The sequence below is a fragment of the Eleutherodactylus coqui genome, chromosome 2, assembly GCF_035609145.1.
Source record: "Eleutherodactylus coqui strain aEleCoq1 chromosome 2, aEleCoq1.hap1, whole genome shotgun sequence".
NCBI lineage: Eukaryota > Metazoa > Chordata > Amphibia > Anura > Eleutherodactylidae > Eleutherodactylus > Eleutherodactylus coqui.
In genome coordinates, this window is record NC_089838.1 from 337,057,361 (window position 1) to 337,114,617 (window position 57,257).

Genomic DNA, 57,257 nt, shown 5'->3' on the forward strand with positions numbered 1-57,257 from the left:
GGGATCCAATAATGCACATTTAGCCTTTAAATTCCAAACCCACAACGCCGCTGTGTACGGTGCATTAAGCTTGGCTATAACCCAGCCAATGCGTTCTCATTGCCAACAATCCCTTCTTACATTTTGAGTAGGACTGCTACTAATTCTATATGACAGACAAACAGACTATTTCTATATAAACAACTCAGCAGGATTAGCTCTACACAACAGACAAGCACACTAACTTTATATAACAGACAGGTAGGACGTTTTGAGCACACAGAAAGATTGCTTGATTAATCAATGATAACTTGACTCTCCACACCTTCCACACTTTTCTGGAGGGTGTAAGAATTGGCCTTGGTACCATGTTTGCTGCCTCTCAATCTCAATCATGGCAGTCGGATTTATGATTATAGAAGTCTCCTCAGATGCCGGACACAGTATGTCCCGCCCTAGAGTCTCTAGCATTTCTGCCGCTACACCGTTTAATAATCTACCCTCAGACAGAGGGATCCACTCATGAATGTTCAAACGATAAACAAATATTTGTGGACACACACAAATAGACAGAGCACCAGTACAGCTGGCTTAGTCTCACTGCCCCTTGGGATATGTGTCTGACAGCTCCCTTCTCCCGGACCCTACAAGCAGACCTAGCAGGAGCGGAAATCCCCTATCAGACTTTCTCTGGCGGTCTCTCCCTCTCCCGGGCCCTACAAACAGGCCTCAGGAGTGCTGAGTCTCTGCAACAGGCCACCTGATGGTTCCCTCCTCCCTCTAGGAGTGGAAAAACCTCGTACAGACCCTCCCCGGGGGCAGCTGTTGATGTCACCAATTAACCAGTACTCTCAAGTCAACAAGCATGTAAACATTCCTTTTTTATCTTATGACAGGTTTTATTGAGTGGTTGAGACTTAAAATACCCGTCGCGCGGATCCAGAGCGATCGGCCTTGACACGGCACATAGGCGAGCTTGGAGTCAGCCACACAGGTATAGATAATTAATTTATCTTACCGTGTTCTGATGATTTGTTGGGCCTGCCAAGTCCAAGGTTGCCTATGTCCGCGCCTTGTTTCCGATCTCTTTGGAGCCTATCGACCACTCCCCGTACGGGCCACCAACTGTCGTGGATTTCCTTTTCGTGTCCACGGCTTACTCAATTAGGAATGTTTACACCCTTCCAGATTAATTATGAATTGATTATGCGCATAAGAAGATTTCACACTGACACAGGTTCAGCATGTATAAGCTTCCTCAATTCTGCTTTATTGTTGGGCGCACAGCCTCTTTTAAAGAGTTTAACATATCTGCCCATCTGGGCAGGTCAAAGATTACATAGATACAACGTATTGTTTAATTATTGGATAAGCATCTTGAAATTCTTCCATCCTCCGGTCATCTGCCATTTGCCATCATGTGGTAGCAGGACAAGATGAGTGGGTTGTCTTGGACCCACGTGTGGTTCCTCCGATATGATTGGATATTACAGCTTGAACTATTAATTGCATAAATTTCCCGTGTTATTTGCATAAGTTTCCAGTAAAACTGCTTGGGTGATTATTGCGGTAGCTGCTTCAGACTGCAGTTATTTATGTCTGATTTTACTTCTTCTAGAGTTACTAACTGCTAGCTTTGTTTACAGAGTTTAGTAAGCGGAAAGTTTCATGATATGAGGAAGTAGATATATTGGATACATGAAAGAATATATATCTATATTCGTAGAAAAACAGACAACCATGGAAAGTACTGTCATTTGGTATACAGAATGCTTAACATATAAAAACAGGTCCACTGTCCACTACCCAAAATATAGATATATTGCATTTCCACTACAGTATATATTGACCCTTTGGAATCCCTCTTTTTAAACTGTAGGGGTGAAATCTGTCCCATTGCAAGAGATTGTTGGTAGCCGTTGGTTTGCGGTAAAGGCTAATTGAGACTGAGCCGTCCTGTTCCAAACTTATTGTCACATCTAGAAACTCAATTAAAAAATCATCGATTGTAGATGTAAATTTTAAATTCAGATCATTTGAGTTTAGATGATGGACAAACTGATCGAACTGGCTTTTTGTGCCAGTCCAAAAGATCAGGATGTCGTCAATATATCGTGCCCACAACAAGATGAATTGAGACCATCCTGAATTCTCTTCTGAGAAAACGATTCTTTCCTCCCACCAGCCCAGGTATAGATTGGCATACGATGGGGCACAGGGCGTCCCCATCGCAGTACCCCTGAGCTGGTGGAAGTACTTACAATCAAAGATAAAAAAAATTGTGTGTGAGAATGAACTTGTCATTGAATATAAAGTGTTAAGTTTCAGAATGCAATAAGTGTATGTTTCTTACCTTGTATTGGACTATTGGCCCTCAAATAAAAGACTAAAACCTATGCTTTGTAGTGTCAGGAACTAGGATTTTAAGATAAGAAGTCAACAGACAAATTAAATAAGGCTGAGCTATGTTAACAGAGAAGACACACAACTATAGCAGAAACTATTGTGTAACGCAACAGCAATATCCTGACTAAGGTAATTTCTGTTTGAGATGAGTCTTAAGGGCTTTGTAACAGTTTTCACCTTTGTAACAGTAAGCTACGTAACACTAATCTTTGTACCAGGCAACATTTGGATACGCCCTCTTCTTTCTGTATAAGAGTTGGCAATGTTCATAATAAAGTAGAATTTCATTGAGAAGTGTCTTGACATAACATGGAGTGGTGCCATGCTATTGATAGATAATTGCTAGCAAATCTTCTCATCACGGGCTTCCATATCTACCAATTTGGCACCTGGCAACGAGGTCATCAGATCGGTACAGGTGTGGTCCGATAACAAACTACAGAAGTCATTGTGGCCCAGCAGATGTGATCCTCTTTGTGAGAGGAAATGCCTAACTGCCTTTAAGCCTCCCTGATGTGGTATGGAACTGTAAAGGGCCTCCACATCAAGGGTAGCGATAAGAGTGCCAGGTTCTACATTGATATTTTGGATCTGTCGAAGCAGATCCATCGTGTCTCTCCTATAGGACGGTAATGAGGATACAAATGGTCTTAATATCCTGTCTATGTACAAGCTGGAGTTCTGGGTGAGATTACCCACCCCAGAGATGATGGGTTTCCCTTTTAGGGAACTTAGGCCTTATGGATTTTTGGCAACGCGTAAAATGTAGAAGTCCTGGGTGATTTGTTTAAAGGGGTTGTCCCGCGCCAAAACGGTTTTTTTTTCTTTAACCCCCCCCCCCCCCCCCCGTTCGGCGCGAGACAACCCCGATGCAGGGGTTAAAAAAACAACCCGCACAGCGCTTACCTGAATCCCGGCGGTCCGGCGTCTTCATACTTACCTGCTGAAGATGGCCGCCGGGATCCTCTGTCTCCGTGGACCGCAGGGCTTCTGTGCGGTCCATTGCCGATTCCAGCCTCCTGATTGGCTGGAATCGGCACGTGACGGGGCGGAGCTACACGGAGCCGGCATTCTACACGAGCGGCCCCATAGAAGACTGCGCAAGCGCGGCTAATTTGGCCATCGGAGGGCGAAAATTAGTCGGCTCCATAGGAACGAGGACGCCAGCAACGGAGCAGGTAAGTATAAAACTTTTTATAACTTCTGTATGGCTCATAATTAATGCACAATGTACATTACAAAGTGCATTATTATGGCCATACAGAAGTGTATAGACCCACTTGCTGCCGCGGGACAACCCCTTTAACATGAATTGAAATTCAGACTCACTGATGTATTTTTTATCTTTCGCTTGAGAGAGGAGAGTTCTCAATTCTGTCAAAAAACTATTAGTCGGATCAGATTTCAATATTGCACACATGTCTTTGTCATCCAAGATCCTACTACACATATCAACATATTGATCTGTGTCTAACAAAACTACATATCTGCCTTTGTCTGAAGGCTTGATTATCAGACTATCATTGTTCTTTAGAGTATTAAGGGCAATCAGTTCTTTCTGCGTCAAATTGGAAGGTGGCTTGGCTTGGATTTCTCATTCAAAGACTTAAGATCTCGCAGAACAAGCATCTCAAACATATCTAGTTCAGGCGAATGAGAGTCGGTGGAGAGGATTTGTTAGATGGTTTCAAATCCGTAAATGGTCCTATACCTGGAACCTCATTCTCCAGGGACTCAAGAATATGTAGGCTCTCAAGGTCTTCAACAGTCAGGCCTAGTTCTTGGGCCTGAGTTTTTTCTTTTTGTATAAAGAACTTTCTCCACTGGAATTTCCTGAGGAAGAGGGAGACATCCTTCGTCCAGACGAATGGATTGTATCGGGTCGTCAGGACGAAGGACATCCCCCTCTCCAGGATATTGTGAGATGCTCTGCACAGTGGCAGAAAACTATAAAGCTACTGGATAGTGCTGCTAACTGCAGCTACTTCACCCAACACAGAAAATGGTATCTGTGAAATGCTCTGCAGGGGCCCAGGAAATATTAGAGTACTGTTTAGCGATGGGACCACTGCCTAATGCACTGCACACATAGAACGTTATAGCTCACCTGATCTAGCTAGCCACTCACTGCTGTTGGCGAGCAGAGGGCTGGCACGTCACAACATGAAGTAGTAATGCCTTCCCTGCATGTTTATTGGCTAAAAAATGGCGCTAAACATGTGGGAAAGGGAAATGAAATTTTCGCGAGTACTGCGTGTTGCTCGACTCGAGTACCGGGCATCTTGAGTAGCCTAATACTTGAATAATTATCAAGCTCGTATGAGCGTGTTTGCTCATCTCTAGTCAACAAGCTTTACAGAAACAGAAAAAGAGGACCACTGCACACAAGTAGCCTCTGAGAGCTGTTTTACAGGCCAAGTGTGGAACCTCAGTTTGCAAGACTTTGGAGCCTCAGGTGGTAAGATCGTTCATGTAATCATGCCACAACTCTAATTATTTGCATATCTGCCTGAAGTATAACTGCATAGAGGCAACAATCTTTGAAGTATTGCTGTTGCATTTTTTTTACTGTTGCCTAAAATGGCTTAAGTATACAGTATAATCACGTGATTACTGGCTGTTGCAGATGGCCAGAGTTTCAGATGAAAGCATTTTTAGTTTTGTAGAGAGAATGCCTTAACCCCTTAGTGACCATCCAATAGTGTTTTTACGTCCTGCTCAAGTGGGCTTTAATCCCCGAGGATGTAAAAACATGCTTCCTGCAGGGCTTAAAGCCACGTGGGCTATGGGCATAACAGATACATGCTGTCAGTACCCGCAGGTAGCCGACAGCCTTACGCTGTCGTCCCCGGCTGCTTAAGGCTGTCGGATCCATGAGGGCAGCTAAGAATACTCACCCCCATCCTCCGCACTGTCCCCCCACTGATCTGGTCCTCTGGGACAAAATGGCGGCCTTCTGCGCATGCACGCCAGACAGATGACGTCACGCGCATGCTCAGAAGGTCAGGAGCTCCGGCAAATTTAAAATCTCCTGGCTCCGAGCTCCTGAAGTTAGCGGGGAACCAATAGATGTCACCAGGGACCGTAGTGAGAGGTCCGCAGGCTTGTGATCGCTGCTATCCAATGGATAGCGGCGATCACAAAAAAGTTTTTAAAAGTTTTTAAAAAGTTCAAGTTTCATCTCCCCTCATGGATTGGATCCATGGGGGAGATGAAAATACTCACCCCGGGTCCTCCACGATGTCCTGGTCTTCCGGGACATTCATGAAGTCCTCGATGAATGACATCGGGCATGAGCTCAGAGGGGCTCACGTCCTGGGAAATTCAAAATTCCGCTGCTCCTGGCTGATCATGCGTTTACCGTTATTCAATGGATAATGGCTATCACATAAATGTAAAAAGAAAAAAATTGAAGTTTCATCTCCCCTCACCAATGCGATCGGAGAGAGGAAATTAAACTTTTACCAGAGTCCTCCGTATTTGAACCCCGACAAGATCCTTCTCCGCGACCTTCCCGGATTCTGCACATGCAACCACCTGCGAAATACCGGACACATGCGCAGGAGCTAGGGAGCCCAGGAAACTTAAAATCTCCTTGCTCCCGTCGACCAACGGTCGCCCAGAGCCTGGAGGAGTGACTTTGTTGAGAGGTCCCCGGTCACATGATAAAAAGGTAGCGATCTAGCTTAGGCCGGTCTCACATGACAGGATAGGAATTACGGATCCCGCATGCGTCTGATCTACGGTAATACGCAAATCAATCGCATTGGATTACACAATTCCACTCACATTAGCGGGTCAGAATTACGTAATCCACTCGCAGAAAAGAGAACACAGCAGGTTTTATTTTACTGCGGATATCCGCAACATAGAGCTCATTGTACTCCATGGTCGCAGATATACCAGTTGCCCATACGTAACTACATAGTATATGGGCTGCGGGTACCCACGTCATTGCTAAGTGACGGTTTGAGAAATGCAATAAAAAAAAAAGTGACTGCCTGTGTGAGTACGCAGTTATGTGCAGTACATTATGCGTCCGTATGCAGCGCCACGACTGGGTTAACAGCTGGGATCGGCTGCAGGCCTCTGCAAGTGGATTCCACGTGCAGCCATGTGAGCCTGGCATTATTCAGACCGCTACCTGTAATAGGTAATTTATAAGAATCCCTGGGAATGCTTGTCTTCCTGCAGTTCCAGGAGGAGCTTGTTGAGCGCCTTCTGTGTAAGACCATTGCACCTCAGCAAGCTTTACAAAGCCTCACAAAGTGCCACTTTTCACACACCATCCCTGCTTCTGAGGTCAAGAAATATCCCGCAAAATGCATGAGAGTTGGGGGGATACCCGGTTTTGTTGCCCCATGTACCCATCCCAACCAGCCTCCGTAATTGCCCCTGTCTTAGAAAATACCACACAGTTCACATTATTACTTTTATCTAAGATTTGGGGAACGCCCAGATGGGTCACTGTATACCTGTTGTGGCTACTTTTGCGACAACTCCTGCTTCAAACCAATCTTTGGTGTTAGTATGTGCTGCTGCATTGTGGAGATGTGTAGAAGTGCTGGCACCTGAGTCCCCTTTATGCCCACGTTTGCGGCTCCTTACAATTTTGTGACGGAGGTGGCATGGGATTGGAATTATGATCGGACGTCAATTTATTATTAATTCTCATCAGCATTGTGGGCTATCGCCCACACTTTCAAAAAGGGTCGCTGCCTGGCCCTGCCAACCCTCTACAGTTTGTGCCTCCGATTCCTCCTAATCGCAGACACACTTATAAATAGACATGAGGGTGGTGTAGCTATGAAGCGAGCGTGTGGCATGAGGGCAGCTGAACGCTGCGCAGGGAAACTTTTGTGTGCGCTGTGGACGCAGGGTCATGCGCAGGGTTGGACAGCAATGCCAGCTTGTAACCCAGGAGAAGAGGCAGCGGTGTCACCCGCAGGCAGTGATTGTCCTTGGTTGCAGGTACTGTGTTGCTTAGCTAAGGTGTGCCTTGCTAATGAAGGTTTGTCCAGAGCAAATTGTTAGGGGGGTGATGCCAGACTCTTGCCCCCATTTTGGCTTAATAGTGGGATCTGGGAGCCTCAGATGCAGCCATGCATGCTGCCCCTGCCCTTCCCTATCCGTTTCTGTGGTGTTTCCATGACTTTCGGATGTTTTCTGGTGTTTCACAAGTCATGACCTATGAGGAGCATCTGTCCCATAGAAAAATGCTCGAGTCCCCCATTGACTTCAATGGGGTTCGTTACTCAAAACGAGCTCACAAACATTATGAAAAGTTTGACTCGAGCAATGAGCACCCGAGCATTTTGGTGCTCGCTCATCTCTAGTAAACATGTTAATAAAGGCAGCGACCAGGCTTCATCTGGTCTTCAAAATGATAATAATGAGATCAAATTATATGAAAATGATCGATACATTAGCAGTTCTGAGGCCGTCTGGAGAATTCTGGCTTTTCGCATACACAAAGGTTTTCAACAATCGTTCATCTCGCTGTGCATTTGGAAATTGGGCATCATATCTATTTTAATCCAAATGACAACAATAATTTGCTACAGAAAGTTAACAGCCCTCAGAAAATACACTTTTAGCATTTTCTGACTAATACAAAACAGATGATTTTGCAAAAACTCTTCTTTATGTGGAAGTTTCTTCCTACTATGAAGGGAAAAGTAACAGATTTGAGAGAAGAAAACGTGGAAATGACATTGATGACCGGTCAGAAGAATAAAGGGGTCAAGCTCTGGGCAGAGTGTACACCGTCCACCCTTATAACCCTTGTAATAAGTGCTCCTATCTTCATCTTCTACTTCATGAGATTAGAGGTCCAGTGTCATTTTTGGATTTGAAGATTATTAACCCCTTAAGGACATGGCCCTTTATTCCCATTTTTATTTTTTCCTCCTGCCATTTAAAAAAAAATCATAATTCTTTTATTTATCCATTGATGTCGCTGTCTGAGGGCTTGTTTTTTGAAGGACTAGTTTTATTTTTCAATAGTTCTATTTAAAGTGCCATATAATGTACTGAAAAACATTTAAAAAATTCTAAGTGGAGTGAAATAAAAAAAAAATCAAGCCGTATATAATATAAGAAGACGCTCACCTCCACGCCAGATTATGCCTTCCCTTCTATCACTTTTCTGGGAGCAGCTCCTCCTTGGAGTACTTTTCAGTCCGCTGCCGCTCAATCCAACCGGCTTCTTATATGAAGTATGCAAAAAATGTTCAGGTGATCAAAATCTGAGTAAAGATCGAAACGTGTACTCTGTAGACACCTTGTATCCACGATACTGTGAGCATGATGTCTAAATAAAGCATGGAAGTTACTTTTTAAGAAGTCCGAGCTCCTGAACATTTTTTTCATACTTCTTACAAAAAATAAATTCCACTATTTGTGAGTGTCTTGTTTCTACAGTGTAGACACTGCAACAAAATGACTTGATAACTTTATTCCATGGGTCAGTTCAATTATTACGATATCAAACTTATAGGTTTTTTTCCCGCTGTACTACTTTTATTTTTTTTAAAGATATTTCAATTTTTAAATTGTTTTTTTGTCGCCATCTTCTGACTGCAATAACTTTTTTCATCAAAATTGTTGTACGGTGGCTTATTTTTTTTGCAGGTCATCATGTAGTTTGCGTTGGTACCAATAAATATCACTTTTAATACATTTTGATAGCTTCTTATTCCATTTTTTCTTGTAGACATAGTGACCAAAGAAAGTACAATCCTGGCGTTCTTTATTGTTTTTTCTGACAACGTTCATCGTGCGGGGTAAATTATCCATTATTTCGGTAGATCGGACTTTTATGGATGCAGCAATTCCAAATATGTATTTTTGTTTTATTATTTACATTTTTTTATTATAAATATGTCAAAAGAGTTTTTTTTTTACTTTCATTACTTTTTTTGAATTAATTAGTAAAACTTCCCAGAAGGGACAACAACGAGTAATGGTTTGATCGCTCCTGCAGTATGACATAATACTACAGTATTACATCATACTGCGATCAGGCAGGTATTCTATCAAGCCACCCCATGGGCATTCTACCATAACAGCCCTGGGTCCTTTCAGAAGGCCCCCACCTGCTATGTCACCCACACGACTCCCTGCTCTTCCCAGGGGGGCATACAGCCACCCAGAACATCAGAATTTAAAGGGTTAACAGCTTCGATGAGCTGTTGCAGGCGGGTGTCGGCTGTAAGAAACAGCATTGTATGGAGGGAGATCGCTTCATACTGACCCCAATGCTGCAGAATGTAACTGTATGCCCTGCAGCAGTAAGAGGTTAATGGTAGTGTTCACCCAACATATTAATCGGTCTGTAAGGCTCCAGGTTTGCTACAGATGAAGAAGCCTCTCTTTGTGATTCTCTATTCTGATTAAGGGAACTTTTCTCAGTATTGTTGATATTTTGTCAACTATCAGATGATTTATGAATTTGGGGAAAATACAAGGATAGTATGTCAGAGGACATAAAGAATCATATAGTATCAGAATTGTAAGAAAATGTTCACCACTTTATGGATGAAATTTATAATAAATACTTGATTTCTATTGAATACGCAGTGTTGTTTTTGGAGGCTCGGTCATGTGATCCGCATTGCTATGTGACTGCTGGTCCTGCATGCTGATTTCCTTGGGACACCACTATAGGAGTGAGTAGAGTCGGGACCAGGGTCAATATAGGGCTCACTATTACTACTGGGGCCATAATAGGGGTCACTATTACTGCTGGGGCCAATATAGGGGTCATTATTACTACTGGGGCTGCAATAGGGGTAACTATTACTACTGGGGCCAATATAGGGGGGTCACTATTACTACATGGGGAGGATTTGCTGTGGAATTTACAGTAGCTGTCACAGAAAATTGGCTAAGATTTTGAAAATCTCATCCACATGCTGCAGAAAAAAAATCTGCACACTTTGCACTCAATTAAGAAATGCATCAAAATCTGCATGCTGTCTAAAAAAATCCAAATGTATTGTTTAAATTCACATGCGTTTTTTATAGTGTTTACAGTTAATTAAAGGCATTTGTGGTTTTTAAATATTACGTGCAGTTTTTTAATGTGTTTTTTTTTTTAAATCGTTCAAAAATAAAACAAGAAACATGAACACAGCCCAAGGCCGGGCTCAGTCGTCCGCAAGCGTAGAACACTGCATGGGTCATGCAGTGTCTTACTGCTGTGAAGTCACGGATGACCTGCCCTATCACCGTGTATCACAGCAAAAATCTATTACGCATGACAACGCATCTCACGCACGCTTTCATGGTCAGTCCACCTGTTTTTTTGTATATATTTCCTGCACCATCGCTTCACAACGGCACATATAAATGCTGTCCATCCGCAATGTAATTACAAATGGGCGGAGTTGATAATGTGTGATAGAGAATAATAGTCTCTTGCGCGCGTAATACGCTACAAGATAGAACGTGCTATATTCTGTTTTGCACTTGCATATTATGCAATTTCTACACGTAAATGTCAGTGGAACTGTGTATGGCAATGTATTTGATTGCCACCAAATTACCACGTACCAAATGCATGTACAGCGCAGTGTAATACGCGCTAATCATTTACTCGTGTAGGCCTGGCCTATGGGACTACAAACACATTTTCAAATAGTTCTGGAAATAAGTCATGTTTGGAAAACGTATGCAAAAGGGCCAGAACATGTATTCGATTTGCAGCTGCATGCTGCGCGGTTTAGGTATGAGGCCCCTGAGCCTTTAGTTATGCTCCTGTATAGGATGAATGCACAATGGCTCATAAAGATGGAGTTGAAGCGTTCAGTAGAACGCTGAAGATATCAGGGCAAATGATGGCTTAATGGGCATGTTACGGTTCTCTTAGTTGGAGGCTTTCGTCAAACTTTACCTGTCGTGCCCAGGGGAACATGAGATGAAGAGTAAGGTATTGCTTAAAATCTCCATATTTGCGGCCTCATATTCAGAAGTATGCCCTAATAACAAATATGATGTTCTTTTAAGAGGTGACGCTTCCAATGGGCATTTTTCAGGGATGTTATTTAAAATAGGAGACGGAGAAATGTCTACACTTGAAGGTAAGATCATCATAACACCAAGCGTAGACCTAGTGGAGTCATCTCTTACAGACTTGACTGCCAAGGCCAAAAAATTGGTTACGCAAGCGTGAGATTTTCACTCCCCAAAATTACAAAGCAGCTGCTATTAATGATCTTTTGTTGAAATCATTTGAATGAGAAGAAATGCAATATAAGGCTAAAGATTGAGTACTACAAACTGATGATGCAGTAAACTATCCTGTGAAGTTCCTAAACACCCTCAACCCAGCCAATGTTCCCCAGATAACCTCATTGTTAAGATTAATGCACCAGTTATGCTAGTAAGGAACCTAAACCATCCTAAACTATGCAATGGCACCAGATTGCAAATACAAGTTCATATACATTTGCTTGAAAAAGGTTGATAACAACCAAAACATTGTAATTTTTATACGTTGCTGGGATAAAATAAAGGATCCACTGGACATTTTGGCATTATTGGAATGATTTGAGTTGAATGAGGAAAAAAAAAAATCAGAGCAAGAATCTCTTCTATTAACCCTTTGCAATCCAATTTTGGATTCAGGGTTTCCTAGCGGGTTTTCTCTTTCTGCCATTATACAATGGCGCCATCTGCTGGCTAGAGCCAGTACTATGGTATTGGAGATGCTGGAGAGGCTCCTGACAACAGAGCGGCCAGTAATCTAGAGAATACCCTGCCGGACATCTTCTTACCTCGGAAGCTGTACAGCCTTCAATCAGAATGTCTTTAGACGTCAGACAGTGGATTGGAAAGGGTTAAATGATGTATGAAAACACAAGAAAGTAAAATGAAGTCTGTAACTATAGAACTATTTACAGATTTATCATAGGGGTTTCTAGAGATGAAGGGAATTGTTTGTGTGGACTCAGCATTGAGTTAAATAACAAAGTCAAATTTAAGTGATTTATAGTGTACTTCATGAAACGTCTAGATGTAATTACATTAGTAAATCTGCCTTCCTATGTTCCATACATCTAGATGCCTTTTGATAATATATTACCAACATAGAGAAAACACAGGTTATTACAATCAAGGTTTACTTTTTGGATCAAGTTACTTTTTGGATCGACTTATTGATTAGGTTACATGCCGCTTCTTTAATGGCTTTATTTTTTAAGCTATATATTATGGGGTTAATCATAGGGGTGTATGTAGTGTATAAGAGGGATAGGGCTTTATTTATAGTCAGTGTTTGCCCACTACTTGGAACAACATACACACTGAATAAAGTCCAGTAGAATATGGAAACCACAGTGAGGTGGGAGCTACAGGTGGAGAAGGCTTTCTGTCTACCAGCACTGGACCGGATCCTTAGGATAGCACGGACAATGTTAACATAAGAATAAATGATAATTGTGGTTGGTATGAAGATGGATGGTATACTTAGTAGGAAAACTTCTAATTGGACAATAAACGTGTCAGAACAAACTATTTTGAGTAATGGAAGAAGATCACAGAAGAAATGATCAATAATATTTGATCCACAAAATATGAGCATTGATACAGTTATTGTGTCGAGCAATGTAATGGAGAAACCAATCAACCAAGATCTCAGAACCAATTTCATACAACAGGCACTTGTCATAATAGATGCATAACGGAGGGGATTACAGATGGCAACATATCTGTCATAAGACATCACAGCAAGAAGAAGGCATTCAAATGCTTCAATGCTATCAAAAAAATAAAACTGAGTGATACAACCAGCAAAAGTAATGGTGCCCCCATCATTCAGTAGAACATAAAACATGTTGGGGGCAATATTTGTGGTTAACAAGATGTCACTGATGGACAGTTGCGCGATGAAGAAGTACATTGGAGTGTGGAGGTTCTTGCTGGTGGACACCAAGGTGATAATCAGTAGATTCCCATATATTGTCCCACAATAAACCACCAGGAGAAGAAAGAACACGATAATCCTAAAACTGGGGCCACCTTGAAATCCTAAGAGAAAAAACTCTACAACCAGAGTCAGATTGTTCTCCTAGAGAACAAAAATAAGAGAAAATTAAGGAAAATCATAAACTCCAAACATGTGATATGGGTGTGACTACAAGGGGTTAATCTGTTTCTTTTTACCTTATACTTAGAATACAAATTGAGGATAAATCATACTACAACACAGACTACACATCTCAGGTATACACTGTCGCCATGCTTTGAAACAGGAAAGAGTCCCAACACACACACCCAGACTCACATACATGCTGGGCTAGAGTCGGCACACAGTACATGCAAACATGCACAAAGGCCCACTGAGCCTGGGGGGGGGGGGGATCAACAGAGGGATGGGATCTGCCTGGTCCTTATTCTTTAAAAACAACTGTATCCACATCTTTAAGACCAGGATATAATGACTATGGAAATTGCACTGTAGGAAGCCATCTGCTTCCTGTTCCACTACTTGGCCCCCTCTTTTTTTTTTGAATAATGTTTTTATTAATCAAATTGAACACGTATCCAACAATACAATAATATCGCAGACCATGATATCGTTTTCACTGTCCAAAACCTGGACTGAGATATATAACATTATAACACAATGATCTGTAACTGTCTGTTAGCAAATAGACATATGAATACCATCTCAACTTATAATTTTCTTGTTATATAACTAACTAGCTGATATACCCGGCTTCGCCCCAGTTAATTTGGTACTGGTGTTTATCTGGTGTTCACACGGAAAATCTTATGAAGTCGTGATTACTTTAGAGATACTGGGAAAAAAATATGTTCACCATTTTGCATGGTTCTTTGTGTTACTCAGAAAACACCACATGGGGGTAACCATGCAACGTTTCCTTTATATAAAATGACATCAGGAAGTGAGAGAATTAGATTTCATACGTAAAATTTGGATGCTAATTCTTTTGTGCATAGAATTGAATAATGGAGTTGGGACCTATTAACTTTTCCTATTTACGACATAATCAATGCTCGTGCCAAATTTCAAATTTCTATGACATCGAGAAGTGAGAGAATTAGATTCCGTACGTAAAATTTGGACGCTAATTCTTTTGCGCATAGAATTGAATAATGGAGTTTGGACATATTAACTTTTCCTATTTACGACATAATCAATGCTCGTGCCAAATTTCAAATTTCTATGACATCGAGAAGTGAGAGAATTAGATTCCGTACGTAAAATTTGGACGCTAATTCTTTTGTGCTTAGCATTGAATAATCGAGTTGGGACCCATTATCTTTTCATATTTATGACATAATCAATGCTTGTGCCAAATTTGAAGTATCTATGACATCGGGAAGTGAGAGAATTAGATTACGTACGTAAAATTTGGACGCTAGTTTTTTTGCACATAGAATTAAATAATCGAGTTGGGACCTATAAGATTCTCCTATTTATGACATAATCAATGCTTGTGCCAAATTTTAAGTGAGAGAATAGATTATGTATGAAAATATAATACCAAGGTAGGTGTTTTTGTTCATCTGCCTCCAAAAAATGGGAAAAGAAATAAAAAAAGTTGTATGCATCTGAAAATGGAATAAATATAGACTTTAGCCCATACACAGCTCCATCAATTGGAAAATGTAAAAAAGTATGGATCCTGAAATGCAAAAGTAGTAAAACATAAAAAACTATCAATGTGGAGCTTTTGTAATCATCAATCAACAAGGCCAATAAAGGGTGTTTTCATCTTACTGTGAGTACAGACAAAAAAAAACAGCAAAACACAAATCAATGGCAGAATTTCTGGTTTTGCATCCCATTTCAAACTAAATCAATCAGTCATACGATTTATAGTCATACGATTATTGATTATCGTCCTCATAATGATGCCATTATAAATACAACTCATTTCCTAAACCAACACGCGCCTCTGTATGGCTATATCATCAGAAAAATGAAGATCCCTTATATTGTGGAATGTGACGATCAAAAAACAGGAAAATAAATAATCTTGGTTATTAGTGCTGAAAACCGGCGGTCACTAAAGCCACTCTCACACATCCGTTTTTCCTGTAATTACCGCGGCATTTTGAGCCCTGCGGTAATCGCAGTATAATACTCACATTGATTGTAATGAGGCCTCTTAGACATGCGTTCGATCGCCGCGCTGGATGGCGTTTTCCAAAGCTGTCATTTTTGTGCGCTGCCTGCTCTATTGTTCAATGTTTTGCGCACCTCATCACCCATCACAATAATGGGGTGCACTAAAACACGGAACCTGTGGCCAAAAGCAAAATTAAAATTGTGGCATTTTGCTGATGTGTGAGAGTGGCCTAAGGGGTTAACCCATCTAAGACACCTAAAAAAAATAGAAAGTGACATAAAAAAAAAGAAAATCCATTTTTTATTTTGCTTTAATTTAACTCCATTAAAAACCGAGGAAAGGAAGTCCAGCATTGGCGGGCATCCCCGATTGTACAAATATTATATTCAAATTATATTAAATTTATATTAAAATTATTAAAGCCAAGATTTTAAAAAAAGCCACAATAACCTCATCAGCACGTATAATTTGTACGTGGAGCATGTTATATCGTCTACAGACTTTCAAGTAACATCTGGCTGGGAAGCAAAAAATGTCTTTAAAATGCCAATTAAACACCAGAGAAAATACTGCGTGTGATGCAGCCTAAAGTACTTACACCTGACAACTGCATGCTGCACCACAAATGCGATAGAAAATGAACGTTTTGCCAGATTTTCCCAGGAATCAGTCTCAGGTCAAAGAAAAACTCCAGGAATTTTTATGTTTCCAAAATAGCTAAATCTTCAGAATACATTCAGCTTGTGTGATTGACTCCGGGTAATCTGAATCATGGATGCGTCAGGAGTCACGAGCCATCAGAAGACTCCCTGTATATATATACACAGCCTGCCGGCAATAGACTCTGCACTATCACTATGGGATTTCCTTATGTCAGTATCTCCTGTGTCTCCGATGCTCTAGTCCTCTGTGTAATATTAATGTCTATTTATGTAGATAGTTACAGAACTCATCAGACAAAAGTAATCAGAGAACAATCCAAAAGTCAAAACTAACAGATGATATGCAGAATAGTTACTATAATAGATGATATGATGAGATGATATTAGAGATGAGCGAACGCGTTCGTCCGAGCTTGATATTCGTGCGAATATTAGGGTGTTCGGGATGTTCGTTATTCGTAACGAACACCATGCGGTGTTCTGGTAAATTAAACTTTCTTCCCTGAGACGTTAGCGCTTTTTTTTGGCCAATATAAAGACAGGGAAGGCATTACAACTTCCCCCTGCAACGTTTAAGCCCTATACCACCCCCCTGCTGTGAGTGGCTGGGGAGATAAGGTGTCACCGGAGTATTGAAATCTGCCCCTCCCGCTGCTCGCTATGGATGCATTCTATATGCGCTCAATGGGGCCAGCGGCAGCAGCGCTGACCCCATTGAGAACATATAGAAGACAAATCCTTCTTCTCTGGCACAGCTGTAACAGCTGTAGCAGAGAAGAACGATGTTTGCCCATTGAATTCAATGGAGCGGCAATACAGCATGTTCCACTGAATGCAATGGGCTGCCGGCGATCGCAGGATGAATGGTCGGAAAGGGGTTAAATATATAACCCCTTTCCTGCAATTCATCCAGAAATGTGTTACACTAAAAATATATACCGGCGTATAAGGCGACCGGGCGTATAAGACGACCCCCCAACTGTCACCTTATACGCCGGTAATACAGTGGAGCAAAGAATAAAAATCATTACTTACGTTTTTAGATGATCTGCGGCGCTCCTGCAGGCTGTCACTCCCTCCTGGTCCACGGCAGAGTATTGCTTTCTCCACGAAAGACTTTAAATCCCTGCCTCCAGAAAGACACGTGCCTTCAGCCAATCACAGCCAATGACAATGATGTCATTGAATGGCTGTGATTGGCTGTGTTTCTGGAGGCGGGGATTTCAAGCCAATCACAGCCATTCAATGACATTATTGTCATTGGCTGTGATTGGCTGAAGGCACGTGTCTTTCTGGAGGCAGGGATTTAAAGTCTTTCGTGGAGAAAGCAATACTCTGCCGTGGACCAGGAGGGAGTGACAGCCTGCAGGAGCGCCGCAGATCATCTAAAAACGTAAGTAATGATTTTTATTCTTTGCTCCACTGTATTGCCGGCATATAAGGTGACAGTTGGGGGGTCGTCTTATACGCCCGGTCGCCTTATACGCCGGTATATATTTTTAGTGTAACACATTTCTGGATGAATTGCAGGAAAGGGGTTATATATTTAACCCCTTTCCGACCATTCATCCTGCGATCGCCGGCAGCCCATTGCATTCAGTGGAACATGCTGTATTGCCGCTCCATTGAATTCAATGGGCAAACATCGTTCTTCTCTGCTACAGCTGTTACAGCTGTGCCAGAGGAGGACGATCTTTATGCTGACAGTGGGGGGGGGGGGGCACTCTTGCCGCTATTGTGGCTTAATAGTGGGACCTGTGAACTTGAGATGCAGCCCACCATGTAGCCCCTCGCCTGCCCTATCCGTCACTGTGTCATTCCCATCACTTTCCTGAATTGCCCAGATTTTCACACATGAAAACCTTAGCGAGCATCGGCGAAATACAAAAATGTTCTGGTCGCCCATTGACTTCAATGGGGTTCGTTGTTCGAAACGAACCCTCGAGCATCACGGGAAGTTCGTTCCGAATAACGAACACCCGAACATTTTGGTGTTCGCTCATCTCTAGATGATATGCATAATATTTACTGTATGTAGTGCAATGTGATATACTAGAGTAGGAATATACATTCTATGGCACTGGTCATGGTCCTGCATGGCATTGGTCATGGTCCTGCATGGCACTGGCCAAGAATCCTTTCTATGATTGGGTAGACAGATTTTATTGTTTTAAATCCCACTTTAAAAACATAATATTTTTCAAATGATGCCACCCACTTATTTTTCAAGCATAATAGATTGATTTGACATGTAGTAAATATAATGGCAGTCTGATTGGTTATGAGGGGAGAAAGGGGAGGGGAGGTAGTTAGAGATGAGTGAGCACACTCGTCCGAGCATTAGGGTGCTCGAGATGCTCGTTACTCGAGACGAGCACCACGCGGTACTTGAGTCAATTCCATTTCCTTCCCTGCATGTTTAGCGCCATTTTCTAGCCAATAGACATGTGGGGAAGGCAGTACCACTTCCTGCTGTGACGTGCCAGCCCTATCCCACCCCCCAGGAGTGAAAAGAGTGTGGCAAAATACTGGTGTGGAGATGCAACCCTGTAAGCTACTAGAAGATAAAGGTCCAATATGTGATGGTGAAAGCACTTCTTTTTTATTATTTCACAAGATAAAAACCAGCAATTGAAAACGCGTTTCGGGGATGAATCACAATGTCAGTTCGGCTGGATAGGACTAAGGGATAAGAACAAATAGATAGTGGAGGAGTGATTAACAAAAAGAAAGGGAAGACATAGTGGAGGAGTGATTAACAAAAAGAAAGGGAAGACAGAAAAGGGGTAAGAGGGGAGGGGAAAAAATAAAGAAAATTCATATACATGATGAAATCTCACAAATGTGTCAATAAAAACGATAAATATATAATAGAAACATCGATCTGAATAGTGATAAAATAAATATGACAAAAAACCCCCAAAAACATGAATCTTAGAGAGAATGTGAACATCCGGACATGTAAAATAACATGAAATTTATACAAAACAAATAGCTGTTATAAAATAGGATAAAGACAATCCGGAGTGAAATACCAATCTTAAAAATGCCAATATGAAAGCGGATGGACTGAAAATCATGTGGTTGCTTTCAGCTGACCAGAATGACTATAGAATTAAAATACATGTACAGCCTATTGGGAAACATGATATGATTGTTACACCCAAGGGGGTGCAGAAATAGTGTCTATATGTATATGCATGTGAAAATGTGAAGAAAGATCTACTGGAAAGCTACTTCAGAATTGTGTGCATTTACAGCATTGGGTTCATGTTGTGGAATAAAGTTATAAAGAAAAAAAACCACACCTTTTTGTGTCCAACAAAAATAAGGATAAAACTAAATAGAAATTGAATAAAAGCAGCTCACCAACAGGATGCCGAGGGGGCGCGCGGGGGGGGGGGGGGGGGGGGGCAATCCCAAAGGTGTTTTGGATGTGTCAGAGGTCCTGAAAATAAAAATTTGTCAGATTAGGGAGGATGTATGGATGATATATGGCAGAGGGTTCAAGCAGGTTAATTGAGTGCAGGGGGAGGGGGGACGGGGGGGAATTGGACTGAGCACTAGAAGAATTTTTAGCTGATAAAGTTGTACTAAAATGGAAGGGGGAGGGAGGGAATTAATGTGTCAATATAGGTTATAGGATGCCAGGGGATAAAGGAGAAGTTTGCTTACCTGTATGTGGCAGGGGCACAGGGGAGAAAGAAGTGCTTCAGCATGGGAGCTGATGGCAAGTCAGGGGTATAGATACCTGAGAGAGGGCAGGAAAAACAATTCAATGTTCATTGATTGGCTTGACTAAAAAGGGGCGCGGTTACAGGGTGCATGAATGGAATTGGGATTTGGGAGGGGAATTTATGTACATGGTGATTACTACTGCTTGGTTTGTAAAGGGAGGGAGGTGGGGAGTAAGGAGAGGACTATGCTGGGAGTATAGCAAATAGGGGAGATGGAAACAATGTCTCTACAGTGCCACCTATTGGAATGCAGCAATCCTGCAACTCAATGTTAGGCTTGGGATAGAAGGAGAGAAAAAACACACACACACACACAGACCCAATCAACTGTCAAAAACGCTTTCCAAGCTCTCATTAAGGCCTACAGGTAAAAGCGTGTTCAGTTTAAATATCCAAAACACTTCTTGTTTTATTAAAATTTCAAATCTATTCCTTACATAGGTGAGTATTTGTTTTAAAACAGTTATAGAAAATACTTTTGCTGGAGGAGCGTCATCTGGTTGGCAGCACCTCCATCATTTGAAATACTCCATCATTGGAAACACTTTGTACTCCAGAAATATTCCACCACCCTCACTGGGTTTTGCTCCACCCTCCTTTCTCATCTCTTTTACTTACAACAGCAGTGAGTGGTTGGCGAGATCAGGTACTTAAACTGGTCCCGCCGCGGCTCGCCACAGACACACGCTGGCAGAGGTTAGGGAAAGTGTTGCTGCTGATATAGGGATAGTGTTAGCGTAAGTCCTGTCTTCAAGAACCCCAACAGTCCTTCTTAGGGCTACATCTGACTGTGTGCATTACTGTTGTGGCTGGCTGGGAGCAGTAGTACACAATTTTTTTAAGCATCTAGGCCTGTGCCGGCCATTACAGCTATACTGTTCTGTGTGTGCAGAGCACTAGGTAGAGGGCTCAACACTAAACAGTACTCTAATATTTCCTGGCCAACTGCAGACCATTACAGCTATACTGATCTATGTGTGCAGTGCCTTAGGCAGAGGGCTCACTCTTACTGCTAAATAGTATGCAAATATTTCCTGTGCCACTGCAGAACAGCATTTCACAGATATCATTCTCTGTGTTGGGTGAAGTAGCCGCAGTTATCAGCACTAGCCACTGGCTTTATAGCTTTCTGCCCCTGTGCAGAGCGCCCCACAATACCCTTTCCTTGGGTGCGGTGAAGTTGCCGCAGTTATTAGCACTGTCCACTGGCTGTATAGCTTTCTGCCCCTGTGCAGAGCGTTGCACAATACCCTTTCCTTGGGTGCGGTGAAGTTGCCCCTGTTATTAGCACCTTCCACTGGCTTTAGAGTTTTCTGCCCCTCTGCAGATTGTCTCACAATACCCTTTCCTTGGGTGCGGTGAAGTAGCCTCAGTTATTAGCACTGTCCACTGGCTTTAGAGTTTTCTGCCCCTGTTCAGAGCGTCGCACAATACCCTTTCCTTGGTGGCGTTGAGATAGCCGCAGTTACCAGCACTATCCACTGGCTTTCTAGTTTTCTCACACTCCACATAGCCTCTATTATATACAAGTCTCTGTGAGCGGTAAATGACCCCTGGGTATCAGAGCAAGACAACGGTTTAATTTTTTCCGGCCACAGCATAGAGCCTCCAGTATCTACAAGTCTCTGTGTGCGGTGAATTAGCCACAGTTCTCAGCGCTATACGGTGGGGTAATTTATTTTGGCTGTGCTCTATCCTTAATCCAACATGATGAGGAGTAGGGGTAAGGGTTGAGGACGTGGACGCAGCTGCAGGCATCCAAGTGAGGGTGTGGGCGCAGGCCGCGGTACTGGGCGGGGTGCATCACAGCCGGTTGCTGAGGGATTAGGAGAGCGCCAAGTCTATTTGCTCCCCAGCTTCATATCACAATTTGCGGGTCTGTGTGGTAGACCTTTATTACAAGCAGAGCAGTGCGAGCAGGTCCTGTTGTGGATGGCAGAAAACGCGTCCAGCAATGTATCAAGCCCCCAGTCTTCTACGCAGTCCACTACTCCAGACCTAGGGACTGCAACTCTGAGTCCTCTGGCTGCTGATCCTTCCTCCCAGCCTCGTCACTCCATGAAAATGACAGATTCTGAGCAGGCAGACTACCAGGAACTGTTCTCGGGTCCCTGCCAGAAGTGGGAAAAAATGGTTCCTCTCTCACCTGAGGAGTGTGTCGTGACCGAAGCCCAACCTTTGGAAAGTTCCCGGAGTCCGGGTGATGAGGCAGGGGACTTCTGGCAACTGTCTCAAGAGCTTTTTGTGGATGAGGATGATGAGACACAGTTGTCTGTCAGTGAGGTAGTGGAAAGGGCCGTAAGTCCGAGGGAGGAGCGCACATAGGATTCAGAGGAAGAGCAGCTGGACGATGAGGTGACTGACCCCACCTGGCTTGCTAAGTCTACTGAGGACAGGGCTTCAGAGGGGAAGGCAAGTGCAGCCGGATAGGTTGGAAGAGGCAGTGGGGTGGCCAGGGGGAGAGGCAGGCCCAGAGCCCAGAATTGACCAACTGTTTCCCAAAGCACCGCCTCATGGCAAGCCTCCGTGCAGAGGGCTAGGTCTTCAAAGGTGTGAATGTTATTTAGTGAGAGCTCGGACGACCGACGAACAGTGGTGTGCAACCTGTGCCGCACCAAGATCAGCCGGGGAGCCACCACTACCAGCCTCCCCACCACCAGCATGTGCAGGCATATGATGGCCAAACACCCCACAAGGTGGGACGAAGGCCATTCACTGCCTTCGGGTCACACCACTGCCTCTTCCCCTGTGCCACAACCTGCCACAGAGATCCAATCCCCCTCCCAGGATGCAGGCACGAGCGCCTCGCTGCTTGCACCCACACCCTCACCTCCACAGTCCTCCACAGCCTCTATCAATGTCTCCCAGCGCAGCATTCTGCTGGCCACCCACTTGCATGCACAAGCTTTAAACATGCACATTGCCAAATTAATCAGCCTGATGATGCTGCATACCAGCTTGTGGAAACAGAGGCTTTCAAAAACATGATGGCGGTGGCGGTCCTGCGCTACTCAGTCCCCAGTCGCCACTGTTTTTCCCGGTGTGCCGTCCACAACTTACACCAGCACGTCGCCCACAACATTACCCGTGCCCTCACCAACGCAGTTACTGGGAAGGTCCACTTAATGACCGACACGTGGACAAGTGCTGGCGGGCAGGGCCACTATATCTCCCTGAAGGCACATTGGGTGAACTTGGTGAAGGCTGGGACCGAGTCAGAGCCTGGGACTGCTCATGTGCTACCCATACCAAGAATAGCGGGACCTACCTCGGTGCTGGTATTTGCGGCGTTTTATGCCACCTCCTCCAAAACCCCCCTCCTACGCCACGTCCACCTCTCAAATACGAAGTGTGAGCACGTTGTCAGCAGTCGGTAGCGCGAGCGGCAGCACAGCAGTGGGCAAGCGTCAGCAAGCCGTGCTAAAACTAATCAGCTTAGCTTAGAGCAGACCGACCTCTGGCTTTCGCCGCTGAGCCTCCAACCGGCCAAAAGGCTCTGTTTAAACATGTGTTTAAAGTTTTAAAAGTTTAACTTGAACCAATTTTTTCAGAGGGCTGCCTCCAAGGCTCTGTTACAAATTAAGCAAGAACGAGCTATATCTATAAAAAATGTTTATGGGTTTCACCTGCCCTCGGGGTTTCATCAATTTTTCACGGGTACACTGGTACTCTTTGTACACCAATTTTTCAGGCCCTCACCTATACTGTTAGCAAACTAATTTTTTAGGGCTTCACCTATACTCTTGGTGAAAATTTTTTGCAGGTGTTCGCATATACTCTTGGTACAGAAATGTTACAGGGGTCCGCCTATACACTTGCTAGAGAAATGTTACAGGGGTCCGCCTATACTCTTGCTACAGAAATGTTACAGGGGTCCGCCTATACTCTTGCTACAGAAATGTTACAGGGGTCCGCCTATACTTTTGCTACAGAAATGTTACAGGGGTCCGCCTATACTCTTGCTACAGAAATGTTACAGGGGTCTGCCTATACTCTTGCTACAGAAGTGTTACTAGGGTCCGCCTATATTCTTGCTACAGAAATGTTACAGGGGTTTGCCTATACTCTTGCTACAGCAATGTTACAGGGGTCCGCCTATACACTTGCTACTGAAAGGTTTCAGGGGTTCGCCTATACTCTTGCTACAGAAATGTTACTGGGGTCCGCCTATACAATTGCTACTGAACGGTTTGAGGGGTTCGCCTATACTCTTGCTACAGAAATGTTACAGAGGTCCGCCTATGCTCTTGCTACAGAAATGTTACATGGGTCTGCCTATACTCTTACTACAGAAATGTTACTGGCGTCTGCCTATACTCTTGCTACAGAAATGTCACAGGGGTCCGCCTATACTCTTGCTACAGCAATGTTACAGGGGTCCGCCCATACACTTGCTACTGAAAGGTTTGAGGGGTTCACCTATGCTCTTTATACAGAAATGTTACTGGGGTCCACCGACACACTTGCTGCTGAAAGGTTTCAGGGGTTCGCCTATACTCTTGCTGCTGAAATGTTACTGGGGTCTGCCTATACACTTGCTACCAAAAGGTTTGAGGGGTTCGCCTATACTCTTGCTACAGAAATGTTACCGGGGTCTGCCTGTAGTCTTGCTACTGAAAGGTTTAAGGCGTTCGCCTATACTCTTGCTACAGAAATGTTTCAGGGGTTCGCCTATACTGTGTTTGCACAAAGGTTTCCCATAGCTGTGTTCAGCTGTCTGACACAAATACACTGAATGACTTGGGCTGAAGTGTGGGCCGAGGCCGAGGTCCTGGGCGGGGTGAAACTCTGCCATGTTTGGCCACTCTCATTTCTTTATGTGTAATACTGTCTTTGGGTTTCATGGGCTCGCCTATGCTGTGGGTGCACAAAGGTTTCCCAGCGTTCTGCTATCTGGCACAAATACACTGAATGAACTGTGTGGAGACACATGGATTTCCCATAGCTATGTAACTCATGGCACATTGGGTCAACCAGGTGGAAGCTGCGACTGAGCCTGGCCCAGGGTCTGCTCACGTGTTTCCCATACAGAGTATTGTGGGTCCAACCTCGGTCATGGTTTCTGGGGCTTCTTATGCCACCTCCTCCTCCTGCTTGGGGTCTGGAGATCAGCGTCGGTTGGCATGTATTATCTCTCTTACTACAAATTACCACAGTTATCCGAGATACTGGATTGGAGCATTCACAGGAAGCGAAACGGATTTCATGAGACTTTCACAGGGTAGCTGTATACCTGTGGTGGCTACTTTTGCGACACCTCCTACTTCAAACCAATCTTTGGTGTTAGTATGGGCTGCTGCATTGTGGAGATGTGTAGAAGTGCTGGCATCTGAGTCCCCTTTATAGCCATGTTCGTGGCTCCTGACAATTTTGTGAAGGAGGTGGCACGGGATTGAAATTATGATCGGACGTCAATTTATCATCAATTCTCATCAACCTTGTGGGCTATCACCCACACTTTCAAAGAGGGTCGCTGCCTGGCCCTGCCAACCCTCTACAGTTTGTGCCTCCAATTCCTCCTCATCGCAGACACACTTATAAATAGACATGAGGGTGGTGTAGCTATGAAGCGAGCGTGTGGCATGAGGGCAGCTGAATGCCGTGCAGGGAAATTTTTGTGTCCGCTGTGGATGCAGGCTCGTGCAGGGGGTTGGACAGCAATGCCAGCATATAACCCAGAAGAAGAGGCAGTGGGGTCACCCGCAGGCGGTGATTGTCCTTGATTGCGGCTATTGTGGTGCTTAAGCTAAGATGTGCCAGTGCATGTGCCATGCTGCTTATGGTATGGTATGGTATTTAAAAAAGAGAAATGTAAAATCCTACATCAGGGGGGGGGGGGGGGGAATGAAAAAAGCACATACAGAATGGGAGGAATTGACATGAGGGTGATGTGGCTATCAAGCGAGCGTGCGGCATGAGGGCAGCTGAACACTGCGCAGGGAAAAATTTGAGTTCACTGTGGACGCTGGCTCATGCGGATGATTGGACAGCAATGCCAGCATGTATTCCAGGAGAAGAGGTAGCAGTGTCACCCGCAGGCGGTGATTGTCCTTGGTTGGAGGTAGTGTGGTGCTTAGCTAAGATGTGCCTTGCTAATGAGGGTTTGTCCGAAGTAAATTGTTAGGGAGTGTCTGCCAGGCTCTTGCCCCCAATTTGGCTTAATAGTGCGACCTGGGAGCCTCAGATGCAGCCATGCATGCTGCCTCTTCCGTTCTCTATCCGTTTCTGTGGTGTTTCCATGACTTTCTCATGTTTTCAGGTGATTCACACAACCTCCCCCATGCGGAGCATCGGTCAGATTGAAAAATGCTCGAGTCTCCCATTGACTTTAATGGGGTTCATTACTCGAAACGAGCTCTTAAAGGGGTTGTCTCGTGCCGAAACGGGTTTTTTTTTTCCATAGGCCCCCCCGTTCGGCGCAGGACAACCCCAAAGGATGTGTTAAAAAAAATAAAAATTTATTACTTACCCAAATCCCCGCTCTGCGACGTCTGCCTTCTTCCTTCACCAAGATGGCCGCCGGGATCTTCACCCACGATGCACCGCGGGTCTTCAACCATGGTGCACCGTGGACTCCTGATTGGCTGGAATCGGCACACGTGACGGGGCGGAGCTACGAGGACTAGCTCTCCATCACGAGCGGCCCCATTCACCGGGAAGAAGACCGCACAGCGCAAGCGCGTCTAAAAAAGCAAGAAGAGGACAGAATTAGACGGATCCATGGAGACGAGGATGCTAGCAACGGAGCAGGTAAGTGAATAACTTCTGTATGGCTCATAATTAATGCACGATGTACATTACAAAGTGCATTAATATGGCCATACAGAAGTGCTGAACCCCACTTGCTCCCGCGAGACAACCCCTTTAAGCATTACGAATATTTCGACTTGAGCATTGAGCACCCAAGCATTTTGGTGCTCGCTCATCTCTAGAAGTAGTCCATATACTACATGTCAAATCAATCTACTATGCTTGAAAGAGAAGGTTTCTTTATACACCTTTAAAACGCTTTGCATATTTCATTTGTCTACACCAACTTTTATGAATACCTTGCTATTCTTAAATAAAAGTTCTATGTATTGAAACTACCCAAAAAGTCTTCTGGATTACTGAGGACCTACCTGGATTTAGAGGAGTCCTATCTGGAACAGAACTCCTCTACAAAGTGCTCCCATATAATTTACGTTTTGCTTATCCAACCACCAGGAGCGCAGATTTTTATACTATACTAGCTTACCCGTCGCGCGTTGCTGCGAAGACAGACAGACATACATAAATTGGTTTTTATATATCTAGATAACAACCAATCACAGTGCAGCTTTTTTATGTTACCTCAGTGGTATAACATATAACCAATCGCAGCGCAGCTTACATGTTACCTCAGCTTTATAATATATAACACCCAATCACAGCACAACTTTCATGCTACCTCAGCAGTATAAAATATAACAACCAATCACAGTGCAGCTTTCATGTTACCTCAGCACTAAGAGAAATAACAACCAATCACAGCGCAACTTTGATTCTGCCTCAGCAATATAAAAAATAGCAACCAATCACAGCGCAGCATTCATTTTACCTCAGCGGTATAATATATAGCAACCAATCACAGCACAGCTTTCATGTAACCTCAGCAGTATAAGAAATAGCCACCAATCACAGCACAGCTTTCATGTTGCCTCAGCAGTATAAGAAACAGCAACCAATCAAAGGACAGCTTTTATTTTACCTCAGCATTCTCAATATGCAGCAATTGTATTGCGAAACATTCGGAGGATGCATTATTTTGTAGTTGAACACGCATCCCGTTGCTCGTAATGCCTTTTGTTTTTGTGCTTGAGATGGAAATCAAACGATCTTTGTCTGGGGGGCATAACTGTCGACGATGGATAGTTGTACTATGCCAGTAATCTTCCCAGGAGTGTACTCAACAACTTTTCAAAGTTTCATGGCGATTAGATGAATGGTGTAGTAATGCATAAAGGACAGACATTCCTTTTTATATGTATAGATGACATCAGGAAGTGAGAGAATTAGATTCCATACATAAAATTTGGATGCTAATTCTTTTGCGGTTAGGATTGAATAATCGAGTTGGGGCCCATTAGCTTTTCCTATTTATGGCATAATCAATGCTCGTGCCAAATTTAAAGTTCCTATGACATTGGGAAGTGAGAGAATTAGATTCCTTACATAAAATTTGGCACTAATTCTTTTGCGCTTAGAATTGAATAATTGAGTTGGGACCTATTAACTTTCCCTATTTATGACATAATCAATACTTGTGCCAAATTTCAAGTTTCTATGACATCGCGAAGTGAGAAAATTTGATTCCGTATGTAAAATTTGGACGCTGATTCTTTTGCGCTTAGAATTGAATAATTGAGTTGGGACCCATTAGCTTTTCCTATTAATGACATAATCACTGCTCGTGCCAAATTTCAAGTTTCTATTACATTGGGAAGTGAGAGAATTAGATTCCGTACGTAAAATTTGGACGCTAATTCTTTGGCGCTTAGAATTGAATAAGCGAGTTGGGACCCATTAACTTTTCTTATTTATGACATAATCAATGCTCGTGCCAAATTTCAAGTTTCTATGACATTGGGAAGCGAAAAAATTAGATTCCGTACGTAAACTTTGGACGCTAATTCTTTTGCGCTTAGAATTGAATAACCGAGTTGGGACCTATTAACTTTTCCTATTTTTGACATAATCAATGCTCGTGCCAAATTTCAAGTTTCTATGATATTGGGAAGTGAGAAAATTAGATTCCGTACGTAAAATTTGGACGCTAATTCTTTGTTGCTTAGAATTGAATAATTGAGTTGGCACCTATGAACTTTTCTTATTTATGACATAATCAATGCTCGCGCCAAATTTCAAGTTTCTATGACATTGGGAAGTGGGAAAATTAGATTCCGTACGTAAAATTTGGACGCTCAATCTTTTGCACTTAGAATTGAATAATTGAGTTGGGACCTATTAACTTTTCCTATTTATGACATAATCAATGCTTGTGCCAAATTGCAAGTTTCTATTACATTGGGAAGTGAGAGAATTAGATTCTGTACGTAAAATTTGGACGCTAATTCTTTGGCGCTTAGAATTGAATAATCGAGCTGGGACCCATTACCTTTTCCTATTTTTGACATAATCAATGCTCGTGCCAAATATCAAGTTTCTATGACATTGGGAAGCGAGAAAATTAGATTCCGTACGTAAAATTTGGACGCTAATTCTTTTGCGCTTAGAATTGAATAACCGAGTTGGGACCTATTAACTTTTCCTATTTTTGACATAATCAATGCTCGTGCCAAATTTCAAGTTTCTATGATATTGGGAAGTGAGAAAATTAGATTCCGTACGTAAAATTTGGACGCTAATTCTTTGTTGCTTAGAATTGAATAATTGAGTTGGCACCTATGAACTTTTCTTATTTATGACATAATCAATGCTCGCGCCAAATTTCAAGTTTCTATGACATTGGGAAGTGGGAAAATTAGATTCCGTACGTAAAATTTGGACGCTCAATCTTTTGCACTTAGAATTGAATAATTGAGTTGGGACCTATTAACTTTTCCTATTTATGACATAATCAATGCTCGTGCCAAATTGCAAGTTTCTATTACATTGGGAAGTGAGAGAATTAGATTCTGTACGTAAAATTTGGACGCTAATTCTTTGGCGCTTAGAATTGAATAATCGAGCTGGGACCCATTACCTTTTCCTATTTTTGACATAATCAATGCTCGTGCCAAATATCAAGTTTCTATGACATTGGGAAGCGAGAAAATTAGATTCCGTACGTAAAATTTGGACGCTAATTCTTTTGCGCTTAGAATTGAATAACCGAGTTGGGACCTATTCACTTTTCCTATTTATGACATAATCAATGCTCGTGCCAAATGTCAAGTTTCTATGATATTGGGAAGTGAGAAAATTAGATTCCGTACGTAAAATTTGGACGCTAATTCTTTGGTGCTTAGTATTGAATAATCGAGTTGGGACCCATTAACTTTTCTTATTCATGACATAATCATGGCTCGTGCCAAATTTCAAGTTTCTATGACATTGGGAAGTGAGAGAATTAGATCTGTGCGTAAAATTTGGACGCTAATTCTTTTGCGCTTAGAATTGAATAATCGAGTTGGGACCCATTACCTTGTCCTATTTATGACATAATCAATGCTCGTGCCAAATTTCAAGTTTCTATGATATTGAGAAGGGAGAAAATTAGTGTCAATGATGGAAATCGAACGATCTACGTGGGGGGGGGCATAACTGTCGACGACGCTCGCACGCACGCCATTTATCATAGCATAAATGTACTATGCCTATAATCTTCCCAGGAGTGTACTCAACAACTTCCCAAAGTTTCATGACGATCGGATGAATGGTGTAGTAGCGCATAAAGGAAAAACAGACAGACAGACAGACATACACACACACAGACATACATTCAATTTTATATATATAGACTAGCGTACCCGTCGCGCGTTGCTGCGAAGACAGACATACATACATACATTCGTTTTTATATATCTAGATAACAACCAATCACAGCGCAGCTTTCAAGTTACCTCAGCGGTATAATATATAACAACCAATCACAGCGCAGCTTTCATGTTACCTCAGTGGTATAATATATAACAACCAATCGCAGCGCAGCTTTCATGTAGCCTCAGTAGTATAAGAAGTAGCAACCAATCACAGCACAGCTTTCATGTTGCCTCAGCAGTATAATATATAGCAACCAATCACAGCACAGCTTTCATGTTGCATCAGCAGTGTAATACATAGCAACCAATCACAGCACAGCTTTCATGTTACCTCAGCAGTATAAGAAATAGCAACCAATCACAGCACAGCTTTCATGTTACCTCAGCAGTATAAGAAATAGCAGCCAATCACAGCACAGCTTTCTTTTTACCTCAGCGGTATAAGAAATAGCAACCAATCACAGCACAGCATTCATTTTACCTCAGCGGTATTATATATAGCAACCAATCACAGCATAGCTTTTATTTTACCTCAGCATTCTCAATATCCAGCAATTGTCTTGTGATACGTTCGGCGGATGCATCATTTTCTGGTTGAACACGCATCCCGTTGCTCATAATGCCTTTTGCTTTCGTGCTTGAGATGGAAATCAAACGATCTTTGTCTGGGGGGCATAACTGTCGACGACACTCGCACGCGCGGCACCTATCGTAGGATAGATGTACTATGGCAGTAATCTTCCCAGGAGTGTACTCAACAACTTCCCAAAGTCTCATGGCAATTGGATGAATGGTGTAGTAATGCATAAAGGACAGACAGAAAGACAGGCATACATTCATTTATATATATATAGATGATATCAGGAAGTGAGAGAATTAGATTCCATACGTAAAATTTGGACGCTAATTCTTTGGCACTTAGAATTGAATAATCGAGTTGGGACCCATTAGCGTTTCCTATTTATGACATAATCAATGCTCATGCCAAATTTCAAGTTTCTATGACATTGGGAAGCGAGAAAATTAGATTCTGTATGTAAAATTTGGACGCTAATTCTTTGGCGCTTAGAATTGAATAATCGAGTTCGGACCTATTAGCTTTTCCTATTTATGACACATTCAATGCCCGTGCCAAATTTCAAGTTTCTATGACATTGGGAAGTGATGGAATAAGATTCCGTACGTAAAATTTGGACGCTAATTCTTTTGCGCTTAGAATTGAATAATCGAGTTGGGACCCATTAACTTTTCCTATGTATGACATACTCAATGCTCGTGCCAAATTTCAAGTTTCTATGACATCGCGAATGAGAAAATTAGATTCCGTACGTAAAATTTGGACGCTAATTCTTTGGCGCTTAGAATTGAATAATCGAGTTGAGACCCATTAGCTTTTCCTATTTATGACATATTCAATGCTCATGCCAAATTTCAAGTTATCTTCCCAGGAGTGTACTCAGCAACTTCCCAAAGTCTCATGGCAATTGGATGAATGGTGTAGTAATGCATAAAGGACAGACATACATTCATTCATTTATATATATCAGGAAGTGAGAAAATTACATTCCGTACGTAAAATGTGGACACTAATTGTTTTGCGCTTAGAAATTAATAATTGACTTGGGATCCATTAAATTTTCCTATTTATGCCATAATCAATGCCCGTGCCAAATTTCAAGTTTCTATGTGAGAAAATTACATTATGTACGTAAAATTTGGACGCTAATTCTTTTGTGCATAGAATTGAATAATGGAGTTGGGACCCATTAGCTTTTCCTATTTATGACATATTCAATGGCCGTGCCAAATTTCAAGTTTCTATGTGAGAAAATTACATTCCGTACGTAAAATTTGGACGCTAATTCTTTTGCTCATAGAATTGAATGATCGAGTTAGGACCCATTAGCTTTTCCTATTTATGACATATTCAATGCCCGTGCCAAATTTCAAGTTTCTATGTGAGAAAATTACATTCCGTACGTAAAATTTGGACGCTAATTCTTTGGCGCATAGAATTGAATAATCGAGTTGGGACCCATTAGCGTTTCCTATTTATGACATATTCAATGCCCATGCCAAATTTCAAGTTTCTATGTGAGAAAATTACATTCCATACGTAAAATGTGGACGCTAATTGTTTTGCACTTAGAAATTAATAATTGACTTGGGATCCATTAAATTTTCCTATTTATGCCATAATCAATGCCCGTGCCAAATTTCAAGTTTCTATGTGAGAAAATTACATTATGTACGTAAAATTTGGACGCTAATTCTTTTGCGCATAGAATTGAATAATGGAGTTGGGACCCATTAGCTTTTCCTATTTATGACATATTCAATGCCCGTGCCAAATTTCAAGTTTCTATGTGAGAAAATTACATTCCGTACGTAAAATTTGGACGCTAATTCTTTGGCGCATAGAATTGAATAATCGAGTTGGGACCCATTAGCGTTTTCTATTTATGACATATTCAATGCCCGTGCCAAATTTCAAGTTTCTATGTGAGAAAATTACATTCTGTACATAAAATTTGGACGCTAATTCTTTGGCGCATAGAATTGAATAATGGAGTTGGGACCCATTAGCTTTTACTATTTATGACATAATCAATGGTCGTGCCAAATTTCAAGTTTCTATGACATTGGGAAGCGAGAAAATTAGATTCCGTACGTAAAATTTGGACGCTAATTCTTTGGCGCTCACAATTGAATAATCGACTTGGGACCCATTAACTTTTCCTATTTATGACATAATCAATGCTTGTGCCAAATTTCAAGTTTCCATGACATTGGGAAGCGAGAAAATTAGATTCCGTACGTACAATTTGGACGCTAATTCTTTGGCGCTTAGAATTGAATAATCGAGTTGGGACACATTAGCTTTTCCTATTCATGACATAATCAATGCTCGTGCCAAATTTCATGTTTCTACAACATCGGGAAGTGAGAGAATTAGTGGCAATGATGGAAATCGAACGATCTACGTGGGGGGGGTCGTAACTGTCGACGCTCGCGCACGCGCCATTTATCATAGAATATTTGTACTGTGCCTATAATCTTCCCAGGAGTGTACTCAACAACTTCCCAAAGTTTCATGGCGATCGGATGAATGGTGTAGTAGCGCATAAAGGACAAACAGACACACAGACAGACAGACAGACACACAGACATACATTCAATTTTATATATATAGATAACACCCAATCACAGCACAGCTTATATGTTACCTTAGCAGTATAAAATATAACAACCAATCATAGTGCAGCTTTCATGTTACGTCAGCAGTAAGGGAAATAACAACCAATCACAGCGCAACTTTTATTCTGCCTCAGCAATATAAAAAATAGCAACGAATCACAGCGCAGCATTCATTTTACCTCAGCGGTATAATATATAGCAACCAATCACAGCACAGCTTTTATTTTACCTCAGCAGTATAATATATAACAACCAATCACAGCACAGCTCTTATGTTACCTCAGCAGTATAAGAAATGGCAACCAATCACAGCACAGCTTTTATTTTACCTCAGCATTCTCAATATCCAGCAATTGTCTTGCGAAACGTTCGGCGGATGCATCATTTTGTAGTTGAACACGCATCCCGTTGCTCGTAATGCCTTTTGCTTTTGTGCTTGAGATGGAAATAAACGATCTTTGTCTGGGGGGGGGGGGCATAACTGTCGACGACGCTCGCACGCGCGCCACCTATCGTAGGATAGATGTACTATGCCAGTAATCTTCCCAGGAGTGTACTCAACAACTTCCCATTAACTTTTCCTATTTATGACATAATCAATGCGCGTGCCAAATTTCAAGTTTCTATGACATTGGGAAGCGAGAAAATTAGATTCCGTACGTAAAATTTGGACGCTAATTTTTTTGCGCATAGAATTGAATAATCGAGTTGGGACCCATTAGCTTATCCTATTTATGACATAATCAATGCCCGTGCCAAATTTTAAGTTTCTATGACATTGGGAAGCGAGAAAATTAGATTCCCTACGTAAAATTTGGACGCCAATTGTTTTGCGCATAGAATTGAATAATCGAGTTGGGACCCATTAAATTTTCCTATTTATGAGACAATCAATGTCCGTGCCAAATTTCGAGTTTCTATTACATTGGGAAGCGAGAGAATTCGATTCCGTACGTAGAATTTGGACGCTAATTCTTTTGCGCATAGAATTGAATAATCGAGTTGGGACCCATTAACTTTTCCTATTTATGAGACAATCAAGGTCCGTGCCAAATTTTAAGTTTCTATGACATTGGGAAGCGAGAAAATTAGATTCGTACGTAAAATTTGGACGCTAACTCTTTGGCGCATAGAATTGAATAATGGAGTTTGTAACCCATTAGCTTTTCCTATTTATGACATAATCAATGCTCCTGCCAAATTTCACGTTTCTATTACATTGGGAAGCGAGAGAATTCGATTCCGTATGTAAAATTTGGACGCTAATTCTTTGGCGCATAGAATTGAATAATCGAGTTGGGACCGATTAGCGTTTCCTATTTATGACATATGCAATGCCTGTGCCAAATTTCAAGTTTCTATTACATTGGTAAGCGAGAAAATTAGATTCCGTACGTAAAATTTGGACGCTAATTCTTTGGCGCTTACAATTGAATAATCGAGTTGGGACCCATTAGCTTTTCCTATTTATGACATATTCAATGCCCGTGCCAAATTTCAAGTTTCTATGTGAGAAAATTACATTCCGTACGCAAAATTTGGACGCTAACTGTTTTGCGCATAGAATTGAATAATCGATTTGGGACCCATTAGCTTTTCCTATTTATGACATAATCAATGCTCGTGCCAAATTTCCCGTTTCTATGACACCGGAAAGTGAGAAAATTACATTCTTACGTAAAATTTGGATGCTAATTTTTTGGCGCATAGAATTGAATAATCAAGTTGGGACCCATTAGCTTATCCTATTTATGACATAATCAATGCTCGTGCCAAATTTCAGGTTTCTATGACATTGGGAAGCGAGAAAATTAGATTCCCTACGTAAAATTTGGACGCCAATTGTTTTGCGCATAGAATTGAATAATCGAGTTGGGACCCATTAACTTTTGCTATTTATGAGACAATCAATGTCCGTGCCAAATTTCGAGTTTCTATTACATTGGGAAGCGAGAAAATTAGATTCCCTACGTAAAATTTGGACGCTAATTCTTTTGCGCATAGAATTGAATAATCGAGTTGGGACCCATTAGCTTTTCCTATTTATGACATATTCAATGCCCGTGCCAAATTTCAAGTTTCTATGTGAGAAAATTACATTCCGTACGCAAAATTTGGACGCTAATTCTTTTGCGCATAGAATTGAATAATCGAGTTGGGACCCATTAGCTTATCCTATTTATGACATAATCAATGCACGTGCCAAATTTTAAGTTTCTATGACATTGGGAAGCGAGAAAATTAGATTCCGTACGTAAAATTTGGACGCTAATTCTTTTGCGCATAGAATTGAATAATGGAGTTGGGACCCATTAGCTTTTCCTATTTATGACATAATCAATGCTCGTGTCAAATTTCACGTTTCTATTACATTGGGAAGCGAGAGAATTCGATTCCGTACGTAAAATTTGGACGCTAATTCTTTGGCGCATAGAATTAAAAATCGAGTTGGGACCAATTAGCGTTTCCTATTTATGACATATTCAATGCCTGTGCCAAATTTCACGTTTCTATGACATTGGGAAGCGAGAAAATTAGATTCCGTACGTAAAATTTGGACGCTAATTCTTTGGCGCTTACAATTGAATAATCGAGTTGGGACCCATTAGCTTTTCCTATTTATGACATAATCAATGCCCGTGCCAGATTTCAAGTTTCTATGTGAGAAAATTACATTCCGTACGCAAAATTTGGACGCTAACTGTTTTGCGCATAGAATTGAATAATCGATTTGGGACCCATCAGCATTTCCTATTTATGATATAATCAATGCTCGTGCCAAATTTCCCGTTTCTATGACACCGGAAAGTGAGAAAATTACATTCCGTACGTAAAATTTGGACGCTAACTCTTTTGCGCATAGAATTGAATAATCGAGTTGGGACCCATTAACTTATCCTATTTATGACATAATCAATGCCCGTGCCAAATTTCAAGTTTCTATGACATTGGGAAGCGAGAAAATCAGATTCCGTACGTAAAATTTGGACGCTAATTCTTTGGCGCTTACAATTGAATAATCGAGTTGGCACCCTATAGCTTTACCTATTTATGACATAATCAATGCTTGTGCCAAATTTCAAGTTTCTATGACATTGGGAAGTGATGGAATTAGATTCCGTACGTAAAATTTGGACGCTAATTCTTTTGCGCTTAGAATTGAAGAATCGAGTTGGGACCCATTAGCTTTTCCTATTTATGACATAATCAATGCTCGTGCCAAATTTCATGTTTCTACGACATTGGGAAGTGAGAGAATTGGTGGCAATGATGGAAATCAAACGATCTACGTGGGGGGGGGCGTAACTGTCGACGCTCGCACGCGCGCCATTTATCGTAGGATAGTTGTACTATGCCTATAATCTTCCCAGGAGTGTAATCAACAACTTCCCAAAGTTTCATGGCGATCGGATGAATGGTGTAGTAGCGCATAAAGGACAAACAGACACGCACACAGACAGACACGCAGACAGACACGCATACATTCAATTTTATATATATAGATTATCCTATTGTGGTTTTATGACCCAGGTATTCTTTCCCTGCAGGTTCTCCTCCCTGACGCTCTCCCTGTATCTCATGAAGGCGCTACCAGCGATTTGTGTATTGGATATTATATAACCCCCTCTTGGACACCACTCCAAGAGGATCTTCTATTATATAACAGCAGCACTGCTAACATGCAGATTTTGATGTGGAATAAACATGGCAGAATTCTGCAGGCAATTTGCCATAAAAATTAGCATTTAGCCCTGCAGATATTGGTGCAGAATTCCAGAACAGCATAATCCATGCGAGTGCAAGCACCCTTATGCCGCAGAGACATAACCTGAATTTCACGAAAACTCATTATAACATGTTGTTTGTGTCTTTGCAGATGTGACAATAAAAAAACTCAGTTTAAAAAAAATACATATAAGAAAAGGTTTTTTTCAATTTCTGTAATAGTTTCTTTTTCACTCTTTTTGCTGCATTAGGAAACTTGAACTTATTTGTAACAACAGTTACATTAATTACTAATATGAAATACTGTAATACGCAGGAGTCAGAAATAGTAGTTATATCCATATGGAAATACTTAGTGGGGCTCCTTTTGGCCCTAATGACATCGGATACTCTCCGTGGCATACGTTTTACTAACACCTGATAGACTTACGTTGGTATTTCCTTCCATTCATCGTTCAAACATCTGGCAAATTCTCTTAAAGAAGATGCATCGGCCCGTCTGCAGTGGAGCAAGGAGCATCATCGTTGGACAGTTGAGCAATGAAAAACGTTCTGTGGAGTAACAAATCACGCTACTCCATCTCCAAATCATATGGACCTACCTGGGTGTGCAGGACGCCTGGGGAATGGCTTTTTCCTGGAAGTTTTTGTGCCAGCAGTTAAGTATGGTAGAGGTTCCGTTATGGTCTGGGGATGTCTTACGTAGTCTTGGTCTTTTGGTTGTAGTGGCAAAAATCATGAGGACAGAGGTGTTCCTAGACAATAATGTGCTGTCATCAATGTAGCAATACTCTGGGAATGGCCAGCCATAATTCCAGCAAATCCTACACTGTTTACACTGATTTGAGGAAATGGATGTTTCACAATTGGAGTGGCCCGCAAAATGTCCGGATCTGAACCCTATTTAACATCTTAGGGGCAAACTAGAATGTTAGATCAGGAAATATGAACAGCCAGCATTTTCTTTAAGAGAACTTGACAGATGTTTGCAGGATTAATTGAGAGAAATACTAGCTGAAGTGTGTCAGATATTAGTAGGAATAATGTCACATACAGTATTCAATGTCATTAGAGCTACTGGAGGCCCCTTCAAGTATTACTATATGGAAATAAATAATACATCATGTGTCCAGTAAGCAGACTGGCGCTACAATGGGAATGTTTCTGAACACAGAACAAACAGGCGTATCCATTGCGGGGTGTAAAATTTTCATGTGAACTATATTAAAAAAAAACTGCTTAAAATGAAATATTTTCGAAAATATGAAATTTTATTTTTTTCCCCCACTAAATCGTGAAGACACGAAAAAAAACCTGTGGTGTCAAAATATTCTTGACACTCCTCAGTGGATACACTAAGGGGTGCATTTTTGAAAATGGGGTCATTTGTGAGGGTTTCTATCAGTCTGACACCTATGAGCCTCTGCAATCTTGGTTTGGCTTGTAGGAAAACAAAATGTTTCTTGAATTTTTAATAAATAATAGTTAAAAAATGGTTATTTGCTTGGTTCTGGTGTTGAATTGATGTAGTGAGCTTGTTTCCATTGCTGCATTTATGTTGGTATTATATTTATGTGATGATCTTGGTTCTGCTGCTGTATTTATGTAATGCACTTAGTTATGGTGTTGCATGTGTGTACTGAGCTTGATTCTGGGGCTCTACTTGTGTAATGAGCTTGATTCTTGTGCCATATTTATGTTATGGCTAGAGATGAGCGAACGTACTCGTCCGAGTTTGATGCTCGTTCGAGTATTAGCGTGTTCGAGATGCTCGTTATTCGAAACGAGTACCACGCGATGTTCGAGTTACTTTCACTTTCATCTCTGAGACGTTAGCGCGCTTTTCTGGCCAATAGAAAGACAGGGAAGGCATTACAACTTCCCCCTGCGGCGTTCAAGCCCTATACCACCCCCCTGCAGTGAGTGGCTGGCGAGATCAGGTGTCACCCAAGTATATAAATCGGCCCCTCCCGCGGCTCGCCACAGATGCATTCAGACATAGCTCAGGGAAAGTGCTGCTGATGCTGAAGCTGCTATAGGGAGAGTGATAGGAGTTATTGTAGGCTTCAAGAACCCCAACGGTCCTTCTTAGGGCCACATCTAACCGTGTGCAGTAGTGTGGAGGCTGCTTTTTGCACTGTTGCACTTTTTTTTTTTTTTTTGTATATCGGCCGTGCAGAGCATTGCGCCCTGCAGTAATTTTACATAGTCCAGGGCCAGTAGAGGTGGTGAGGCAGGGACAGAAGACATATTTAGTGTATATAGGCAGTGGGCCTTTCCAAAAACATTTGGGAAAACAAATCTATTTGGGCTGCCTGTTACTGTCCTCAGTGTACTGGGTCTCTGCTGGGGGTAGTTGTCCTAATTCATACGCAGCCAGCTAAGTGTTACAGCAGGCTTGGCAAAATTCTTTCCTGACTCTGTGTTGGCTGTTACATCACCGCTGTATTCCTGTCCACAGTGCAACAGTCTGCAGTAATTTTACATAGTCCAGGGCCAGTAGTGGTGGTGAGGCAGGGACAGAAGACATATTTAGTGTATATAGGCAGTGGGCCTTTCCAAAAACATTTGGGAAGAAAAATCTATTTGGGCTGCCTGTGACCGTCCTCAGTGTACTGGGTCTCTGCTGGGGGTAGATGTCCTAATTCATACGCAGCCAGCTAAGTGTTACAGCAGGCTTGCGCAAAATTCTTTCCTGGCTCTGTGTTGGCTGTTACATCACCGCTGTATTCCTGTCCACAGTGCAACAGTCTGCAGTAATTTTATATAGTCCAGGGCCAGTTGTGGTGACACAGGGACAGAAGCTATATACAGTGTATATAGGCAGTGGGCCTTTCCAAAAACATTTGGGAAAAAAAATCTATTTGGGCTGCCTGTGACCGTCCTCAGTGTACTTGGTCTCTGCTGGGGGTAGTTGTCCTAATTCATACGCAGCCAGCTAAGTGTTACAGCAGGCTTGCGCAAAATTCTTTCCTGGCTCTGTGTTGGCTGTCACATCACCGCTGTATTTCTGTCCACAGTGCAACAGTCTGCAGTAATTTTATATAGTTCAGGGCCAGTAGTGGTGACGCAGGGACAGAAGACATATACCGTGTATATAGGCAGTGGGCCTTTCCAAAAACATTTGGGAAAAAAATCTATTTGGGCTGCCTGTGACCGTCCTCAGTGTACTTGGTCTCTGCTGGGGGTAGTTGTCCTAATTCATACGCAGCCAGCTAAGTGTTACAGCAGGCTTGCACAAAATTCTTTCCTGGCTCTGTGTTGGCTGTCACACCACCGCTGTATTTCTGTCCACAGTGCAACAGTCTGCAGTAATTTTATATAGTCCAGGGCCAGTAGTGGTGACGCAGGGACAGAAGACATATACCGTGTATATAGGCAGTGGGCCTTTCCAAAAACATTTGGGAAAAAAATCTATTTGGGCTGCCTGTGACCGTCCTCAGTGTACTGGGTCTCTGCTGGGGGTAGTTGTCCTAATTCATACGCAGCCAGCTAAGTGTTACAGCAGGCTTGCGCAAAATTCTTTCCTGGCTCTGTGTTGGCTGTTACATCACCGCTGTATCCCAGTCCACAGTGCAACAGTCTGCAGTTATTTTACATAGTCCAGGGCCAGTAGTGGTGACGTAGAGAGAGAAGACATATTTAGTGTATATAGGCATTGGGCCTTTCCAAAAACATTTGGGAAAAAAAATCTATTTGGGCTGCCTGTGACCGTCCTCAGTGTACTGGGTCTGTGCTGGGGGTAGTTGTCCTAATTCATATGCAGCCAGCTAAGTATTACAGCAGGCTTGCGCAAAATTCTTTCCTGGCTCTGTGTTGGCTGTTACATCACCGCTGTATTCCTGTCCACAGTGCAACAGTCTGCAGTAATTTTACGTAGTCCAGGGCCAGTAGTGGTGACACAGGGACAGAAGCTATATACAGTGTATATAGGCAGTGGGCCTTTCCAAAGACATTTGGGAAAAAAAATCTATTTGGGCTGCCTGTGACCGTCCTCAGTGTACTGGGTCTCTGCTGGGGGTAGTTGTCCTAATTCATACGCAGCCAGCTAAGTGTTACAGCAGGCTTGCACAAAATTCTTTCCTGGCTCTGTGTTGGCTGTTACATCACCGCTGTCTTCCAGTCCACAGTGCAACAGTCTGCAGTTATTTTACATAGTCCAGGGCCAGTAGTGGTGACGCAGAGAGAGAAGACATATTTAGTGTATATAGGCAGTGGGCCTTTCCAAAAACATTTGGGAAAAAAAATCTATTTGGGCTGCCTGCGACCGTCCTCAGTGTACTGGGTCTGTGCTGGGGGTAGTTGTCCAAATTCATATGCAGCCAGCTAAGTGTTACAGCAGGCTTGCGCAAAATTCTTTCCTGGCTCTGTGTTGGCTGTTACATCACCGCTGTATTCCTGCCCACAGTGCAACAGTCTGCAGTAATTTTACATAGTCCAGGGCCAGTAGTGGTGACGCAGGGACAGAAGCTATATACAGTGTATATAGGCAGTGGGCCTTTCCAAAAACATTTGGGAAAAAAAATCTATTTGGGCTGCCTGTGACTGTCCTCAGTGTACTGGGTCTCTGCTGGGGGTAGTTGTCCTAATTCATACGCAGCCAGCCTAGTGTTACAGCAGGCTTGTGCAAAATTCTTTCCTGGCTCTGTGTTGGCTGTTACATCACCGCTGTATCCCAGTCCACAGTGCAACAGTCTGCAGTTATTTTACATAGTCCAGGGCCAGTAGTGGTGACACAGAGAGAGAAGACATATTTAGTGTTTCTAGGCAGTGGGCCTTTCCAAAAACATTTGGGAAAAAAAATCTATTTGGGCTGCCTGTGACCGTCCTCAGTGTACTGGGTCTGTGATGGGGGTAGTTGTCCTAATTCATACGCAGCCAGCTAAGTGTTACAGCAGGCTTGCGCAAAATTATTTTCTGGCTCTGCTGTGCGTTCCGTAAGCGAAGTCAGCCTCCAACCACAGGCCAGTAAGCGGCACATTTAATAACAGCGTTCTGTTTCTGCACTACTGGTAATACACCATGCTGAGGGGTAGGGGTAGGCCTAGAGGATGTGGACGCGGGCGAGGACGCGGAGGCTCAAGTCAGGGTGTGGGCACAGGCCAAGTTCCTGATCCAGGTGTATCGCAGCCGACTGCTGCGGGATTAGGAGAGAGGCACGTTTCTGGCGTCCCCACATTCATCGCACAATTAATGGGTCCACGCGGTAGACCTTTATTAGAAAATGAGCAGTGTGAGCAGGTCCTGTCGTGGATGGCAGAAAGTGCATCCAGCAATCTATTGAACACCCAGAGTTCTGCGCCGTCCACTGCTGCAACTCTGAATCCTCTGGCTGCTGCTCGTCCTTCCTCCCAGCCTCCTCACTCCATTACAATGACACATTCTGAGGAGCAGGCAGACTCCCAGGAACTGTTCTCGGGGCCCTGCCCAGAATGGGCAGCAGTGGTTCTGAATCCTCTCCCACTGGAGGAGTTTGTCGTGACCGATGCCCAACCTTTTGAAAGTTCCCGGGGTCCGGGGGATGAGGCTGGGGACTTCCGGCAACTGTCTCAAGACCTTTCAGTGGGTGAGGAGGACGATGACGATGAGACACAGTTGTCTATTAGTGAGGTAGTAGTAAGGGCAGTAAGTCCGAGGGAGGAGCGCACAGAGGATTCGGAGGAAGAGCAGCAGGACGATGAGGTGACTGACCCCACTTGGTTTGCTACGCCTACTGAGGACAGGTCTTCAGAGGGGGAGGCAAGGGCAGCAGCAGGGCAGGTTGCAAGAGGCAGTGCGGTGTCCAGGGGTAGAGGCAGGGCCAGACCGAATAATCCACCAACTGTTTCCCAAAGCGCCCCCTCGCGCCCTGCCACCCTGCAGAGGCCGAGGTGCTCAAAGGTCTGGCAGTTTTTCACTGAGACTGCAGACGACCGACGAACAGTGGTGTGCAACCTATGTCGCGCCAAGATCAGCCGGGGAGTCACCACCACCAGCCTCACCACCACCAGCATGCGCAGACATATGATGGCCAAGCACCCAACAAAGTTGGGACGAAGGCCGTTCACCGCCTCCGGTTTGCACCGCTGCCTCTCCCCCTGTGCCTCAACCTGCCACTGAGATCCAAGCCCCCTCTCAGGACACAGGCACTACCGTCTCCTGGCCTGCACCAACACCCTCACCTCCGCTGTCCTCGGCCCCATCCACCAATGTCTGTGAGCGCACCGTCCAGCCGTCACTAGCGCAAGTGTTGGAGCGCAAGCGCAAGTACGCCGCCACGCACCCACACGCTCAAGCGTTTAACGTGCACATAGCCAAATTTATCAGCCTGGAGACGCTGCCGTATAGGGTTGTGGAAACGGAGACTTTCAAAAGTATGATGGCGGCGGCGGCCCCGCGCTACTCAGTTCCCAGTCGCCACTACTTTTCCCGATGTGCCGTCCCAGCCCTGCACGACCACATCTCCCGCAACATTGTACGCGCCCTCACCAACGCGGTTACTGCCAAGGTCCACTTAACAACAGACACGTGGATAAGCACAGGCGGGCAGGGCCACTATATCTCCCTGACGGCACATTGGGTGAATTTAGTGGAGGCTGGGACAGAGTCAGAGCCTGGGACCGCTCACGTCCTACCCACCCCCAGAATTGCGGGCCCCAGCTCGGTGGTGGTATCTGCGGTGGTTTATTCTTCGTCCACTAAACCACCCTCCTCCTCCTCCTCCGCAACCTCTGTCTCGCAATCAAGAAGTGTCAGCAGCAGCACGTCGGCAGCAGTCGGTGTCGCGCGGCGTGGCAGCACAGCGGTGGGCAAGCGTCAGCAGGCCGTGCTGAAACTACTCAGCTTAGGAGATAAGAGGCACACGGCCCACGAACTGCTGCAGGGTCTGACAGAGCAGACCGACCGCTGGCTTGCGCCGCTGAGCCTCCAACCGGGCATGGTCGTGTGTGACAGCGGCCGTAACCTGGTGGCGGCTCTGCAGCTCGGCAGCCTCACTCACGTGCCATGCCTGGCCCACGTCTTTAATTTGGTGGTTCAGCGGTTTCTGAAAAGCTACGCACACTTGTCAGACCTGCTCGGAAAGGTGCGCCGACTCTGCGCACATTTCCGCAAGTCCCACACAGACGCTGCCACCCTGCAACATCGGTTTAATCTGCCAGTGCACCGACTGCTGTGCGACGTGCCCACACGGTGGAACTCTACGCTCCACATGTTGGCCAGGCTCTATGAGCAGCGTAGAGCTATAGTGGAATACCAACTCCAACATGGGCGGCGTAGTGGGAGTCAGCCTCCTCAATTCTTTACAGAAGAGTGGGCCTGGTTGGCAGACATCTGCCAGGTCCTTGGAAACTTGGAGGAGTCTAGCCAGATGGTGAGCGGCGATGCTGCAATCATTAGCGTCACCATTCCTCTGCTATGCCTCTTGAGAAGTTCCCTGCAAAGCATAAAGGCAGACGCTTTGCGCTCGGAAACAGAGCCGGGGGAAGACAGTATGTCGCTGGATAGTCAGAGCACCCTCCTGTCTATATCTCAGCGCGTTGAGGAGGAGGAGGAGGAGCATGAGGAGGATGAGGAGGAGGGGGAATAGACAGCTTGGCCCACTGCTGAGGGTACCCATGCTGCTTGCCTGTCATCCTTTCAGCGTGTATGGCCTGAGGAGTAGGAGGATCCTGAAAGTGATCTTCCTAGTGAGGACAGCGATGTGTTGCGTACAGGTACTCTGGCACACATGGCGGACTTCACGTTAGGATGCCTTTCTCGTGACCCTCGCGTTACACGCATTCTGGCCACAACGGATTACTGGGTGTACACATTGCTCGACCCACGGTATAAGGAGAACTTTTCCACTCTGATACTTGAAGAGGAAAGGGGTTCGAGAGTGATGCTATACCACAGGACCCTGGCGGACAAGTTGATGATTAAATTCCCATCCTACAGCGCTAGTGGCAGAAGGCGCACTTCCGAGGGCCAGGTAGCAGGGAAGGCGCGGAGATCAGGCAGCATGTACAGCACAGGCAGGGGAACACTCTCTAAGGCCTTTGACAGCTTTCTGGCTCCCCAGCAAGACTGTGTCACCGCTCCCCAGTCAAGGCTGAGTCGGCGGGAGCACTGTAAAAGGATGGTGAGGGAGTACGTAGCCGATCGCACGCCCGTCCTCCGTGACGCCTCTGCCCCCTACAACTACTGGGTGTCGAAGCTGGACATGTGGCCTGAACTCGCGCTGTATGCCCTGGAGGTGCTTGCTTGTCCTGCGGCTAGCGTCTTGTCAGAGAGGGTGTTTAGTGCGGCTGGGGGAATCATCACAGATAAGCGTACGCGCCTGTCAACCGACAGTGCCGACAGGCTTACACTCATCAAGATGAACAAAGCCTGGATTTCCCCAGACTTCTCTTCTCCACCAGCGGACATCAGCGATACCTAAGCAATACGTAGGCTGCACCCGCGGATGGAAGCATCGTTCTCTATCACCATCAAAAACGGGGACATTTTTGCTTCATCAATCTGTGTATAATATTCCTCCTCCTCCTCCTGAAACCTCACGTAATCACGCCGAACGGGCAATTTTTCTTAGGCCCACAAGGCTCAGTCATATAATTTTTGTAAACAATTTTTATACGTTTCAATGCTCATTAAAGCGTTGAAACTTTCACCTGAACCAATTTTTATTTTAACTGGGCTGCCTCCAGGCCAAGTTACCAATTAAGCCACATTAACCAAAGCGATTAATGGGTTTCACCTGCCCTCTTGGTTGGGCATGGGCAATTTTTCTGAGGTACATTAGTACTGTTGGTACACAAATTTTTGGGGGCCCTCGCCTACAGTGTAATCCAATTAATTTTTTGCCCACCTGCATTACAGCTGACGTTACATCAGCTGTGCTGGGCACTGCAATGGGATATATTTATGTACCGCCGGTGGGTTCCAGGGAGCCACCCATGCTGTCGGTCCACACGGAGTTGTAACTACATGTGTCCCTTCTAAAGAACCCCAGTCTGACTGGGGCATGCAGTGTGGGTTGAAGCCCACCTGCATTAAACATGACATTACCTCAGCTGTGATGGGCACTGCAATGGGATTTATTTATGTACCGCCGGTGGCTTCCTGGCACCCACCCATGCTGTCGGTCCACACGGAGTTGTAACTACATGTGTCCACTTCTAAAGAACCCCAGTCTGACTGGAGCATGCAGTGTGGGCCGAAGCCCACCTGCATTAAACATGACATTACCTCAGCTGTGATGGGCACTGCAATGGGATATATTTATGTACCACCGGTGGGTTCCAGGGAGCCACCCATGCTGTCGGTCCACACGGAGTTGTAACTACATGTGTCCACTTCTAAAGAACCCCAGTCTGACTGGGGCATGCAGTGTGGGCCGAAGCCCACCTGCATTAAACATGACATTACCTCAGCTGTGTTGGGCAATGCAATGGGATATATTTATGTGCCGCCGGTGGCTTCCTGGCACCCACCCTGTCGGTCCACAGGGACTTCACAATAGGGAGTTGTACCTGCCTGTGTCTATGAATTAAAAAGCCCGGTCAGGCTGGGGCATGCAGTGTGGGCCAAAGCCCACCTGCATTTAATCTGACGTTAGCTCTGCTGTCCAGGGCACTGCAATGGGATACATTTATGTACAGCCGGTGGGTTCCAGGGAGCCACCCATGCTGTGGGTGCACACGGAATTCCCATTGCGGAGTTGTACCTGCCTGTGACTATTTATAAAAAACCGCGGTCTGACTGGGGCATGCAGACACCTTGACAGAATGAATAGTGTGTGGCACGTAGGTTCCTCATTGCTATGCCCACGTGTGCAGCTCCTGATGGCGGTGGCATAGGATTATATTTCTCATTTCTTCTGTACAGCATTGTGGGCTATCGTCCTGCCCCTTTTAAAGAGGGTCGCTACCTAGCCGTGCCAACCCTCTGCAGTGTGTGCCTGCGGTTCCTCCTCATGGCAGACACACGTATAAATAGACATGAGGGTGGTGTGGCATGAGGCCAGCGTGTGGCATGAGAGCAGCTGAAGGCTGCGCAGGGACAATTTGGTGTGCGCTGTGGACACTGGGTCGTGCAGGGGGGGGGGGGGGGGGTTGGGCAGCATGTAACCCAGGAGAAGTGGCAGCGGAGTGTCATGCAGGCAGTGATTGTGCTTTGTTGGAGGTAGTGTGGTGCTTAGCTAAGGTATGCATTGCTAATGAGGGCTTTTCAGAAGTAAAAATTGTTGGGGGGGGGGGCACTTTTGCCGCTATTGTGGCTTAATAGTGGGACCTGGGAACTTGAGATGCAGCCCAACATGTAGCCCCTCGCCTGCCCTATCCGTTGCTGTGTCTTTCCCATCACTTTCTTGAATTGCCCAGATTTTCACAAATGGAAACCTTAGCGAGCATCGGCGATATACAAAAATGCTCGGGTCGCCCATTGACTTCAATGGGGTTCGTTATTCGAAACGAACGCTCGAGCATCACAAAATTTACGTCCCGAGTAACAAGCACCCGAGCATTTTGGTGCTCGCTCATCTCTAGTTATGACCTTTATTCTGGTGTTAAATGTATCTACTGAGATTCGTTTGGTGCTATAATTATGGTAAATATATGAACACATGGTGCAGATGGATATATACTGCCAAGTTACACCCACTCATGGTAGCCACTAAATGCACAATATTGTCAATGATTTTTGCAGTCATTGGCTGCAGCAGGTGGACATGCTTTGGTTTTGTGCAGCACTGTGTGCTGTGAGCTTGCACTCCAGATTTGTACCAACATTTACAGCATTTTCTGATATTGGTGTTAAATGAGTTGTACCATGATATAAAGCTATCCCCTTTCCACAGGATAAAGGAAACATTTCAGGTTGATGGGGGTCTAATGGCTCAAACCTCTATGATCCCAAGAAAGATCCCAAGGCTGCATCAGATTCTAAAGTGAGGGCATTGGTGGTCAATTATGCATACTTGTGCTCCATTCATCTGAATGGGACCAATGGAAATAGCTACAGTAAGTGCTTGAACTTGGCTATCTCTGGCAATCCTATTTATATGTACAGACCAGTGGTGCGCATTTGGATGCCCCACTGCCCTCCCTTCAGGATGTATCTGAGCCCCATTCTTGGGATCGGTGATAATCACAAAGGTTAAATTCCCACCGATCTGTAAGTTATCACTCATGCTATGTATAGTGGATAACCTTCTACCATTGCACAGCCCCTCAAATAAACGTGTCCAAAAGTTTCAGCTGTCGCCACTCTCACTGCCCCACGTCCACTTTTATAGCTTTTGACAAACGTGGAAGAAAAAGTGATTTTTTTTTTTGTGGAGTTTACCTATTGTGATTTTTTTTGATGTTCAGTTTTCAAAAAAGTTGCTATAAACTAATTTATAATATGAATCATTGTGATATGTCCACTATGTTGACAAAAGTGGAGGATATACAAATTGGATGTGTGAGTATTGGGTATGAAGGAGGGTATCACACAGACATATCTCAGTACAGAAAGCATCAGAATGCCACCAGAGGTAGATCTGTCAGACTTCCGAAAGGGTATGGTGGTGGGATGTCACCAACAAATTATTAGTGGACATCGTAGCACTTTTGAACCTTCCAAAGTCCATTGTTTGCAATGTTATTTAGAAATTGTCAACATTTGGTGTGTGTGCAGTGCAGTTACATTTGCAGAGATCTAGTAAACTGAGAGAATGTGTTCAAAAAAGTCTTGTAGGAACTGTGAAGGCATCACACACATCCTCCACTAAAACACTCACTCAGGAGACCTAATAGGTAATTGGAACATTCATTAGCACCAGAGCTATCTGTAGGGAACTGCATGCAAAGGTATACCATACACAAGCAGCTGCACACAAGCCCAACATCGCAGAAATAATGGCGCCTGCCATGGTGCTTGGAGCATCATTCTTGAACTGTAAATTAGTGGAAGCAAGTGCTGCAGACAGATGAATCACAGGACACCATCTTCCAATCAGATATCACTCTTAGGTATGTTGGTTGCCTGGAGAATGATTTCTACTGGACTGAATCATCGCAACAGTGAAGTTTGGAGGAGGTTTTGTTAAGAGGTGCGGGGGTGTTTCTGTTGGGAAGGACTAGAGCCATTGTTTATAGTGAAGTCCATCCTCAACCCCACTGAGTATAGAGACATTCCAGACAATGTGGCATTGCCTACCCTGTAGCAATACTTTGATGTCTCTAACAACATGACCGAGCACCATGTCTTTCAGCATGTGGTGTTGAGCCTTGGTTTGAGGAGCAGAACATCTGCAGAATTCATTGGCCAGCCCAAAGTCCAGATCTCAATCTCATTGAGCACCTTTGGGATGAAATAGAATGGTGCATCCGTGCACCTCCCAACACTTAATCATCTCCTCACACATAATCTCCCTAATCTCTATCTAAAGCTCTATTCAAGGAATGGAGGCAAATTCATCCACACATCTCTACGAATTTGGTGGCAAGCATGCCCAGTAGGGTTACTGCAGTCATTGAGGCCAAAGGGGGCCAAACACTATTGAAAAAACATGAATAAAAGCAAATTTGATCACCTTGTATGCGTGTACCAATACTTTTGTCAACATATTGTATGTATTATTAAGCAATACAGTATATCTCTTTCATAGATTCAGTGTTATTTTTATGCTTTCCAATTATTGATTAATTAAGAAATTGTATATTTTCCTTGTTTAATTACCCAAGAGATCCTCCTTAGACTCAGCAGAAGATGCTTTCCTCCAGGGCTTAATTTCCCAGCTCATAAAAGGCATAGCATCACCATTGTACATCGCCATCTATGAGACGGTACTGTTTTTGATGATAATACTTGTAATTATTCGTTTCCTCCCATTTTCTTTCCTTCCCTTCTCAGCTCAGACATAAGATCTTAGAAGTTGATCGGATTGTATAAGATGTAAATCTTCTGTCACTACAAGATGAGAAAAGTGTTGTAGTATTCCTGTAAATATAATGTTATCTCCTCTTCACCAATCTTCACCTTTCATGACGTGTTGGATTTTGGTTGCTTGAAGGGCCTAGCAGTAATTTACTGTCTTACATGTAGGAGGCTGCTAGTTGCTGGATATTACACCTCTTGTTGTACCTTTTACTATTTAATATTCTGTGATCTTCCTCAATGAGGTTGGTGTATTTAGGACAGAACAAGCTATAGAGAATGGCCAGGGGTTGGGAAGAGTTGAAATATCAATATGCTCTCCATTAAAAAAATAAATTATATTTACAATAATCACACATTATGAATGTGATGAAGAAATGTATTAGTTTGGGAGCCATGAGCCTTGATACGGCCAGGCACATTAACAAAGGGAAATGCATTTAAAAATTATGGGAAATGATTAATTTCCTGAGATAAGATGTTAACGCTACAGGAAAAGCTAGAATAGAATTTAGGCAGGAGAATAGATAATGAGTGCCTGAGCTTACTTAATTCTTTATCTGAAGGAAAGGGAAGTTAGGCACCTAAAGTTTTACAATTTATGATATGGTACTGGTTGTATTATACTCCAGAACTCATCTCAGGACCGATTAGAGGTCCATCTTTATGCTTGAGGAGTGGGAGAAGGGAGCCAACCTAAAACATCTTCTTTTGTGATGCCTCTGGTGTAAATTATATGGACAGATGTGTTACAGTGCATAAAGAGTTGACATGGGGTGCAAAATACTAAGAAAGCTTATTAATGATTGACCTACTGCTACCAATAGAGCTGGGAAGAGAGGTAGGTGAGGGTAGGAGACTGCCTATGGCACCTCCTTGTCTCCTTTTTTCTTGCAATACCTCATTTTCCAGCCATGAGTGCTTTCATTAGTGATGAAAGCACTCATTTTTACAGCAAAACCTAGCAGCAGTGAGCATTTTTTGTAGTGCTCATCACTTCTCTCTTTTAGCTGATCCTCCTCTGCTTCAGGTGCCAGCATTGCACGGAGTTCTGACACGGCCCATGTCAAAATATATCTGCCTTGGTGCCAGGAGGTAGCACAGTACCCACAGCAGAGGAAGATCCAGAGGACTGGAGCCACCCCAGCATCAATAGCTTCAGCAGCGGCACCCAAAGTAGACACAGATAAGAGTGGCGCCTGGATAAAAGGACCAAAGAGAGGTATTTTTCTAATGGTGTGGTCTGTGGTCTGAATTCAGGAGACTGGGTTTATAATTATTACGGGGTCTAATCTGGGGTCTGTTTTAATGATAGGATCTAGTCTGTTTTAACTATGGGGTTGGTCGGAGGTCCATATTAATTTTCGAGTTTGATAAGGGATCTGCTTAAATAATTTTCACTGGGGCAGAAGAATCAACTGGATAACTCAAATAGCTTCACTGTGAGGATTCTTAATCTCTAAAATATAACCCTTATTATCATACTATAGGATCAATACTGTAGGGGATTGAGTTACTCTTGGGGCACCCCTAATGTATATATGTGGCACCAAATTTGGATTGCCACGAGTGCACCCCACAGAAATATACCATCATTCCCTCAGGGTTCATTTTAGACCCTACTACTCCTATTTTGCAGCACCTGCTTGGTGTTTGAAAGCCTTTCTGCTTGTATGTCGCACTAGATTGAGTTTTTAAATATATTTAATAAAGGTTATATTTTAGAGATTAAGAATCCTCACAGTGACGCTGGATAAGGGATCTGCATTGACTATGGGGTCTAATCCAGGGACCAGTGCAGAATCTGCAACAAGGTCTACCATGTGTCATTTGTAATACTGGTATCGTCTTTTGTGGTACCCAATATAGTTACACCACTGGCAAAGATATATCACTAGCAAACTGCAGTCTGCAGGAGAAATTCCTAAGATGATCTGAGCCAAATGAAGAAGAGAAGTAAAGTGAGTGATCAAATTAAATATTTTCTCTGCTTGTATCTATTTCTTCTATAATGTGTGTAAATTTCTTTCATTGGAGAATAAGGTACATTTTAATTTATGCCAGGAGTAGCAGGAAAGTGGGTAAGGGGCACAATTTGCCTAATCTCCCTAGGACACCGAATCACTTTACCAAGGCTGTGACTGTCAATAGTTTAAAAAGTCCCTTTTTATATCAAAATACACTTTTTTGATCAACTTGGTGCACACTATGGTCTTAAAGAGAGATGTATGAGTTTTTCTTACATGTTACTTCTGCTGAGAAATGTACAGTAATAGATGTTTCTACTATTTTTCTACTTTTACTATATTGTTGAAATTTCATAGTAGTATTACTCTACAATACTGATTTTGAAAGGCACCCATAGGAGTTTCTCATGTCACACCAGGGTATCACTGGTTGGGAATTTCTGCTCTACAGTAGAGATGTAGCAAGAGTTACACAAAGGTTTGTCTGGCCATAGAAAGTCATTTGGCATAGGGTTGAGACTAATTTGTGCAATGAAACCACTAACTCAATGGGTAGCTGCACTAAACAAATAACGTTAAGTGCAATCCAAACATGAGGTTTGCTACATCTGCAGGCTACTGTATGTTCCTTATTTTAAACCATATTTGCTTATTAGAATCTTCATTTATAGGACATGGAGCCAAGCAATGCTACTACAATCCTGCTCCTTGGATTTCCAGGCCTTCACGGCTTCAGAATTGTGTTATTTTTCTTTTTCCTCATGATTTATTTCGCAACAATCTGTGGGAACCTCTTGGTTATCTCTCTGGTGTCCTACAGCAAGAACCTCCACCGTCCAATGTACTTCTTCCTGACACAGCTCACCACATTGGACATCATCCTGACATCAGATATTACACCGAACATGCTTCATGTGGTTCTCAATAATGGCTCCTATATGTCTCTTTTTGGATGTCTCACACAATTTTTTTTCTTTAGTTCTTCCGAGTCTATAGAATGTCTTCTTTTGTCCGTGATGTCTTATGATAGGTATCTGGCCATATGTCACCCTCTTCATTATCTTTCAATAATGAGTCCAATGCGTTGCCTAATATTAACTCTTCTCGTGTGGCTCTTTGGTTTGGTAACAATGGCAATTCAAACAATTAATATCTCTCAGCTTCAATTCCCGAGTTCAAATATCATTGATCACTTCTTTTGTGAATTTGATCCTATACTACAATTATCTACTTCAAGCACTTTAATAATTGAGACCTTAAAAATCTATCTTTGTGTTCCTGTAATTCTGTGTCCATTTGTCATGGTTGTGGTCTCTTATGGTTTCATTGCCAATGCAATTTTCAGGATGAAGTCAGTTATAAGAGAAAAAGCCTTCGCTACCTGCAGCTCCCATTTGACTATAGTGTTTTTATATTTTGGAACATTGATCTGTACCTATTTGGTTCCAACAAACGAGAAGTTTAACACTGTACGCAAACTGTTTTCTTTATCTTACAGTATAGTAACTCCTTTAATTAACCCAATTATATATTGTCTCAGAAATAATGACATTAAGAAAGCATTTATGGCTTCTGGCACTGGCGCTAGCATGTGAGGCTGTGGGGAGATAGACTTTAAATTGTTTGTGAATAGCAGCAAAGACCAGTTTTCGGGAGGGGGGGGGGGGGTAAAAAACACCACAGTCCCCACCAGTGCCCTACCATGCCCTGAGAAGGTTAACAGAGGAAACCCCCCAACTTGAGCAGACTCAGATGTTGCAGCCTACATAGTCTGCCACTGTCTGCATACCTGGAGCTCACAAAGAGCCTTGAATATTCTTTGGTTTTGCCAGTATCAACCCAAAATGCCTCCAGATAGAAAACAGGCCACATTGAGATGTGCTGTCATTCTTTCTTGACCACAGCTGGACACCAGGAGATCACAGTGGGAGACATGGTACTACTTGACATGGCACACAGTGCAGAATGCTCAGGGGTACCATGTGACATCCTGCTATCTCTACGTTATTTGCTGGGGCCTTAAATGGATCTACTAAAGAAACAGCAAGTATAATAATTTCCACTGGTGAACCTCTGTCAGGCTGTGGCCTTTACAAAGGTTAACCCCTCCAAAACTAGAGATAAACTAAGAGGTGTGCAATTGACAACAAAAGACAGAGCAACATAAGATAAGCTGACAGCTCTGGAAAAAGAATTCTACTGCCATGCAGAAAAAGCTCATCATATTGACCTAGATCCATTCTTAAATTAAAACTCCCCACCATTGCAGTCACAGATGCCAGGACAAATAATGATGTGACAGATAGACTTTAATGACAAGTCTGGCTAACTCTGTGCATACTACAAGGGTACCCAGCCATTGAAATTTCAAGGACAAGAGTTCTTCAATTTAAAGACTATACAGTAGAAATAACCTGTTGACGTACCAGCAACCTTCAAAAAAAGTCAAAATCCATCCCTGGATGGTCTCTTTGCAACCACTCTGCAGAGGAGACAAAATGGGATGGAGAAAAGGAGGGAAACCTCTTAGCCTTAGAGATCATCGGTAACTCAGACATTAGAAATAACACCATCAACCGGATTAATCAGGGCAGCTTCTCATTTTTCATTCTTAAGATACATAAGGAAAATCTATTTATCAGTACAGTTGAAGCATTTTGGACTTCAGTTTCTTGATTTGTAAGGTTTATAAAAAGTCATTCCAATAGCACCTGAATGAAATTAGTAAAGTGACTTGAATATCACTTTTCAACTACCCATGTTTTGGGAATGTGAAAGATTTGTTGAAAATCGGTCATGAGTTAAAATAAAAAAATACTGGGGGTCGTGGCCTAACCACCATAGCGGGAAGTCGCACAGAGAAGGAGTTCCGCTGTGAATTGCACAAACCTGTGTTTTTCTCATAGTCTTGCAAACCATTTGAGCTCTGCAGACCCTTGGGCGCTGTTGCAGCAGGTGGTAGGACACAGGAGAGCTGTGCTGTGCCAACCAGAGTGTCAGAAAGAGACACTGCACATTGAGGCCTAGCTGGGCCCAGAGTCGGGACTAAATTCCCGGGTACCCGCGGCTATCAAGCTATCAAGGCTCTTCTATCCAACTATACCAGGACTTAGCTCCATCCACATTAGCCAAAAGAAGGAAAATGAGACATCTTCTGGAAGCTCTGAGGAATAAAAATTTACCTGGATGTTTCCCTTTGGGTTGATGATCCATAAGGAGGGTAAACGTATCATCATACATACCCCGTCGGACTTGGAAAGGGCCTGGCCCATCCTGGGTATAACGCCGATCGAAATTCCTTCTTGAATGCCACTGGGAGAGATGGAGGCACCCCTAAAAACAGCTGCACAGACAACCTGAAGAGGGATGACTTGCTCCAAATCTCCAAAGAATAGAAGGTCCCGAACCAGACCCGATTATCCTCAGCGGGACCCCGATTTGCCAACCTTGTTGATTGATAACTGAGGGGTTTTCACTCATTCCTTACACTGGGATGCTGCTCATGCAAACCACAGTACCTGGCTGAATTGTACCTTAAAAGTATTTCCATTACTTTGTTGGAGGAGAGACTTGTGCTGTTCTTTTTTTTTTTTTTTACTTTTTTCGTTTTTTTTGTGGAGACATCCTTTTCTGTCTGTTTTTGTCTCTCTCCCTCTCTCTGCAGCTGTTCGAATTCGGGACAGAATAAGAGTGGGACTGTTTTGAGAACTTGCACAACCTCACCAATGGACTGGCCGAGTATCCTAGGCTATATATCTTGTAACTGTCCAGCTTTAGGTTATCAACCCTACTATGATTATAGTTTTTGCTTGCATAAGATTTGGGATGCAACACTGGTGATATTTGTTCTTGTTGGCAATTGGGCGAGTGCCCATCCTCGCCCCTCTCTGGTTCCGGAGTGGATTAGGTTGGCCCTCAGTGCTCCTTTGAGTGCTGTGGGTTGTCCTGACCATATCATCCATGCCGTGGGTGGTGTGGGGGGGTACAAGAGGGTCTCCACACGGGGAGGGATGCCTCAGTATGAGGCTGTGTTAAATGTTCAATTTTATAGGTTGTGTAGACTGTTCAACTCAGGTGCATTTTTGTTTCGGGTGACTTCATATGGGATCCGTCGTTGCATGACCCCCAGAATGAGCAGATCTCGGGGTTAGTGAGTTGGGATGCAGTGAGAGCTGGGCCTTTGCCTCCTCCCCCTTCACTCCCTGCTCGCCACTCACGGAGCTTGCTTCCGTGGTTTTAAGGACCTCCAGACTCCCTTTCTCACATGCCTCTGTCAAGTTGATGGTCCAATGGACTAGTAAACATAAGAGGACGGAAGGATTACTACAATATGATTAATAACAAACGATATCATGATTGCTATTTCTTTACCATTTCTTTGATATAGCAGTCACCTACTGCATTAAGTAGGTGCACACTATGTTGGACAAAACTTATTTCCAGCTATCTGCAAACTAATTTTTTGAAAATTTTAAAGTTGAACCAAGACCAGAGGTGACTGACCCCACCTGGTTCGCTAAGCAAACTGAGGAGAGGTCTTCAGAGGGGGAAGCAAGTGCAGTAGCAGGACAGGTTGGAAGAGGCAGTGGGGTGGCCAGGGGTAGAGGCAGGGCCAGAGCGAAGACTCCCCCAACTGTTTCCCAAAGCACCCCCTCACGCCAAGCCACCCTGCAGAGGCCCCGGTCTTCAAAGGTGTGGATGTTTTTCAGTGAGAGCGCGGACGACCGAAGAGCGGTGGTGTGCAACCTGTGTCGCGCCAAGATCAGCCGGGGAGCCACCAGTACCAGCCTCACCAGCATGCGCAGGCATATGATGGCCAAGCACCCCACAAGGTGGGACAAAGGCCGTTCACCGCCTCCGGGTCACACCACTGCCTCTCCCCCTGTGCCCCAACCTGCCACTCAGATCCAACCCTCCTCTCAGGACACAGGCACAAGCGCCTCCCAGACTGCACTCACACCCTCACCTCCGCTGTCCTCAGCCCTATCCAGCAATGTCTCTTAGCGTAGCATCCAGCTGTCCATAGCGCAAGTCTTGGAGCGCAAGAGCAAATACGCCGCCACCCACCCACACGGTCAAGCTTTAAAAGTGCACA

The 57,257-nt window shown here is 43.6% G+C and overlaps 1 protein-coding gene across 1 annotated transcript; it reads right to left on the reverse strand.

Annotated features, from left to right (window-relative positions):
• Window positions 1-12,520: 12,520 nt before the first annotated feature.
• LOC136610423 (olfactory receptor 5G9-like) lies at window positions 12,521-55,434 on the reverse strand. The gene is made up of 2 exons (XM_066589653.1): window positions 55,345-55,434; window positions 12,521-13,456 (listed from the first exon to the last, which is right to left on the reverse strand). The coding sequence occupies exons 1-2, from the start codon at window positions 55,432-55,434 to the stop codon at window positions 12,521-12,523; spliced, it is 1,026 nt and encodes a 341-aa protein (XP_066445750.1).
• Between the last annotated feature and the right edge of the window lie 1,823 nt (window positions 55,435-57,257).

Excerpts from the sequence above, each read along its gene's own strand:
- LOC136610423 (XM_066589653.1), bottom strand. The coding sequence starts at position 55,434 with ATGGGCCAGGCCCTTTCCAAGTCCGACGGGGTATGTATGATGATACGT. Across the intron at positions 13,457-55,344 it reads ACCCAAAGGGAAACATCCAG|GAGAACAATCTGACTCTGGT; the intron begins GTAAATTTTTAT and ends TTTGTTCTCTAG.